Source organism: Dromiciops gliroides, chromosome 5 (genome assembly GCF_019393635.1).
Source record: "Dromiciops gliroides isolate mDroGli1 chromosome 5, mDroGli1.pri, whole genome shotgun sequence".
Lineage (NCBI taxonomy): Eukaryota > Metazoa > Chordata > Mammalia > Microbiotheria > Microbiotheriidae > Dromiciops > Dromiciops gliroides.
Genome location: NC_057865.1, coordinates 67,522,621 through 67,594,709, shown reverse-complemented (window position 1 = coordinate 67,594,709; position 72,089 = coordinate 67,522,621). Strand labels below are relative to the sequence as shown.

At 40.5% G+C, this 72,089-nt stretch overlaps 1 protein-coding gene across 1 annotated transcript; it reads right to left on the bottom strand.

Moving 5' to 3' along the window:
* Window positions 1-41,560: 41,560 nt before the first annotated feature.
* On the bottom strand, window positions 41,561-67,761 carry LOC122729901 (mitochondrial poly(A) polymerase). Its single transcript, XM_043969032.1, has 9 exons — window positions 67,530-67,761; window positions 62,361-62,533; window positions 61,106-61,339; window positions 60,222-60,446; window positions 56,278-56,489; window positions 52,468-52,694; window positions 47,199-47,291; window positions 44,550-44,623; window positions 41,561-43,190 (listed from the first exon to the last, which is right to left on the bottom strand). Exons 1-9 carry the CDS (start codon window positions 67,744-67,746, stop codon window positions 42,837-42,839), a joined length of 1,809 nt encoding a protein of 602 aa, XP_043824967.1. The 5' UTR covers window positions 67,747-67,761; the 3' UTR covers window positions 41,561-42,836.
* Window positions 67,762-72,089: the final 4,328 nt, after the last annotated feature.

Sequence of the window (72,089 nt, the reverse complement as noted above, 5' to 3'; positions counted from 1 at the left end):
CTGAGTTCAAGTCTGGCCTCAGACACTTGACACTTAACTAGCTGTGTGACCCTGGGCAAGTCACTTAACCCTCATTGCCCTGCCCCCCCCAAAATAAGGAAATTAAGAAGAGGGGAGGTTTGGGGAGGAAAGATAGTGAGTTTAGTTTTGAACAGTGTTGAGTTTAAGACATCAAAACAAAATTCAATTTGAAATGTCTATTAGGCAGATGGAGATGCAAGACTGGTGGTCAGGAGCAAGGTTGTTGTTGTCAATCAGCTATGTCTGAATCTTCATGATGCCATTTGGGATTTTCTTGATAAAGACACACCAGAGTGGTTTGTGATTTCCTTCTCCAACTCATTTTACAGATGAGGAAACTGAGGTAAACAGGGTTAAGTGACTCACCCAGCTAGTAAGTGACTGAGACCAGATTTGAACAGGTCCTCCTGAATCCAGGGCCAGCGCTCTATCCACTATGCCCCCAGCTGCCCAAAAGCAAGGTTAGGGTTGGACAAAAATAGATCTTCATAGACATTATAATTGAAACAAGTACAGAATGGGAAGAGAAGAAAGCCCAGGGCAGCACCTGGAGGGGGGGACCCCCATGGTTAATGGGCAGAACATGGATAAAGATCCAGCAAGGGATACTAAGGAGAGAGTATCAAGAAGAGGGTGATTGACAGTGGCGAAGGCTGCAGGGAGGTCAAAAAGGATGAAAACTGATAAATAGTCATTAGATCTGGCAAATGTGAAGAGTTCTAGAAATGTGATTGTTATTAATAGAGTACTTTTGGTGCTGTCAGATTTCTTAATCCTTTGTTTCACTGTCACTATAAAATGAGGGTTGGAAAGTGCTTGTGTCGGAGTTCTCTCTGATCAGCTGGGAAACTCGCTTGGCCAAAATCTCTCCCCTGAAATTGCTCGTAAAAATTTAATAAACGTGTCTGACACATTTTGGCCAAAACAGAAGGTAAAGCTTGTTCCTTCCATGTCTGATGCAGCAAAAACTTCTCTGCCCTTGGAGCCAAGAGACCTAGATTTGAATTCCAGCTGTGACACTTACTAGATGTTAAATGGCATTCAAATCACCTCACCAGTCTGAGGGGTCTGTTTCCTCATCTGGAAAATGGGTTTAACAATGTTTATGTAACCTATTTCTAAGAGCTGTGGTGATAAAAATACATAATAAACCCTAAAGTATGACATAAAGGTGAATTATTGTTGTTGGTATTACTGTTTCTTACTAAGGGCTCAGCCTCCTCCACTTGAGCAATCAGCTGACAAGCATTTGCTAAGTACCTACCATGTGCTAGGCACTGTGCTCAGTGCTAGGGATACAAAAGAAGGTAAAAGCATGGCGCCTGCCCCCATGGTGCTCACATTCTAATGGAGGAGTCAAAATGCAAATGGTTTTGTACATATAAGATACAGACAGAGTAAAGGAAAAGTAATCTGAGAGGAAAAGGCACCAGATGAAGCAGGGGGAAGGCATCCTGCAGAAGGTGGGATTTGAATTGAGTCTTGAAGGAAATCAGGAGGGGGAGGTGAAGAGGGAGGGAAATTCAGGCATGGGGGACAAACAAGCAGTGCAAAGGTAGCATTGGAAAATGGAATGTAAAGTGTGAGGGAGAGCAAAAAGGTCAGTGATGCTAGACTAGAATGAGTGACTGGAATAGTAGGAAAGGTCAGGTTGTAAGATTCAGGGTTCCCACAATCTGTGCCAGAGAACACAAGCTCTGGCTTATCTTTTGTTTTCCAAGAGGACCAGTGACATCACAGGGTGTGTCTTGACCTGTGCATGAATTGGATTTAAGTGAGGTCGACTTGGGCAAAGTCATCAGCCTCACTTTCTCTTCCAGCCATAGCCAGTCATCTTGAGTTTTGTTTTGTCACTGTACCTTGATGACTCTGGCTTCTACTTGGAAACTGGAAAAGCATCAAGCACCAACTGCATGTCTGTTGCCTGAGAACCAGCCCAAGTCCAGAAAGGCTTGAGAGCCAATTGGTTTTAGGGTGGTGAATTTGGGGACCACCATAACTCTTTTTTTCTGGTGAGGCAATGAGGGTTAAGTGACTTGCCCAGGGTCACACAGCTGGTAAATGTCAAGTCTCTGAGGCCAAATTTGAACTCAGGTCCTCCTGAATACAGGGCTGGTACTTTATCCACTGTACCACCTAGCTGCCCTGTACCATAACTCTCTCTCTCTCTCTCTCTCTCTCTCTCTCTCTCTCTCTCTCTCTCTCTCTCTCTCTCTGTGAGGCAATTGGGGTTAAGTGACTTGCCCAGGGTCACACAGCTAGCACATATCAATTGTCTGAGGCCAGATTTGAATTCAGGTCCTGCTGCATTCAGGGCCAGTGCTCTGTCCACTGCACCACCTAGCTGCCCCCCCATAACTCTTGAAAACCCAATATGCTGGTGGAAGGAATACCCCCAATAAATCTATGGATCTTGATTTAGGAAGCAAATAGAGGAAGGGTAGTTTTAAGAGAAATTTTAGATTCAGCCTTTGTCTGTCTCACACGTTAAAGCCCACAGTGTTGCCTTACTGGTGTAGAAAGCAAAATGGTACCTAGGCAAAAAGGATTCTGGAACCAGAGGACTTGGATTCAAATGCTATCTCTGAGCTGTGTAACATCTAGCATAGTTTCTTCCTTTATAAAATAAGGAAGTTCAATTTGCTATATATAGCCTCTGAGGTTCTGCCCAGCTCTAAATCTATGATCTCATGATTTGGAATGAGAAGACGTGATCTCTAGTAAGCCTCTGTCACTGGATGTCTATGTGATGCAGGATAAGATGGCTTTTCTGTGCCTCAGTTTCCTCATTTGTAAAGAGAGGAAAACATAACCCACCTGCACTCCACAAGGGATATTGTTAGACTCAAGTGAGTTCATGAATGTGAAAGCTCTATAGAAACTAAAAAGCACTAGAGAAGTAAGGATTGTTTTCATTTCTTTGTTTTGTGTTTTGGGGATTGCTGCTGGTACCTCTGTCATTTTCGGTGTCTGTCCTCTTTAATCATCACCACCCCTGTGCCATCTCAGAAGCAATCTGTCACAGCCAGCCTCAGAAAGACAACTGATTGCTGCTCTGGGCACTCTTGGCCTTGTTAAAGGCAAAAGAGGGACAGGACTGGAGACGGTGCATTTTCCTAATGCCTGTTCCCCCTCCTGGGACTCAGCTGTCATAGTATATCCCGGCATAGCGAGATGAGCACTTCCTGCTGGGGGCAGGGACCACTCAACAGTCTGAAGCTTTGTTTTCTCTTAGGAAGACAAAGCAACTGCCTCATGATTTCCTGAACCCTATTCTCTAGGGCGTCATCTTTGTGGGGAAGCACTGAATTTGGGGAGGAAATGTCTTTGCTGAAATAGAAAAAAAAAAGTGAAGCAATGCAAATCAAATACTCTTATTCCTTGGGTTCAGAAAAATCACAAAGCACCAAAGCTACCTGGGATCTTGTATGTTTTGAAACAGCTCCACTCACAGGTAACAATAATACCTAATACTTTCTGGGTACCATATGCTGGGCACTGGGGGAAGGAAGGGGAAGTTTGGAAGGGAAGGAGAGAGTGTCCAGATATGAAGAATAGAGTCTAGGAGGAAGAATAAGGTCACTACATGGCACAGTGGATAGAGCATGAGACTCAGCTTCCTGAGTTCAAATCCAGACTCAGATACTTCCTAGCTGTGTGACCCTGAGCAAGTCACTTAACCCTGATTGCCTCAAAAAAGAAAAGAAAAGAAGAGGAAAGGAAAGGAAAGGAAAGGAAAGGAAAGGAAAGGAAAGGAAAGGAAAGGAAAGGAAAGGAAAGGAAAGGAAAGGAAAGGAAAGGAAAGGAAAGGAAAGGAAAGGAAAGGAAAGGAAAGGAAAGGAAAGGAAAGGAAAGGAAAGGAAAGGAAAGGAAAGGAAAGGAAAGGAAAGGAAAGGAAAGGAAAGGAAAGGAAAGGAAAGGAAAGGAAAGGAAAGGAAAGGAAAAAGAATTCTCTGTGTCATCCTAGCAAAGTACATGACTATGAGCAAAGGGTCAGGAGCACATACAGCTCCTTGGGAGGTGACTTGGTACATCAAATTAAGGTTGCCCTGATTACTCCTGCTATACTCCCTAGATCCCTGTAAAAACCAACTAGCTTCATATACAGCTTCCATAATCTATAGACTTCCCCCTCGATAAGGTATCTTATAAGTTGCTATTTACAACATTAAAAACAAAACACATTAATAAAATGTATGGACTTGTTTGTATGTCCTCTCATTAGATTATAAGGTCTTTGAGGGCAGGAAATGTCTTTTGCCTATTTTTGTAGCCCTAGTACTTAGCACCATGCCTGGCATATGTTGTTGTTCAGTTGTTTTTCAGTCATATCCTATTCTTTGTGAGCCCATTTGAGAATTTTTGGCAAAGATACTTGAGTGGTTTGCCATTTCCTTCTCCAGCTCATTTTACAGATGAGGCAGATAGGGTTAAGTGACTTGCCCAGGGTCACAAAACTAGTAAGTATCTGAGGCTAGATTTGAACTCAGGAAGATGAGTCTTTCTGACTTCAAGCTTTACCCCCTATACTACCTACCTGCTTCCAGGCAAATCACTTCAAACTCTCTGGGGCTCAAAATGGCAGAGCCAAGAGGAGAACTCAGAGGTTTCAAGGGGTCCTCTGCTTTCTTTACTACTTGGTGCTTCCTTTTCCCTATGAGAGATAGCATTTTCCACATTACTCAAATATTCAAACCTGAGTTTGGTAGTCTACTCAGTTTGATTTAGCAAGAAAGATCCTCAAAGAAAATTATAAAAGGGAGAATGCCATATTCCAACAAGTAAACAAACAAATAAATAGATAGATAAATAAATGGACAAATAAATAAATGAATGAGTGGATGAGTGAACAAATGAATAGATAAATAAATAGGTAAATAAATGAATAGATGAATGAGTGAATGAATAAATTAATGATCAAATAAATAAACAAATCGAGAGAGAAAGAGAGAGAGAGAGAGAGAGAGAGAGAGAGAGAGAGAGAGAGAGAGAGAGAAATAAAGCATAAGTATGGAGATAGTCCCTGAAAAACAAAAAGCTAAAGTCATGGCAACAGAAATAAAAATGGCAACCAAGTGCTTGCTGCTTACATGAGAATGCTCAGCCCATCCCCATCTGGAAAGGAACACAACCTCTCCTATATCAATTGCTCTACCTAGAGATGCTGGGTTGGCAGAACCTTGAGGGGGTTCAATTTCACAAACCTGGGCCCTGGCCAACTCAGCCAGTTGTTATCTTTCAAAATAGCAAGATGTTCCAAGAAGGCAGATTTGGTAGGAGGGAGGTCTTTGATCAGGCCAAAGGCAGAGGGGGAAAGGAAGAGTTGCCTGACCTTGAGACAACAGGGTGTGTGTGTGTGTGTGTGTGTGTGTGTGTGTGTGTGTGTGTGTGTGTGTGTGTAAGGCCAGCCCAAGTGAAGCAAAAAGCAGCTGGGGTCAGCGGAGAGGAGAGTTCTTAGCAGAAATGCCCAAGTGGTGGCTATAGGGAGTATGGGGGTGAGGCAAGGAGATAGCACTCAGTTGCAAGCTGCTGAAAAAATTCAGATTTGAAAGCAACTCCCATCCCCATCCCACTTTTTATTAAACTGCAAACTTCATTTGGCCTCTGAAGAGTTTCAGAAGCCAGTGTTTATTTCTTTTTCTAACAGTCTTCTCCTCGCCTGCCCCATAATTTTTTTCCTTATCTCAAAGCCCTACTTGCCTTCACAGCCATTACCAAAGCAGCATGGTGCAATGAAGAGGGCTAGATAGGGAGTCAGAGGACCTGAAATCAAATTCTACCTCTGCCTCAACTTGTATGACCCTATGCAAGTCATAATGAGTCAGTTTCCTCACCTGTAAAATCAGGGGGTTCAACAGATAGCCTCTAAGATCCTTCCAGATCTACAGCCAGAATACTATGAAATCAATTGATCGGATGTATGAACTAGGTATGACTGAGGCCAAGAAATTTCTATTGAATCAAAAGTAACAGGGGCAGCTAGGTGGCACAGTGGATAAAGCTCTGGCCCTGGATTCAGGAGGACCTGAGTTCAAATCTGACCTCAGACATTTGACACTTTGTGACCCTGGGCAAGTCACTTAACCCTCATTGCCCTGCAAAAAATAAAAAGTAACTAGCTTAACCAGGTCAGAGTATTTCTACTGAATGAATCATGCCAGGACATTGGGAAAGGTTTGAAAAGTCCTTGAAAGCCATTGGATAAAATGGTGTGATGCTGCATGGGATATGAGTTGGGATTTGCTAAGAAGACTCAATCATGTCTTGATCCGTAAAATAGAAAACCAGTTTGGAACCTGAGCATTCTAGTGTCTGGCCAGCAAATGGTAAAATCAGTCCTTGCTAAACCCATCTGAGTCCATACATATCAGGATGACTAGAGATGGCCCTGGATATTTAAGGCAATTGAGGTTAAGTGACTTGCCCACGATCTAGTAAGTGTCTGAGGTGACATTTGAACTCAGGTCCTCCCAATTTCAGAGCTAGTGCTCTATCCACTATTATCCACTAGGCAGCACCTAGCTTAGCTGCTCCTTACCCCTTTTCTATGTATGCCTTCTATGCTTAAGCCCACTTTTCACTGGCTTCTATGTGTACTGGGTGGGAGAATTATGCCCCCCAATTTGGTTTTTTTTTCAACCATTTTTACTCTACCCACTTAGTAGTTTCTAAAAGCTAATTACAACAGCTGACAAATTGGTATCACCCAATAATCAATGGGGAGAGCACATTGATGGGGGTTTAAGAGCTATAGAAGACTACTCATTGACCTCTCAGTGTTAGCACAGTTTGGGGGAGTAAGTTCAATGTATGTGCTACATCCAACACATTCTAAATGGCCCTCTTTCCCAAATATTCTCTCTAATTCTTTCAGTGATGGCCCAGTCCCCTGGGAGCCTCAAAAGAGCTTACAGGCAGCTCCTGGGGATTGTCACAGGAGAGTATTCTGTGATGCGATAGACAGGTCCCTAGCCTCAGAGAAAGAAAATCTGAGTTTGAATCCTCATTCTTCCACATGTTAGACTGGGAGAGAGCAGGGAGAGGACTAGGTGACCTCTAAGGTAACTTTCAGCTCAGAAGTTTTCCTAAGGATGGGCATTGGAATGCCTTTTGTCTCTCTGTGGCTTTGAATAGTCAATACTTCACATTGTTGACTGACTTTGATTAGAAACAAAGAAGATGCTTGTTCTCATATAAGCCTTCCCCTCTCTACCCTGACCCTTGGCACCTGGTGCAGGGATTTGGGAACAAGACCCCTGAGTCTACCACTTGCTGGCAATATGGCCCTTGGGACAAGTTCCTGTACCACTTTGGGCCTCTGATTCTTTCTCTTGAAAATGAGGAAATTGGACTAGATGTTCACTAAGGCAGAGGTTTGAAACACTGGGCCAGGGGGCACACATAGCCCACCATCCTCCTGGTGCTGCTCAGTCCTGATTAAAATGTCAACTGGGTAATAGTTAACAAAATAAATAAAAACGCAATATAATATAATGTTAATATATGGCTTTCTAAGTCACTAAACAGCCACTGGGGGTCCTTACGTAAGACTCAGTGGCCTCATTTCTATCTGAGCTTAACGCCGCTCTGAGGTACCAAGCAGCTCTACATCTATAATCCTACATCTTACAAAGGTTCCCCACCCTCTGTGAGTACTCATTATATGAACTAAATACTAGAGACCCGGCTTTCCTGTGTGTATAAGCTGAATGGTATCCTGGGGTTGGCTGCATACAATAGTGACTGTACAGACAGAGAGTAGAGAAGCACTGTGACACAGTGACTGGATTGTTGGACTTGGCATCGGAAAGACCGGCTTCAAGTTCTGCCTCTCACACTTAGCATGACCCTGGGTACATCACATAACGCCACTCCAAATGTTCTCATGGACTATTTGTGCCTTCCTGTGGTACATACAGCCATTCTAGTTTGTCCTGGTCTGATCAGCCACAGTTGGTCACACTGTACCTTGACTCCAACATAGTGATGTCATTTTGGGTCCTCTTTGAGAATAGACAGCAACTGACCAGCCACATATCACAAAAGTCTCCCTACTTATCCACTAAGTTATAAGCAGGTTGTTGACATCTGCCTACTCTGGAAATTTCTAATCCAGTCCAGCAAAGCATCCTTTGGCATTTGGCCAAGGACCCACCCCTCAACCAGCACCCCAACCTTCACCCTGGGTCATTTGCCAGGGGCTCATTGATTTATGTTGAAGCTCACAGAGCCAGAATCCAAGTTCAAGATCATAGTATTATATCATAGTAAATTTAGATTTTTTTTTTTTGCAGGGCAATGAGGGTTAAGTGACTTGCCCAGGGTCACACAGCTAGTAAGTGTCAAGTATCTGAGCCTGGGTTTGAACTGGGATCCTCCTGAATCCAGGGCTGGTGCTTTATCCATTGTACCACCTAGATGCCTCCATATCATCATAAATTTAGACCTGGAAAGGAACTCCGAGACCATTGAATCCAGCCTCTATTTTACAGAAAGGGAAACTGAGTTATAGAGAGGTTAAGTGATTTGCCCAGGATCACACAACTACTAATCAAGGATGAGATATGAACCCAGCTCTTGGGGATCCAAAATCTATGTTCTATTTACTATGGTACAGTGTTGATGGGTGAAAATTCTGGAACATCTTGTAAGCATCTCTCAGCTCCCAAGACCTGAGCCAGATTAGCAATATTGGCAGACTAACTAGATGTCTCAAAAATTACCCGGGACAACAGCAGATGGGTTGTGTAGCCCCATTCTCCCCTTTCCCTCAGTTTCTCCATGTAGCATGTAAGTGAATAATAACCCCTCTCAGAGTTCTGCATGGAACTTCTAGATAATGTCCTTGTAGCACTTTCAATTCCTTGGGGGGCAATGGGTGGCATGAAGGTGGAGAAGGAAAGAGTGCCTTTGGGAAGAGTACAGGGAACCTCATAAGGGGCTGCCTGCTCCCTCTCGGACTCCCAAGGGGATTGGAGAGTAGATGTCAGGAAACAGCTCTTCCCCTCTGGCACCTTGGGCTGTCAGGAACATTTCAGGAGTCTCCTGGAAGACTCCGGGATTTGTTTAAACTGCATTTAAAGGCTGCTGAGGGTCCAGACATTTAGTGGTGATGGTGCTTACACCAGAGCCCCTGGGTTGTCACTTAGGATTACTGTATTGTGCAGAAACCCAGCAAGAGAAAGGCGCTAAGAAAGCTACCCTAGACTTCCTCCTCCTCCCGGAAAGGGACGCAGCTGACAGCAGCATGAACTGGGGGGCGCGCGCGCGCGCGCACACACACACACACACACACACACACACACACACACACACACACACACACACGGAGCCCAAGCTCTCCCAGGGAAGCTTTCTGTTTATGACTGACTCAAGAAGTCAAGTTGTTGTTGTTGTTGTTTTCATCACCACCCCCCCCCACCATTGTTGTCTCTCCTCTCATAGAAAGCATAAATTAGGGACTAATCCTCAGGCATGTCAGGGGTTAGTGTCACTTTTACGTCCCTGTTGATCTACCTCAATGGAATCAAAGGAGATTGGGCCAAAAATAGAGATTCGCACTGATAAGAGAACATATCACTTGCCCAGATTTTTCATCAAAGACAATCTATTATAAAAGAAAGGAGGCTGGCCTTGGTGTCAAGAACACTTGGGTGGACTCCTCTGTCACATACTATCTGTGTGACCATGCATAAATGACAAACTCTCAGTGACCCCAGGCAGCTCAGGAAGACTAGAACTCAGAGATCCATGTCAGGAAAGGGACTGGTCATACTGAGAATTCCCCACAGGTGAAACGGGTTTCAGATGAGCCTTCCTTCCTCCCTCCCTCCCTCCTCACTTCAATAAAACTCACCATATCTCAATGTCATATCTCCAATGCCAAAAGAGCCCACATTACTCTGATGTCCTAGAACTTCATAGGTCCTATTTTCCTTGTGTCGGTCATCATTAATGTCATCCTTCATATGGGTGAGGATTTTTGCCATCAGACAAGATGCCCATACTGCTGAGACCATGGGTCTGTGGAAGTAACTAACTAGTAAAGTCATTTAGCCTGCTTACACAGCCAACTCTCAATAATTTGTATACAAAAATAACAAATGACTATAGATAGCTTTGATTTCTTTATCTGAAAACTACCTGATCATGAAAAAATACTCTAAGTCACTATTGATCAGAAAAATGCAAATTAAAACAGCTCTGAGGTGGGGGCAGCTAGGTGTTGCAGTGGATAAAGCACCAATCCTGTACTCAACAGGGCATGAGTTCAAATCCAACCTCAGACACTTGACACTTACTAGCTGTATGACCCTGGGCAAGTCACTTAACCCTCATTTCCCCAAGGGGAAGAAAAAAACCTCTGAAGTATCACCTCACACCTCTCAGAATGGCAAATATAACAATAAAGGAAAATGTTGGATGTTGGAGGGTGTGAGGGATAAATCAATCCTCTTTTCAATAATCCTTGGGAACTCAGGAGTAATGTGACAAAAGGCTCTTTTATTTCCTTCTCGTGAGGAGCCACCGCAGTGTGCAGCTAATGGGTGCACTGAATGGAGGTTCACAGGCCCCATTTTATCCCCCTAGTCCCTAGTGCGCATAGACCCTCCCCTTTTTCATCACTAATTGATTACTCAAGGGTTACAATCTACCAGCAAAGACTAGCTAATCAGGACCTAATTGAGACCAGCTCAGGCTCCTAGAACCATGTGATTTCATTTGCCGGAGGGGAAAGAAAGGATCTGAGACCTTTGTCCTACAAGCAGGTCAGGAGGGGCATGATTGACTGTTATATCCTTATTGAGAGGCAACAACTACCCATTTTCTCACAGAGGGCATGGGGGGAAACTGGGTTGCTAATCCAGTGTTGGTGAAGTTATGAACTGATCCAAACATTCTGGAGAGCAATTTGACACTATGCCCAAAGGGTACATACCCTTTGATCCAGCAATACCACTGCTAGATTTGTATCCCAAAGACAACCTAAAAAAGAGAAAAAGACCTATCTGTGTCAAAATAGTTATAGCAGCTCTTTACTGTGGTGGCTAAGAATTAGAAATCAAAGGAATGCCTATCAATTGGGGAATGGCTAAACATGCTGTGTGTAATGCTTAAAAATCTAATGTGTATTTTCTTCAGGGGCAGCTAGGTGGCACAGTGAATAAAGCACCAGCCCTGGATTCAGGAGGACCTGAGTTCAAATCCAGCCTCAGACACTTGACACTTAGTAGCTATGTGACCCTGGGCAAGTCACTTCCCCCCCCCAAAAAAAAACCTAATGTGTGGTCCCCTTAAATTAGAAGCTTTAGCAGCAGTCTTTGGGCATTAAGCATTTATTAAAGCATACTAGGTATTAGTAAAAAGGAAAACATGTGGAGTTCAGAAAGTTAAAAAAAGGCCTTTCTAGCCTAGAGTTCCAGCCTTCCAGCCTGGTTGGTTCTTCCTCAAGTCCTCCACTATGAGCCTGCTTCAATCATGAACTGCTCCAGCAAACTGAGTGTGGAAGCTTTTTATAGGTCTGGAACAGAGTCGATCCTTACACACTGCTTCAAGCTGATTGGTTAGTGTCATCCAGATCCATTGGTTCACTGGACTTGAAGATGGTCTCTTGTTGAGTTCAAAGTCCTTAGCTTCTAAGAATACCTTCTTAAGGTGTAGTTGCAATCTAATTAACTTTAAGTAGGCTAATCAGCAAAGTCAATCACTTTCACTTAATTCAATCAGTTTAGACTAATCTCCAGGTGGGGCCTTCGAGTATCTGCCAAATCCCATTATTTTCTCACATGTGATATATGTGATTGTAATGGAATATTACTATGCTATAAGAAATGACAAGCAGGATGATTTCAGAAAAACCCAGGAAGACTTATATGAACTGATGTATAGTGAAGTGAGCAAAACCAGGAGAATGTTGTGCTTACTGACAATAATATTGTTTGATGAGGAACTGTGAATGACTTAACTATTCTCAGTAATATAATGATCCGAGACAATCCCATAGGACTAATGATGAAGCATACTATCCACCTCCAAAGAAAGAACTGATATTGATTGAACACAGACTGAAGCATGCTATTTTTCACTTTCATGCTTTCATTTTTTTCTTGTATTAAAATCTTCTTATACAAAATGACTAATATGGAAATGTTTTACATAATTGTACTTATATAACCTATATCTGATTGCTTACTTCCTCGGAGAAGGGAGAGGGGAGGGAAGGAAAGAGGGATAACTTATATAACAATATACCATAATGCCTGTAGGACATATATATATGCAAATATATACAAATAATCAGGAAGCATTCTGGTAAATGTATAACACAAGGCTGTCTTTTAAAAAAAATGCATGCACAATGCTCTTTGAAGTTAAATTTGCATTATTTACATTTTCTCATCACTTTCTTAAATCTAGACAATTAAAAAAAACAATAAATCATCTTGATTTGTAGCATTTGCTGATTTCTGTAAATGCTCCCATTGAAAATATGTCAATCAGCTCTCCTAAGCTGGTTAGAGCAGGCTCCAGCACAGCCCTGCATATAAATTATTAAAGATTAAGGAAACAAGACCCAGAGTCACAGAGGTAGCAAGTGGCAAAGCTAGCATTTGAACTCAGGTCCCATGCTATCTCCCCTAATAATAACCAGGCACTGAATTTATATATCCACACCTGGGCTTCTTTTCTCCAACTTACCCTAAACATTTAGGATAACATCTGAATTCAAAGTCCTATTATCACATTGACGTTTGTAGTTTGTCTGTAGATGTTCCTAAGCTTATGACAACAGATTGTCAACAGTTCTTAAGACTCCAATGCACCAGCTTCTCCACAACCAGGGAATAGCTCAGAAAATCTTGTTGAACACAGAAAAGTTGTGGGTCAGTGACAAAACCCCTTTCCTATTTGAATTTAAAATAATTTGCCTCCCTCTTCAAATACGGAAGATTTGATTTGCTCCCCTGGAACCAAACAAAGAATGACTGGGATTATTGGTCTTGTAAATGTTTTGACTTTTAGATGGGTTTATGATATCATCAGTATGAATACTCCCCAGTGGGGTGGAGGGCAGCCACCTATTCCTTATCATCTTGTGCCACCAGATCCTTTTATACTCTGATAAGTTTAGATATCTCCCATAAAGGATCTACCCAATGTGATGGCTGCTTTCCTCTGAGTATGTGTGTCAGCTTGCTGGTTGTTGAACAGATCTCAGATCTATCATAATGACAAGCAAATAGGGGGCAGCTAGGTGGTTCAGAGGATAAAGCACCAACCCTGGATTCAGGAGGACCTGAGTTCAAATCTGGCCTCAGATACTTGACACTTACTAGCTGTGTGACCCTGGGCAAGTCACTTAACCTTCATTGCCCTGCAAAAAAAAAGAAAAAAGAAAAAAGAATAACAAGCAAATTAACATTTGTAAATTGGTTTATCTACCATTCTGCCTCACTTAAATCCACTTCACTCGCAAGTCAAGATATTACTCTTGTGAGACCATTGGTACCCTTCAAAAATAAAGGACAAACAACAACAGCAACAACAATAACAATAATAACAACATTGTGCCAACATAACCACAGAAGAAGGAGGCTGCGCACGATGGAGGACTTTCTTGTATCTTTCATTTATTTCTCCTTGGGTTATCATTAAAACCCTTTATAGACTCTTGGGTCCTCATCCTAACTCCCACTTGTAATACCACACTGGATCCCCAGAGGGCATCTAGCTACATTTCCCTCTCAGGTAACTGGGGATAAAAGGTTCTTGAGGTACCATTGACCTGAGCCTCCATTCTGGTGTGTTCACTCTATCAAGTGCCAGCTGCAGTTACTGTCTTCCATATATTATCAGTTGATCTAGCTCTCTGTACCCCACTATCAATTTAACCAGTTAATATCAATTGGTTTTTACAAAGGAATATACTGAGAAGATATAGCAAGATCAGAAGTTCCAAAGCATTTCCCACTAATGAAAGGGGACACTGCCTCCAAAATCACTGCAGTCCCTGGGGACAGTGGTCTCACACTCAATGTAGTTGTTACTAGGCATTCTCTGCACCAAATCACTTGTAAATGAAGCACAGCTGCTGGCCAAACCCCTCCCTTGCTATAGCATAGGGCACTCACAGCCCCCTCAGGTTGCTGACCTCTTAGAGCTGCACACTTACTTCAATGAATTCAGCTGCTGGAGAACTCCGACATGGGCCCCAGGTCATGAAATTCTGGTCCCTCACTCTTCTGAACTTCCAGAGTTCATAAGATCATAGCTATCTACAATATTCCTTCATTTAAGAGTAGGAAAGAAGGAATTTAAAGAGGGAAAGAACAGATGTACCATTGTGTAGGCCTACATGAGGAAAGTAAAACATTGGTATTGGCTCGAGCTCTAGTCCTTGCCAAGTAAAGAAGAGGAAAGTCAAGTGACCGGGACCTTTTGTGTGTCCACTCAGTTCCGGCTCAGCAGTCAATCAGAAGGCCCTTCTTTGCCACATGATAAACAGATAGAAAATGATCACAGAAGATCTGGGCATGCTCCCAAGTATACAAGAGGACCCTCCATTATGCATCCCTGGAAGAAGATTCACCAAACTTCCAGTTGGGGGAATGGCATCAAGCAGAGCACTGCTCATGCTCCTAAGAATTGGCCTCCCATCGGACTGTTTCCACTACCAAAGAAATATCATCTGTCTGCCAACCAATTGGTAATGAACCTTTCTAAAATTAGCTCAGTGGGATCCTTAAACACAGTCAGTCAAAAGGACTTGGCAGAACCTTTGAGGACCTAGGGTGTCCTCTACAGCATGATGAGATTAGAGGAGTCTTGTGGAGGACCATCTCTATATAAATGGTCCTTACTTGTGAAAACTACAAGCAGCTTCAAACCAAGGATTTACTATCTAAAGTGAATCATTGGGAATTGATGTTGTTAATAATAGGATGGCCCAACAAGTTCACTTTAAAGAAGAAAAAACTGAATCCCAGGGAAGTTTGCCTAAGGCCACAATGATAGGAAGTAGTAGAGGGAGCATTTGAACCTAAGATCTCTGCCATTACTCAGTCCTCTTTCTAGCACTGCATGCCGTTTCCTGCTTGTGGACTTTTCATAGGTCAGCTAGCCCTGACTATGAGCTAACCCATGAGCTTACCTGTAGATCGCTTGCATTTCACCACCTCCCCGCCTTGATACTATGATGTGGTCACAGTATAACCAAAACAGGCCCCAAGTAACATTGTGAAGAAGGTCCCTCTCCTTTCAAGAGCTCAGCATCTTCCTGCCCATCCTGTATACCTGCATTCAAGAAAAGATCAGAAAATTATATATACATCCAGGTGGACATCTTAATAAAAAAGAATCTCTTCCCCTTCCCCAGATTTCATCAAGCATTGTACCAAATAAAGAGGGGTTTTTTTTGTCCTGCAAATCATGACATGACATGACATGAACTGGTGATGACTTAATTCATTTCAACAAATGTTTTTTAGGTATCCCTGTCAGTCACTGTGTTAGGTCCTAGGGATGATAATACAAAAAAAGAAAGCATCTCTGACATTCCTTAAGGAATGTATAATCTATGGGGGCGTGTGAGTGTGAAATAGTCACAAGTAAGAATTTTCTTATTGGTGGGTCATTTTAGTTGTGTCTAACTCTTCATGACCCCATTTGGAGATTCTCTTGGCAAAGATAGTGGAGGGGTTTGCCATTTCCTTCCCCAGCTCATTTGACAGATAAGAAAACTGATGTAAACAAGGTGAAGTGACTTGCCCAGAATCACACAGCTAGTAAGCATCTGGGGCCAGATTTGAACTCATGAATATGAGTCTTCCTTATTCTAGGCCCGGCACTGTACCACACCTAGCGGCCCTGCCCCCCAATAAAGAATAGCACAAGGAAAATAAAGTTCAGAGTTGCTAACCACTAGTGGGAGATTAAATGTGAATTAACCCTTGAATGAAAACATGAATCCTGAGAGGTGGCAATGAAGAAGTCCTACCAGACAGAGAGTTCAGTTTGGGTTGACTTTGGTTGTACTGCTCAGCTAGCAGTAGTTTGGCATTCTTAAAAATGGCCAGTTACTCTGTAAACTTTCCTGTATTTCCCTGACTCAGTAATTTCCACTCTTAGAAAGAAGTTATCTGCCTTGGGAGTTGATAAGTCAGTGAATGCTGGCTCCCTGACAGAAGTTATAGCTTGCTTTGGGACTTATCTGCCCAAAGTAATGCCTGTAATTTCTGATAGTGGATATTAGAAAATAGTTACAGAAAAGAGAGCTCGATAATGATTCTTGCAAGTGGATTTCTCATTCTTGCTGTGAGTCAGTCACTTTGTAGCAAAAGTTTATTAGTGAGGCATCCCATCTGCAATGCAGCAAAGATAATATCAGAGGCTATCTATTCCAAGGAGCCTCACCAGAACAAGGCTGACATCTCTGGTTATAGGAACAAATTGACGTTTATGTAGCAATGGGCAAAGTATGCAAAGCATTCAATGTACCTTATCTCCTCTGAACCTCACAAATAATCCTGGAAGATAAGTACTAGGAACTCTGTTGTTCCCATTTCATAGAATGCCTCAACCAGGAGCATATGAGTAAGTTTAAGAGGCAGGATGTGATTTCAGTTCTTTCTGACTCTTAAGTCTAACCTTAATCCATTTAGTGACAAATACTTTTTTTGAGGTGGGGGGAGGCAATCCCCAAAGTGACTTGCCCAGGATCGCACAGCTAATAAGTGTCTGAGGTCAGATGTGAATTCAGGTGCTCCTGTCTTCAGAACCAGTGCTCTATCCACTTATCACAAATACTTAGCTAGGATTTTTAACTCTTTTGTGTCAAAGATCCCTTTGACAGTCAGAGAAGCCTATGGACCTGTTCTCAGATTAATGTTTCTAAATGCATAAAATAAAATCCAGAGGTTTCCAAAAGAAATCAAATATATCAACACACAGTTGTCAAAATAATTTTTAAAAAATAAGTTCACATATCCCTGATCAAGAGCCTCTGCCTTAGAGTGTCTGAACTGCCCATGCCTGAAATGCAATCCCTCTTCATTTCCACCTAATGCAACTCCTCTTTTCATTTAAGAATTAACTTAAGGGGACAGCTAGGTGGTGTAGTGGATAAAGCACTGGCCCTGGATTCAGGAAGACCTGAGTTCAAATCCAGTTTCAGACACTTGACACTAGCTATGTGACCCTGGGCAAGTCACTTAACCCTCATTGTCCTGCAAAAAAAAAAAAAAAAGACTTAATTCAAGTACCATCTTCCACAGGAAACCTTTCCTGATCACCCCCAAACTGGTCATGCCCTTTGCACCAAAATATCTTGTATCTATCTCCTTATGCTCTTCCACAGAGTGTCCCCAAAACTTAGAACTACATTAAGACTTTTGGAACACATACTGTTGTTGTAGATATCTGTATTTTTATTTATTCTACAAATATGTGTATATATAGTTGTATATTTATATATATGTATACACACATGCATATTATAATATAATAATTTTACATTTATTGTAATATATTTATTATAAAATAATATAATTATTTTCCTTTGCTTAGAATGCAAGCAAGAATACAATAGTAAGTACTTGCTAAATACATCTTTATTTGATAAATTGATATACGTCCTTGTTGATTCCCCTGCTCTGTTTGAGTAAGGATTATTTTATTCTTGGTATTTATATGTGTAGCACCTAACAAAGTGCTCAGTTCATATTAGATGCTCCCTAAGTACTTGGTGATTGATTTTTTAATCTAATCGAATTTGGAATTATCTCACTTCAGAGTAGCTGTGGGACAGTGGAAAGGTATCCTGAACAATTTATTACCTCATGGGTGAAGGGCAAATCCTATTTTCTCAGAGGAGCATATCATTTGGAACCTATTTCCTTGTACTGAAAGTTTAAAATGTGTAGCCCCAACGAGTATTGAACCTTCTAGACGTCCATCTTTGCCCTTGTGCTTATTTAACATTTTATCAACGACCTGGACAACAGAAATAGGAAGGATGCCCATAAGATTTTCAGATGAGCCAAGTCCAGAGAAAAGAAGGAAAACAAAACTCTGAGACACGTAAGATTAAAAATTCACAATAATCTTGGTAAAATGGGAAAGTAATCAGCATGACACCAATAAAAGTTACAGGGTCAGCCTCTATGTGGTTCAGCTAGTGCACCAATTCAATTCAATTAAACACCACTTCTGAAGCATTTCCTATATAAAGAGTGCTACGTGACACATCTGGGAATAACAAAGCTTAGCTAACATGCAGCTGCTGCTCTTATGAAGCTCACAGATAGAGATATAATGTATATTCGAGTCATCGTGATACAAAATGATACATGCACAAACAAGAGGCCGTGAGTGTATTACAGTGGATAGAAGTCTGGCCTTGGAATTGGGAGGACCTGAATTCAAATCCTACTTCTGACACCTAGTGACCATGGACAAGTAGCTAATCTTGTACTGTTCCTGGTGACTCTTTAAGACTATATTACAGGGGCAGCTAGATGGCGCAGTGGATAGAGCACCGGCCCTGGAGTCAGGAGTACCTGAGTTCAAATCCAGCCTCAGACATTTAACACTTACTAGCTGTGTGACCCTGGGCAAGTCACTTAACCCCAATTGCCTCACCAAAAAAAAAAAAAAAGACTATATTACAGATAAGTAGACAATATGCATCTTTATGAAGGGATCATAGGTGTTTTCACACTGGGAGTTCCCTTCCTTGATGAAATTATAAGTCTGAGTCCCCCCAAAAAGTGTATTTCATTATTCAAGGTCATTATTGGGTAGAAGGATCAAGGAAAACTTCCTAGAAAGAGGTGGTATTTGAGTTGGGTGTAAAAGGGTAGGTAGGAATTCAACAGGCAAGAGTAGAAGGGAAGACATTTCAGGGTGAGAAACAGAATAAACAAAGGTGTGGAAGCAGGAAAGGACAAAATGACAGTCTAGATCTCCTGGAGAAACAAGCACACAGAATGCAGTGTGATCATAAAATCAAAGGATGGGAGAATCATACATTTAAAAGAAAAGGGACTTTAGAAGCCAACTAGCACAACTCCCTTATTTTATAGATGAGGAACCTGAGACCTAGAGAGCTAAGTGATTTGTGCAAGCTCAAACTTATAATTTAAAAAATTCAACAAACATTTATTAAGCACCTGCTATGTGCCATGCACTGTGCTAAGTGCTAGGGATGCAAACAAGAAAAAGAGACAATGCCTGCCCTCAGTGAACTTACAATCTAATAGGGGAAGATAACACATCAAAGAAAACTGAAAAAGGGAGAGGGGTAGAGCCAAGCAGAGAAGCTGATGGGAAATGAGATACACGTAGTAAATGATAGAGGAAGGATTTGAACCCAATTCTTCTGACTCCAAATCCTGTGTTCTGTTCACTATACTGCACTGGAGAGAGGACCAGGAAGACCAAGGAATTCAAACCTTACTCAGTGGACAATAAAACTCCAATAAAAGGTTTTGATGAGAGGGATGATATGAGAACCAATAGTTAATAATTAATAGTTAACAAGCAATAGTTGAAAGTTTGCCATCCTCTACCCTGGTCATTTGACATATGGGAAGTCATGTTCTGTAATGAGTGTCACATTTTAGGAAGGTCATGAATAATCTAGAAAGAATCTAGAGAAGGGCATCACATTGGCTAAGGTCCTAAGATCCAAGCTATAGGGGTATCAATACAAGTGAAGGAACTGTGAACCTTTGGCTTGGAGAAGAGAAGACTTGGGGGAGGGGAGACAGTCGGGAGTATCTTCCTCAAGTAAAAAAAAAAGGCTGTAACATAAAAAGGGTTCTGTTTGGCCCCTGAGGACAGAACTAAAATCAATGAAGAAGTGAGTAGGAGTTAGAAAGAGGAGAATGAGGCCTGGCCTGAACTTCCTAACAATTAAAGCCATCTCAAAATGGAAGGGGCTACCTTGGGGAGTGGGGAATTCCCCTTCATGGAAGCCTTCAAGCAAAGGATGGCTGACTGCTTAGTGGGAAAGACTTCAAGGGGATCCTTGACCAGGTGTAGGTTGGAGTGGATGGTCCCTGAAGTCCCTTTTCAAGTCTGAGATTTTGCCATTCTGTGAAGGGTAGATTGAAAAGGGAAGAGAGTGTGAGTGGGAAGACCCATTAGGTGGCAGTGGTAGTAGTGCAGGTACTATATGGGGGTCTTATACTACAGTGGAAGCAAGCAGCAAGAATGGAAGAAGATGGGATGGATGTGGAAGAGAAGGCTGGCATGGTGTCAACAGGAATTAGTAACTGATTAAGATATAAGAGGTGAGGGAGAGGGCAGAGTCACAGATAACGCCAAGGTCTCAATTCCCCAAGACTGGGTAAACGATGATGCCACGGATAGGAACATTGATGTCATAAGCTACATGGGCTAGGGATTGTCTTGCTTGCTTGATTTTTATTTCCAGTGCTTAGGGCTGTGCCCAGTACTTAGTAAGTACTTAATAAATGCTTTTTCATTCATTCATTCATGCATGCATGCATTCATTCACTCATTCATTCATTCATTCATATTTTAGGCTCAAAAAATGAGCTCAAAAATTGTAAAGTGAATCAACACATCCAAGTGCCTTCTTCCAGTTGAAGTCAACTATAAGCAATGGCCAGTCTATGCCAAGGATGCCAACCAGGCTCCCTTCTTACTCTAATACAGCAAGGGAATAACTGCAGGGTACCAGCCCAAGAATACTTGGCCTTCCCTGACTTTTAGTTAAATCTACCCTCTTTAAAGAATATTCAAACCTGTTCAATCAATCTAGTTCCTCATTCTTTGGTCAAGGTTTTGGTATCACTTTCATCTTCTCTCTTCTCCATCTCCTCTGCTTTCCCACATCCTATATCTGCATAAAAAACATCTGGTGGAAATAGTTTCTATACCACCACTAAGTACATCCCATTCTTATACTGGTTTCACCAATAATATCATAACCAGAGATCTGAAGTCATCCTGTGCTGCTCAGCATTGGAATGCATGTCATTGTGAAGGCACAGTAGCTTTTGCCTCAAATTTTCTGAAATCTGAGGGTCCCCCAGCTGCAGACTGCATGCAAGGATAGTCTTCCTGAGCCAGAGATTGTCCTTCAGCTACATTGACACAGGTGGGAATCATCCCCTGTAGCTACAACTATGTAGGCAAAGATGTTGCAGACTAGAGGGTTGAGTTGATTTCTTTCTTTCCTTCCTTCCTTCCTTCCTTCCTTCCTTCCTTCCTTCCTTCCTTCCTTCCTTCCTTCCTCCATTTCTTTCTTTTTTCTTTCTTCCCTCCCTCCCGCCCACTTTCCCTCCATCCCTTTCTTTTTTTCTCTCCCTTTCTCCTTCCCTCCCTGTGTCCCTCCCTTCATCCCTCTATCCATTTTTTCCTTCCTTCCCTTCCAAAATGGTGTAGTGGATAAAGTGCTAGCTTTTAAGCCTGAAAGACCCTGCCTCTGGCTCTTTTAATCTCAGTGACCCTAGGCAAGTCACAACTTCTCTATGCCTCAGGCAACTCCCTAGGATCTCTCCACTAAATCAAAGACTGGTTGAGATTTGCATCAATGGAGGTTATCCCTACTTGTAGAATTCCCAATGTTGACTCAGACTTAGTAGTTTTCAACATCACCTCAATAAGATTAGTATATAATTGGGGTTAACAGCATCCAGGGCTCTTTGCAACTCCAGTGATTGCACTTAGTGAATCTAAATGCGGTTTTTTACAAGAAAAAAAGACACATCATTCACAAGCAGTTTTATGCCTGAATTTATTGCCAAAAGGCTGAGATAGTAGCAAGGGAGACTTGATTCTTTCATCAGATATGGTAACATTTTCCCAGGCTTATTTCCTTGATAATAAAACCCTTTTTAAATAAGAAACATTAATTTTTGCCCTTGGCTCAGGGTCCCCGTTTACAGATATCTTTGCTATCATTATCTTTGTTTCCATTTGCTCAGGCCCCCAACATTTGGCTTTAACTTGTTTACACGCTGTACAACTTTGATTCCCCACCCACCCACCCAAGCTCCAGTAGCTTATTGCCTTTCTTGTCTGGGGTGCTTTTTCCTTTGGTTGTTTCAGGAAGATTTATATGAAATAATTTCAACTTAACTCAAAGGCTTCCCATTTTCCCTAGATGGCAAGGAACTGGAAGAAAAGGAAATATTTCATAAAGAAAAGTTCCCATCAGCTATTTCACTGGACTAAGAAATCAAGAGCATTCAATTGCATGTCTGCCTCTAAAACACATTTAAACTTGTCTTCTTTCCTAAGGGGAACTCAACCTGCATTTCTAAAAGTTTGTTCTTGTAATTTACTTACAGCTCTACTTGGTCAGTGATTAGGAAGGCAATGGTAGTGAGGAACAAGAGAAAAGACACTGCTGTACCTGCAGTCCGAGGGGCAGGTTTTGAGCGCCAGCCTTACTGCGTGCTATCTTGTGTAGCTGCCATGGCACAGTGCAAAGAATGAAGGATCTAGAACCAGAGGACCCAGATTCACATCTGAGCTCTGCCACTTACTACCTATGGGACCTTGGTGGAGTCACTTTGCCCACCTGGACCTCAATTTCCTCTTCTATAAAATGAGATAGTTGAACTAAATAGCCCCTGCCAGTTCTCAATCTATGATCCTGTCACTGGATATTTTGGGGCCTCAGTTCCTTTATCTGAAAAATGAGGCAGTTGGTCTAAACTGAGTTCCCTTCTATCTTGAAATCTATGATCCTAGAAAGTTAACCAATCCTGGACGGCTGCTGACAAAGATCACAGAGGGACATATGTGTATTTTTGTTTAGTCATGAGAGGGCCTCCTCAACAGCATGCTTTTCTTGTCAGTCAGCTGTTTTTCAGTCATGACCCCATTTGATATTTTCTTGGTGACAATACTGGATTGGTTTGCCATTTCCTTTTCCAGATCATTTTACAGATGAGGAAACTGAGGCAAAGAGGGTTAAGTGAGTTGTCCAGGGTCACACAGCTAGTATCTGAGGCCAGATGTGAACTTACAAAGATGAGTCTTCCTGACTCCAGGACCAGCTCTCTATCCACTGTACCACCCAGCTGCCCAAGAGCTTCCCTCATAGCCCAAGAGAATTCTGGAGCAAGGAAAATTCTCTGGGCTACATGTGAAAATTGTTCACATTTTCTTTATTTAGCATTAGCATGTCTATACAACAGTTCTCTTCTCCTTACACTCCTCCCCCTTTAAAAAAAATTAGCAAGAAATAAACTCAGCAGAACTAACTATAATAATTGATGTTTACATAGCACTTTAGCACTTCAAGTTTTGCAAAGTGCTCTCATTTGGGCCTTATAACAACTCTAGAACATGGGTTCTATAAAAATTTCATGGAGCCTATCTCTACACTGAGTATTTTTATGTCATAGTCCCCCGTTAGTAGTCTGGTGAAGTCTATGGACCCTTTTTATAATAATTTTCTTGGGGGGGGGTATTTTTTTTTAATTTATAATTAAAGGAAATGCTAAATTTCAATTAGAGGTTAGCAAAAATAATTTTTTTTTCTCATCCAAGTCCATAGACCTCTGAAATCTATCCAAAGATCCTTTGCAGGGAGTGGGGCAGGGGGTCCAAGGCCCCTGCTTTAAGAACCTCTTTTTTATTGGCATAATTTCCCATGTTTTACAGATGAGAAAACTGAGGCTCAGAAACGTTAAGAAACTTGTCCGTGGTCAGACAGCTTCTAAGTGTGAAAGGTAGGATTGAACCCAGGTCTTTCCAAATGCAAATCCAGCACCATATCATGCTGACTTCCAGTAAAGAATGAATTTTATGGGATCAGGACTGAAGATGTAGGCTTGTAGCAGTCCATTTCATTGAGTATGCTCAGTTTGATTTTTATACTGTTTTGAGGGGTGGTTTCTTGCCAAAATATTTCTCTGCTATCATAAATGTGGCATAGAGATCAATAGCTGGATGCCATTATTTGGAAGGTCTTGTCATGGTGGACAGCCTTGGAATGTTTGTTCTGCCTTTTCTGAAGTTCTTCATCTGTGCCATTGAGGGCCTGGGAAAAGGGTCAGCATTCTAACACAGGCTAAAGTCAGAAGTTATATCATGGATGCCAGCCATGATTCTTTTCCCAGCCTCATCCCACAGAAGAGTTAATAGAACCAGTTGTTGTTTTTTAAAGAAATCCAAAGAAGAATTTGAATCTCCTTCTAGTGGACTGGCTCTCTGAAGTCCCTCAGGAGCCCCGTTGATTTATTCCAAAGAGAGGCTACCCAAAGAGCCAGGAATTTGTTCTGGGATGTCCATAGTAGTAGATATTTTCAAGAGTATCTGAAAAACAACCCAAGCTGTAGCTTGGTACAATGGACAGAGTTCCAGGGGATGGAGTCATTACACTCCTCTGCTTTGGAATCCTGGTTCTGCTGCTTTGGATAAGTCATTTAACCCCTTAGTTTCCTCATCTGTAAAATGGCAGGAAGTGTTTAACCAGATGATGTCTAAGGTCTTTTCCAGCTTGAAATCTTTCATCCCATGCATGATTTAGTTCCTCCTCTAAAACTGAATTTAGCTGGTCACCAGGCAGAAGGGGATAAAGGTGGTACAGGAGAGGCAGGAGAACCTCAGACACTAGCTGTGTGACCTTGGGCGACTCACTTACCTGCTCTCAGCCTAAATTTCCTCATCTATAAATAGATATAAGAGCACCTACTTCCTAGGGTTGTTGAGAGAATCAAGTGGGATAATATTGGTAAAGATAATATTTGCAAACTTAAAAATGCTGTATAAATGACAGCTATTATTTTTATACCCTTTGGTCCAGCTATACCACTGCCAGACCTATATCTCTAGTAGATCAAAGAATGAAGAAAAGGACCTCGATAAGCAAATATATTTATAGCATCTCTTATCGTAGTAGCTAAAAAATTGAAACCCTAAGGGGCAATATCTAAACAAATTATGGCATATTAACATTATTGTAGCATATGAATATTATCATACCATAAGAAATAATGAAATGGACAGTTTCAAAGGAAATTGGGAAGATCTCTAGAAACTAGGGCAACGAAGTGAGCAGGACTAGATCAATTTATACAATGACAACAACATTATAAAGAAGAACAACTCTGAAAGATTTTTGAAGTCAAACCAACCCAATGGCAAATCATGGGTCCAAAAGACTGAATATGAAACAAATCATTCACCTCTTGCTCTAGAGATTATGAGGTTATAGACTTAAAATGGAGAGAGACAGCGACAGCGACAGACATATCTCTATATATCTCTATAATATATATATATATATATATATATAGAGAGAGAGAGAGAGAGAGAGAGAGAGAGAGAGAGAAAGAAAGAGAGAGAGATATTTGGAAACATGACCAATGTGGGAATATGTACTTTGCTGGACAATCCATGTGAATTCTTCAGTGGGGGGGCGGGTGGAAGAAACATGATAAATGCATATAAAAATAAAATATAAATATAAAAATGAATTAAATATGAATAATTAAATATAAAAATTAAAATACACATATATAGATGAATATTTTTAAGTGGGAGGCTGTATAAAGAAAACACATTTGAGAGCCACCTTGATGAACTATACGTATTCTGCATAACCCCAAAAAGAAAATTCTGTTTTGAAATCTTGGGGGTGGGTTGTGCGCGCCCTCTGCTGGCTGATGACAGCTTGTTAAGTGATCATTTTCAAAGTCACAGCTTTCTCGAAGGCCTCTTAAAGCCCAGTGAACCAGGTTGCTGTTAAAGAAAGATGTGATGACTTTGCATTGATGGCCAATGAAACTTCTCCCTGAAATGCAATCTGGGGCAGTTGAGCAAAAGCAAAATTAAAAAAAAAAAAAACAGATGGAAGCAGAAACAGCTTGGGTCCTTTCTGTTCCATGCAGCACGGGGTAAAATAATATTAACAATCAGAAAACAAAATCAGGGCGAGTTAAATTACCTCCAACTTTGAAGGAGGAAGCTCCTCATGATGGAATGGGTGGGAAGCTGGTAAATCAAAGAGTATGTGTCCTGGTTACTGGGGTCATGCTTTAGCTATTCCTCCTCTTGCCTTCTAGATGATCTGTGTTTTCCTCAGGTTTGCAGGTGTTTTACCCAGGTTGCAGCTATGCCCTCTCAGCCAGCTGCTGGTCCTGATGTATTGAGGAAAAGATGCTGCTTGGGGAGCCACCGTGGGGATGGGGTCCTACAGTCCCAGGGAAGCTTGGGTTCCCAGACTTCTCTCCTTACCATCCTGGCTTTCTGAGTGTATTCTTTGATTTTCTTTTTTCTTTTTTTTTTTTTTGCAGGGCAATGAGGGCTAAGCGACTTGCCCAAGGTCACACAGCTAGTAAGTGTCAAGTGTCTGAGGTCACACTTGAACTCAGGTCCTCCTGAATCCAAGGCCAGTGCTTTATCCACTGTGACATCTGGCTGTCCCCTGTATTCTTTGATTTTCATTCTTCAGTAAAAGTTTATAAAACATTTTACCAACATTCTCTCATGAGGCCCTGCAACAAGCCTGTGAGGTGGGTCTGTATTATCTCCATTTTACTTGTTAGGAAACTAAGACTCAGAGTAGTTAAATGGTTTGCCCTTTGTCACACAACAGCTAGTCAGAATCAGATGTAGGAATAAGATCCACTCAGATCCACTGAGGCAGTGTAGAATAGTGAGTAGAGAGCTGCACTTGAGCTGAGTTCAAATCCTGACTCAGCCATTGACTAGCAGGTCAGAACTAGTGTTCTTACCTGTAAGATGGACTTGGTAGCTTCAAAGGTCCCTCCTAGCTCTAAAACTATGGTCCTATAAAATAACTATAAGTACTTGTTTAATTTAAAATTTTACTTTATAATGATTTAAACTTTAAATTTGTACTTTGCTTAAATTATACTTTTCTGTCTCTAAGTCATACAGCAGCTAGGTGGCACAGTGGATAGAGTGCCAGGGCCAAAGTCAGGAAGACTTATCTTCATGAGTTCAAATCCGTCCTCATTTATTAGCTGTGTGACCCTGGATAAGTCACTTAACCCTGTTTGCCTCAGTTTCTTCATCTGTAAAATGAGATGGAAAAGGAAATAGCAAACCACTGCAATATCTTTGTCAAGAAAACCCCAAATGTGGTTAGGAAGAGTTGGACATGACTGAAAAATGACTACACAAAAATTTCTCCATGCCAATGTGTTTTCACAGCTACTGTTTATATGTCAATAAGAGTTTCTGGGTCGGAGGCAGCTAGGTGGCACAGTGGATAAAGCACCGGCCCTGGTTCAGGAGGACCTGAGTTCAAATCCAGCTTCAGATACTCGACATTTACTAGCTGTGTGACCCTGGGGAAGTCACTTAACCCTCATTGCCCTGAAAAATAAAAGAGTTTCTGGACCTGTGAACCAAAGATCAACGGATTAAAATCATCCTCTGCTAATAAATTTATTTTCGAGAAGCAATGTAGGTAAAAGGAGAGATTTCTAGATTTGGAGTCAAACTCTGCCATTTACTACCTGTGTGACCTTGGGCAAATTATTTAATTTCTCTTGTGCTCAGTTTTCTCTTCTGTTAAATGAGGGGGTTGGACTGGATGGCCTCTAAAATCCCTTTCAGTGCTAAATTGATGATGATATGATCATTCATTTAGTCAATCAACAAGTATTTATCTATATGCTTACTATATGTCAGGCACTGTGCTAAACTATCAGGATACAAAGAAAGGCAAAAAAAACCGATGCCTATGTCAAGGAGTATACATTCTAATCAGGTCAACAATATATAAAAAACTAGGTATGTAGAAGATACAAAGTAGATGATGGTAATCAGAAAGAGTATGGTGTTTTAGAAGCTGAGGGCACTGGAAAAGGCCTCCTGCAAAAACTAGAATTTGAGATGAATCTTTCGGAAAGCCAGGGAAGCTGAGAGCCAGAGGCAGAGGAGACAGAGCAAAGACTTGGAGTAAAGTGTGCTGTGTATGAGAAACAACAAATTGGCCAGTGTAGTGAGATCACTGAGTGTGTGGAGAGGTCCGTATTAGGTAGGAAGCAGCTAGGTTATAAAGAGTGCCAAATGGCAGACTCAATATTTGATAGTGGAATAGGAAGCTTCTGGAGATCATTGTGAGGGTTGGGCAGGGGAGAAGGTGACGCAACAGACCCACACAGGCCCTTTGTGGAGCACAGATTGGAGTAGGGTTAGGGTTAGAGTTAGTAGGTTATTCTAGCATTTCAGGTGCAAGATAACAAGGGCCTAACTAGACTTATAGCTGTATGACTAGAGAGAAGAGGACGTATATAAATTCAGGGCAAGCAGTTTGAGATATATGAGAAGCAATTGTTAGATACAACCCTATAGGTCCCTGGACTTTTTAAGATAGGTGTGTGGACAATAGGGTCCATGAGCCTCCCACAGGCATGGATTGGACTAGTCACTCAATCTACAATTTCATCATTAACCATTAGGGGGCAATGTGACTTCAAGTACCCCAGCTCTCTGGTGGCTCCTTCAGTCAATCTCACACATGCACAGACAGCATCATCTGGGTCCCTGAGAGGAGCCCATTCTGATCCCTGCAGCATCCAGCCCAAGTACCCTGTTTATTGCACTCCTCTGCCCCCAGTCTCTGCCATGGCTCCCACCTTTCTAGTCCTTTTTTTATGTATCAGACTTGGGAAACCTATGGACCCCTCCTAAGAATAATGTTTTAAAATGCATAGAATGAAATAGACAAGAGTACAAGGGAAAGCAATGATATCGACATGCAGTTGAATGTGTGTTTATACACAAAGTTGATGGACACCGGGTTAAGTAACCCTTATTTGGGGTTTAAAATGTAATGGTTATGATCATACAATATTTTATAAATTTATCAAAATTTACTCACTCTATTGCCTACAGACATTATTTTCTCCTTAATTTCCTGACAGCCAGGAAATAAGTGTTTATTAAATATCAGGCACTGTGATAAGTGCTGCGGATACAAAGAAAGGCAAAGGACAATCCTTGCCCTCAAGGAGATCACAATGTAATGAGGGAGACAGCAACCAACCATGTACAAACGAGCTATTATTGTTGTTCAGCCATTCAGTTATTTCCAACTCTATGTAACCCCATAGGCTTTGTCCCTGGGGTTTTCTTGGCCAAGTTACTGGAGTGGTTTGCCATTTCCTTCTCCAATGTGTCTCCATTTTACAAATGAGGAACTGGGGCAAATAGGGGTTAAATGACTTGCCCAGGGTCATACAGATAGTAAATGATCTGGAGATCAAATTTGAACTCAGGTCTTTCTGACTCTGGGTCTGGCGCTCTGTCCACTGTGCCACCTAGCTGCCCCATAAACAAGCTTTATACAGGAAAAATAGGAAATAATTACCAGAGCGAAGGCTAGAATTAAGAGTGTTTGGGAAAGGCTTCCTGTAGAACGTGGGATTTTTAGTTGAAACTTTAAGGAAGCCAGAAAGAGATGAGGAAGGAAGACATTCCAGGCATGCTGGTGGGAAGGGGACAGCTAAAAAAAAAGTCTTGAGCCTAGAGATGGAGTGTCTTGTTCACAGAATGACAAGAAGAACAATGTCACTAGATTAAAGAGAAGATGTGTGTAGCAGGCAGATGGGGGCCTCAGGTTCTGAGGTATAAGAAGACAGGAAGGACCAGCTAGGTGGTGCAGTGGATAAAGCACTGGACCTGGATTCAGGAGGACCTGAGTTCAAAACCGGCCTCAGACACTTGACACTAGCTGTGTGACCCTGGGCAAGTCACTTAACCCTCATTGCCCTGAAAAAAAAAAAAGAAAGAAAAGAAAAGAAAAAGAAGACAGGAAAAACATGTGTGGGTAGCTTATGAAGGGCTTTGAATGCCAAACAGAGGATTTTGTATCTAATCCTGGAGGTAATAGGGAGTCACTGGGGTTTATTGAGAATGGAGGTGACATAGTCAGACCTGTACTTTATGAGGCAAAGAAATTCAAATTCATATTATAGATTATAGCATGCTACCTGAGTTAGAAGTGTATGTAGGGGGGCAGCTAGGCAGCGCAGTGGATAGAGCACCAGCCCTGGATTCAGGAGGACCTGAGTTCAAATTCAGTCTCAGACACTTAACACTTACAAGCTGTGTGACCCTGGGCAAGTCACTTAACCCCAATTGCCTCAAAAAAAAAAGAAGTGTATGTAGGGGGCAGCTAGGTGGCACAGTGGATAGAGCACCGGCCCTGGAGTCAGGAGTACCTGAGTTCAAATCCGGCCTCAGACACTTAACACTTACTAGCTGTGTGACCCTGGGCAAGTCACTTAACCTTCATTGTCCTACAAAAAAAAAAAGAAGAAGTGTATGTATATGTGTGTATACATAATATATATGACATTATGTATGTGGGTGTACATATGTACATAATTCAATATATACATATATATGACATTAAAATTCCCAAATGGTTGTACAACTCCGAGAAAAAAACTAAAATCTCAGTTTCACTTTTGTCAAGGGAACAACAGCATAGAAACCATTGTAGAATAGGTCTAACAGGCCTCCCCCCAATATCAAAGTCAAAAAGAGGGGAGCCGGGGGCAGCTAGGTGGCACAGTGGATAGAGCATCAGCCCTGGATTCAGGAGGACTGGAGTTCAAATCTGGCCTCAGATACTTGACACTTACTAGCTGTGTGACCCTGGGCAAGTCACTTAACCCTCACTGCCCCACCAAAAAAAAACAAAACAAGAGGAGGAAATCCTGCTGAATGGGAGCTTCCTATTCCCTGCATTGTTCTTGCTATCTAGGCGGTAAATTCAGTTGTTTCTGTGCTACTAAAGGACTTCAAATAGTGTCAGCACCCTCTAAATTTCAGTGCCCTGTAATCCATTAAGATCCTTTACATGGTGAGCGATGCCAGGGGATTCCTGTCCAAAAGTAACATTATGGGGTCCAGTATAACTGGGGTTTCAGAATTGATTTGCACCATGGGATTTGTAGTTCACATGGACAAACATTCCCTCTTGAAACTGAGAGTCTCTCTGGGACTGCTGACATCTTTGAGCAGAAAAGTAGAATTGAGTCATCCCTGTGGAGAAGAGAAAAGGAGGAGGAACCCCTAGTGACAAGTCATGGCAGATGGTGAGAAGAGGGCCAGGAAGTGAATTGAAGCATGACAGCAGCTGGTCCTAGGTGTGTGTGTTGGGGGGGGGCGGGGGGCGGGGTGTGACTGAGGCAACTGCCAAGCAAGATAACAAGGCCCCAAAGTGGAAGTTTACTATGTGCCAACTACTGTGCTAAGTACTGGGAATATCAATACGAATAAAATCAAAAGATCATGTCTGCCCTCAAGGAGTTTAGAGTCTGTGAGGGTAGGCGATGCGTAAAATGAAGCTGCAAGGAAGGAAAGGCACATCCGGACAAAGATCTGAGTATGTAGAGGAAGTATTGTGTGGAGAGGAATGAGAGATGGCCGGCTTGGGCATCCCTAAGGTTGCTTCCATATCCCAAAGTTCTATCATTCTAAGGTCCCAATGAAATCAAAAGCCTTCCCCTCAGCTCCTAACCTACCTGAGTAAAGCAAGCAAGAGCTTTTCTTCTGAAATTATTGGGAGAAGGGTAGACTCTGGTTAGAGTTCAGGTTTGGCTTTTTATCAAATCATCTGAGCACAGATGAGAATAATTATAATTTTAATGAGCTAGAGAAAAAGCCCCATGAACCCACTGCTTTGGAGCCAGACAGCATCATTAACTTTCCTTTATGTTTGCAGGGAGTGCTCCAATCCTCCAGCAGACATGATTTGTAACCCACAGCTCCTGCATAGCCTGCTGACTCAACTATTATTATACTGAAGTAAAAAAAGAGAGGGAGAGAGAGAGAGAGAGAGAGAGAGAGAGAGAGAGAGAGAGAGTGAGAGAGAGAGAGAGAGAGCAGAAGAAATGAAGAATGGTACAAGAACTACGCTTTCCTTTCTGGATTTCTTCAGGCTTCTGCATCTGTATTAGTCCTTTCAGTGCTTGAGAAATTGCAACAACTGGAGATAAGCCCTCGTCATACTCAGCTAAAAGCAAGAGATCATGATACCCTGAGAGTTCCTTTTGTGCTAGGTCAGGCTTTCCTTCCAAGGAGTCAGCATGGGCACAGTGGATAGAGCTGACCTTGGAGTGCCCAGTTGTTCGCTGAGTTCAAAGTCCCCCAACCCTTCCTTGCTGCATAGCTTTGGGCAAGCGTCTTAATCTTCCCTGAGCTGCAGTTTTCCCATCTAGGGAAGGGACGCGTAACACCTGAAGTGCTTCACAGGGCTGTGGTGAAGATCAAATGACATAAAGTGTGTAGTGTTTTACAAACTGGGCAGCCTTATTTGTTTTGTGTTTATTATTGTTAGTGAGAATCAGCATCATCATAGCATCTAGATAGTGCTTTAAGGTTTACAAAATGCTTTACAAATAGGATCTCATTTTATCCTTGCAACAACCCTGAAAGGTAGGCGCTATTATCGACTCCATTTTATAGATGAGGAAATAGGGGCAAAGAGCGGTCTAGCAGTTTGTCCGGTAGCTAATGAGTACCTGAGGCTAGATTTGATCTCAGTTCTTCCTGATTCTAGGTCTGGTACACTACTACTTTGCCATGTAGTTGTCTCATATAAATGCTTTTTAACTGATTCTATGTAAGTCGAACTGTAGCATCATAGTACTTTAGAGTTGGAGGAGACCTGCCTTAGATATCATTTAGAACAAAGTCCCTCATTTTAAAAAAAAAAGTTATCTTTTGTTTTTACATTTCCTTCATTTCCAAATACATCTCTCTCCTCTTTCCCCTATCCAGAGAGTCATTCTTGGTCACAAAGTATGAAGAAGGAGCAGGAGGAAGAAGAAGCTCAATAAAACAATCGAGACCAGCTGAATACGATTAGTGTATGCAGTGTTACACATGCATGGTGTCCCACCTCTGCAGAGAAAAAAGGGAGGCACATTTTCTTGATCCCACTGCTCTGGCTTTCTTCCAGGTCAAGCTGAATCACAGTATTCAGACGGAAGTCTTTTTTTCTTTCCATTTCCATTGCTGTTTTCATCGTGGATGCTGTTTTCCTGGTCTCAATGACTCCACTCACTGTCAGTGTACGTCTTCCCTTGCTTCTCAGAATTCTTCATATTCGCCATTAGTTACAGTATAATAATATTCCATTACATTCATGTACCACAATTTGTTTAGTCATTCCAAGCAATACAAATTCCCATATATAAAAGACAAGGAAACTGAATCCTTCAAAGGGTAACTTACCAAGTTGATACTGAGATTCTGATTTGTTGTGAAGATCAAATGAGGTAATGTTTGTAAAGGGCTTTGCAAACCTCAAAGTGCTATATAAATACTAGGCATTGTTATCTTTATTATTGTTATTATTATTATAGAGAATCCTTAATCAGGGCCTTCACTCCAGGCACTGGGCTGTTTCCCAACCACTTTCAGTTGCCCCCACTCCTCCCCAACTCACATTTCAAACTCTCGAACTTGCTAATTTGCCCAAGAGCAATGGAGAAAAGTTACCCAGGCTATCCAAAGTCATTCTGTCTCCAGCCCCTTTCTTTTATAGGCAAATGGGCACTCAGTCTCACCACCTTACCCAACCAAGGCTGGTAATTCTTCTTTGCCACCTGTTTCACAAATTCATTTAGCTGCTCATCTTAAATGAAGATTTACTCTGTGGAATATTAATAAATCATCATCTATGTGACTTTGGGGGAGGGGAACTGAATATCTGAGCATTAATTTTGAACCTCAATACTAGGACAAGAGGTTTGAATATTTATGAAGGAAATCTATAGGACTATCTCATAAATAGTATTAGTTTTTGTGAATGCTTAGGCCCATCACCAGGATGAAATAGGATAACCAACCTCTCAAAAACTTTCTCCCAGTTTATAGAGGAAATGCCAACTCCCTTCTCTCCTACACTTCCTCCCCTTCATTCTCCCTCTCCCACACTCCCCCATAAACCATCTACCCTAGAAGTATTAAAAAATAAGGGACTCCTTCAAAAACACAAGCAACGAATCAGTGCCATTGGCAGGAAGGACTCGTTGCATTTGAATAAAAAACATGAAGTCAAATCCTTTCTCTTTCTCTTTGTTCTCTTAAAGGATGCCTTAGAGAAAACCACAGGGAAGATATTGAATCAGAAAACTAAAAATATTTTTGAAGTTTTCCTAAATTTATGAGTTGGTACAATTTTAAAGATCTTAGAAATCAAAATCAAAACTTATGAAGTACCCTCCATAAAGACTTTTTATTTTTAAATTTGCAGGGCAATGAGCGTTAAGTGACTTGCCCAGGGTCATACCGCTAGTAAGTGCCAAGTGTCTGAGGCTGGACTTGAACTCAGGTCCTCCTGAATCCAGGCCCAGGGCTTTATCCACTGTGCCACCTAGCTGCCCCAAGACTTTTTTTTTTTTTTAAAGAGCAAAACAGATTGAAATGTAACAGAATTTAGAGCAGGCTATAGTTTATTTCCCCAAAACGAATGGTTTAAAATATTTTCTGCTTAAAACAAGCTCCACATGTTTTATTCATCTTAATGAATATTTTAGGTTGGTGATGTATATATTTAATCAGAATGGTCAAACCTTTCTCTGTCTAGGAGAGCAATAATATTGTCTAGATAATTGAAAATGCAAAGGACGTAAGAATTACTAAACATTTTTGAGTCCATGGAATCAAATATTGCTAAAATCCATTTTTATTTTAAGGCCTAAAGAAGAAAAATTGGCAGGGCTGCAGGAGAGCAAAGTAAGAAGCATCATTTCAGCTTCCAAGACTCCCTGAAATATTCAAGTCTTTGAATTCATGTCTGAGGCAATGTGGCAGTGCTGGTAAAAATATGGAGCAAATTAAAAAATGGAATTGCAAACAAACCCCATATAAAGATAGAAGCTTATTTCTCTCCCTACGGACAGCAAGTTCTAACAGAGACCCAAAGAAATGTAGCAAAAATCCAAACAAAACAGAAATAACTGACTTGATTAGTAATATCAGAATACCTAAGTTTTTTTCCATTGGCTATTTTGAAATAGGCATTCACTAAAATTTCCTATTTGTAAATAAGCTGCCATGTTGTAATAGCTGTTGCAATGGGAATGAGTTATAAAGCTCCTTTCAAAGCTGGTACATGTCCTAGGATATATTCATGCATACTTTTAGCCTAGACATGAGTATTTTGGTTGGTTTCATAGGTATTTTGGTATCTCCACATGGCGGTGAGGAAAATCATGTTTTTAACATTCCAAACAAATCATTCCTAGCATTAAAAAGGCAGCTGTTCACACATGGTATGAATTTAATTCTTTGAACTTGGCATGTACAAAGTACTCACCAAAGCATGCACAAGTTAGAAGTGAAAGCTGGCTGTTACTAAAATTGGGAACCAGAGGGAATATCAGAGGAATGCTTGTTATATGTTATTTTCTTTAGCAGTGTGAGGTTGCAGAGGTAAGATTGGACATGAAGTCAGGAGACCCGAGTTTAAGTCCCAGTTTGTGGGCACATGGGCAAATCACTGCAAAGTAGGTGGGACAGTGTCTAAAGGGCTGGACTTGATGTCAGAAAGTCTTGAGTGTGAATCCTGCCTCACATACTATGTGACAAACTATATAACCTCTACTTCAGTTTCCTCATTTGTACAATGGGGATAATAATAGTGTCTCTCCCATCGGGATGTAAGCTGCTACAGGCCAAGTTTCTGCCTTTGTATTCCTCAGACTTGGCACATGTTCTTGGTCCTTTGCTTTCAAAGAGGACCCGTGATACCATGGAATGACATCTTGACTCACTTGTGAACTGGATCTAAGTGAGGCAGAGCTGCACAGTCATCAACCTCACTCTCTCTCCCAGAGTCATCAATGTCCAGTGGCAAGACAAAAGCCAACAAGGCTGGCGATGGCCAGTGTTGTAGTAGATAACCTTGGCATATTCGATTTCTGAATAGGCTCTAAGCGTTCCACGGCACCTGCTTCAATTGTTCTCATTCACCCATGCCAAAGGGGAAAGTCTCCACATGCTTGGGGTAAGAAATCTCCCTAACTCACCTGCTTTAGTCTGTCTGCTGAGATGGTTTTATGAGGGTGTGGCTGCTGTGCATGCTACAGCTTCTTGGAGCCACAGGAGAGAGTTGGGTGAAAGGTGGACACCAAATGTGGATGAGCAGGCCTGAAAAGGGTTTGGCAAGCCCTCACTCCAGAGGTCCTAGTCCTCCCTGAACACCCCATATACCCCACAAATTAGTACAGAGTAAGTTCATTAATCAACTTTTTTTTCAATAATGCAGTTCATTTATTTTTTGTTTTTTTGTTTTTTTGGTGAGGCAATTGGGGTTAAGTGACTTGCCCAGGGTCACACAGCTAGTAAGTGTCAAGTGTCTGAGGCTGGATTTGAACTCAGGTCCTCCTGAATCCTGGGCCAGTGCTCTATCCACTGCACCACCTAGCTGCCCCTTAATTTTTTTTTTTTTTAGTGAGGCAATTGGGGTTAAGTGACTTGCCCAGGGTCACACAGCTAGTAAGTGCCAAGTGTCTGAGGCTGGATTTGAACTCAGGCCAGTGCTCTATCCACTGCACCACCTAGCTGCCCCCCTTAATTTTTAATAAATGATTAAATTGTCCCAAAAATGGCCAGAAAAAAGAGGATTGGGTATGAAACTGAATATATTGCATACAATTTGTTTTAATGCAAAATTTTCAGTGAACTAAAATAGATCTCAATAAACTATTGTTGACTAACAGTTTTGTCTTTGTAGACTAAACACTTATAAAAGTGACTTGTACATAGTAGGAGCTTAATAAATGTTTGTTGAATTGAGCTGATAATAGAATTGGAAGTCACCTGTACAAAGAGCACCTGAAGCTGTGATTGGATATTATCTGAAAAATGTACTTATATGGAAATCTCATTCCCTGCTGATGTGGTACAAATGAAGTCCCTGTGTTTATTATTGCACTAACCATTTCATGTGGGGAGGGGAAGAAACAAAAGTATAATTGAACATAGTGCTTATTTTAAATTAAATTATCATGTACAGGAAAGAAAAATCACTTTGTGCTAATAATGTATTCTCCAGTACAGGAAGCTACTACCAACCCTATAAAACCCTATGAAGATGTTCTGAAAACATACTGCAGGGTTCAGCAATCATGGAAATTGAGATCACAGGAGATCTTAATCATAATTATGACTTCTCACCCCTTGATTCATCTCTAAATTTAACTTAAAGAAGCAAGGGGATGGAAGAGTTTTTTGCCTGGCACAACTTATGTATTTAACAAAAGCTTGCTGATGAGAAGGAAAGAAGGAAAGAGAAACGTTTAAAAGAACTGCACAAGATAAGAATATATTATTAGTACAAAGTGATTTTTTCTTGCCGGCACATGATAATTTAATTTAAAACAAGTACTGTATAACATTGTACTGTTGTGGGAATTTATACAAAAGCGATTTGATTTGATTCTTCCACAACCAGGTTTATCCAGATAAATGAAACTTAAAATTCTTATTCCCATTTCACAACAAACCCATTTCACCTTTAAGAGAGTCAGCATGGTTCAGTGATGCAGATTAAACGAATAGTAACCCCTGGTTTTGAGCTGTGGCTTTCACCCTTCTTAGCCTTAGGACTAAGGGAAGTTCATTTTCCCCACAGATAAAAATGAAAATAATTAATATTATCTCTTCTGCCTACTTCACAATTAAAGGGATCAGAGAAGCAACTTATAATAGTTATAATTTGTAAAGTGATATGCAAATATAGCCTTTAGTTTGGGAGATGGAGTAAACAGAGGAACAACAGGTCACTGAAATTATTTCAAATGCCAAGGCTTCTAACCCTGTTCATGGTTATTTCCCCCATATTTGTACAATTTATACAGTAAATGTGATAATGCATTTGGAATTTGGGAGAGCAAAGGAGATAATGTAATGCATTTTACAAACCTAAAAGGGCTATATGTCAGCTATTATTACTCAAATTTATATTTATTCCATAGTTCCATATAGCTTATATGAACGTTTTTCACACATACAATACCATACTTCTAGTTTCAGCTTATTACTCATTGTACTTCCTCAATTATCCTTAAAAAAGATGTCTCAGCAGCCTCGGGAGGTCATGAGTTCTACCTCACTAGGAGTTTTCAAACAAAGACTGGATAACCACAATTTAGTTATAGGGTAAAGGGTTTCCTGCTTCCTGCCAAAGTTCCTTGACCATCTCGTTGAGGGGAACAATCACAGTGGGGAATTCACCTTCATTGTCACCACCAACTATTAATCAATCGCCCCAAGCAAGCCTCAAACCACAGCCCCCTCCAAACTACCAGTCCTGCTTCTTTCCTGGCCATGGAGCCAACACAATGGACATTAAGTTTGGCAATAGCTTCTACACAGGCACAGGAAGTGAAGGGTCAAGAGAAAGTTTTTGTAACCAAAATCCTTTACGATGCCAAATGGTTCGATATCAGAAAATCAAGAAGATTTTATCCATGGAAATATCTTAAAAGAGGCCATTTTAGGGGCAGCTAGGTGGCACAGTGGATGGAGCACTGGCACTGGATTCAGGAGGACCTGAGTTTAAATCTGGCCTCAAACACTTGACACTTACTAGCTGTGTGACCCTGGGCAAGTCACTTAACCCCAATTGCCTCACAAAAAAAAAAAAAAAAGAAGCCATTTTAGAAGCACCCTAAGGACCATGGGACTTTTCCATCTGACTTGCAGAAACCTTCTTTGTGTGTTGTCTTTTCCATCAGAATGAGAGCAGGGACAATCTGACTTCTCTACTGGTGTCCCCAGGGCTTAGAGCACATCATAAGTATACATACACACTTTTTTTTTCATTCATTCACTCAGGTCAATCGATCCTGAGGGCCTCTGAAGTACCTTGCAACTCTCAGATTCTGAGAGAGGTTGTTGCCATGAAAGGAACAATAAATATTTTAAACATATTGACAGTGTCTGAGCTTGGATTGCACTAGATTAGTCAAAAATGAGAGACCTAAAGAATATTTGCTTGGCACAGTGCCTCTTGCACAAGATAGTGTTAGTTGACTGCTTCATTTTGAGGAATTGTGTTAAAAATATGAACAGGACTACATTACTTAATAATTTGTGGCCATTTTATATCCTTAATTATACAAATATTATTAAGGTTCCATCAAGAATAGACATTTTCTGGGAGTTTTTCCATGGAAATTCCAGAGCAGGGATGTAATGTTTATATTCAACTGGAATTCAACAAATACTAGAATGGAGCTTGCAGACTAAAATACAGTTCTCAGTAACTTCTGAAAAGATTCCTGGTATCATAAGAAAAAAATTTTGGATGTTCCACCTCCATCCCCACCCCCTGCCATGTGAACATTACAAAGACTAATATCTTTATATAAAATCATATGGAATTCATGATCTGATACTTCTTGTTAAAAACCTCAAGCTTCTTCAAATGTTTTTCAAGCTAAATACTAAAAATCTGAATCCTTCTGAGGCATTTAGGAACTAGGACTAAGCGTGAAATTCTCTGAGAATCTATTAAAGTGATAGGTACTACCTGTGACAGTTCAGCTAGGTGGTGCAGTAGATAGAGTGTGGGACCTGGAGTCAGGAAGACCCGAGTTCAAATCCAGCCTCAGACACTTTTTTTTGGCAGGGCAGTGAGGGTTAAGTGACTTGCCCAGGGTCACACAGCTAGTACATGTCAAGTGTCTGAGGTCCTCCTGAATCCAGAGCTGGTGCTTTATCCACTGTGCCACCTAGCTGCCCCCTCAGACACTTTTAATAGCTGTGTGACCCTAGGCAAGTCACTTAACCTTGTTTGCCTTAGTTCTTCATCTGTAAAATGAGCTAGAGAAGGAAATGGCAAACCACTCCAATATCTCTGTCAAGAAAACCCCAAATGGGGTCATGAAGAGTTGGGCATGACTCAAAAATGACCGAACAACAACAAACTGTGACAACCAGGGCTGGTAAAAAGGGAATTTAGAAATTCAATCCATTCTAGACCCAGTTGCCACCTTTGCTCCTATTCACACATCTGCTGCAATTACCTTCACCCTTATTTCATGAGGTATATTTATTCCTTACCCAGGTTAACCCCTCTACTAGTTTAAAAGATCCCATTCTATCCTATCTCCCCTTTCATTTATTTTCCCTCCCACTGTCTAGTGGCTTATTCCCTACTATATATACACATCTCCCTCTTCTTCAAAAACCATTCACTTGATCTTTCCACTCCTGTTGTCCTAGATCTTTCATGCTTTTTGTGGCTAAACTCCTCGAAAAGGCCATGTCCCATACATGCCTCCACTTTCTCCTTGCTCTCTTCCTAACCCCTTACACAATTCCCGCTTCTGGCTTCATCATTTCGCTGAAACTGCTCTCTCCAGTTACCGACAATTTCCTAATTGACGAACCCAATGGCCTTTTCTCAATCCTCATTCTCCTTGACCTCTTTGTAGCCTTTGACAATGTTGATGACCCTCTTGACCTTGATATTCTCTTCTCTCTAGTGGTTTTCAGGACACTACTCTCTCCCGGTTGTCTCCCTATCAACCTCCTACCTGACCACTCCTTCTCTGTCTCCTTTGGGGAATCTTCCTCATGACCACACCCTCTACCTATAGGTGTCCCTCAGGGTTGTCCCGGGCCTTCTTTTTTTCCCCCTCCTATCCCTACTCTTCGCCCTCTCTACAACTTCACTTGGTCACCGCATCAGCTTCCATGGATGTGTCATCTCTAGGCTCAAGGGTAGATTTTTACATCTACCTCTCCTGACCTAATCTCCCTGCTGACCTCCAATCTCTTAGCTCCAACTGCTTTTCAGGCATCTTGAACCAGATGTCCAGTAGGTATCTTAAACTCAGTATGTCCAAAACCAAACTCATTATTTTCCTCCACCTACCTTATTACCGTAGAAGGGAACACCATCCTCCTTGTCCCTCAGGTTCACAAGCAAGGAGTCTTCTTCAATTTCTATCTCACCTTTAATATTCAATCTGTTGTCTAGGATTTTACCTTTGCAACATCACTTGAATTTGCTCCCTTTTCTCTTCTGACACTGCCATGACTAAAAAGCTTACTGGTGGGTCTGCCTGCCTCAAGTCTCTCCCCACTACAATCCATCCTCCAACCACCAAAGTGATTTTCCTAAAGCACAGGTCTGCTACATGCCTCCAGGACCAAATACAACATCTTCCATGTAGCATTCAAAGCTCTTCATAACCTACCTCCACCCATACCTTTCCAGTCTTTCATCAGCTTACTCCCCCACCATATACTCTTTAATACACTGACATTGGCTTCCATAAGACTGATCAGTTCTGGGCATTTTCTCCTAAGGTCAACCCTGACCCTCTATATACCATCCCACACCTCCTGAGTTTTATGTTACTTCATGACAATCAAAATAGACAAAAGTTATAGAATGAGGCTATTAAATAATCTGTTAATTAAGAAAAACAGAGGGGGAAAAAGTCTTCCTGAATCTTTCCAATTATAGCTACTACAAGCTGGAATAGGAGATAAAGAATGCATACTGATATCTGGTTCACAGAAATGCTGATTTAAAGGACCCCCCCTTTTAACATGAGAAATCCCAAACATTGCTCAATAGAAAAGCCAGATTAAAAAGAAGTAGTTAGTTATCCTATTAGCTACAAAATGAACTACAAGGAGTTGACATCAATGATATAAGGACATGTCAAACACAAGCATTTGTTGGTCAAAGCAACATACACTCAAATACATCTTTCAAAAAAACCTATTATTTCCAGTCACAATGATCAGCCCAGTAGAATGTCCTCAAACTACACAGATAACTAGGAAGCTTAATGGCTCTGTTGTGGGCCTCTATTGGGGTGAGATTGTTTTCTTCCTTCATAGCAATTCTGTGAGGGTGCATTTGCTCTCTCCCTTGTAGAGCAGTCTCTTGTTCACAATTTAAATGGAAGAATGTTTTCAATACACTCAGAATGCTGACAGACCTTGGATTTCAGGAATTGCTATATGCAGGAGAGAGAGATTAAAGAAGAGTGAATGTGATTCTACAGGACATGTACTAGAAAGTGCATTTTAAAACACTTAAGACTTTCTACAAAAGGCTTCTCAAAAGCAGACAGGAAAAAATACATTACAGTGGTGAGTTTTATTTTTTGAATCTGAAAAGGGAGAGCAAGTAATATAGTATCATAATTTGAAAAAGATTAGCAACAACTCACCCAGAACAACTGCATCTGGGTTGAGAATACTTATAAATTAGTGGCTGAATAATTTATTATCCTCTTTATTCCCCAGCCGTTTGTTCATTCCTTAATGTGGATCTTTAGCGCAGAAAGTAGTACCCACTTGTTTTGTTTCATTTTAAGTAATTAATCATTTTCTCAAAGTGAACAATTCTTTATTAAGTTTTAACAATTCTAACAAATTCTAAATACTTTATTGCATTTAAGGTGCCATGTATAAGTGTAGTAAAAACAGTCATGAACATGGTTAGGAGTCTTAAATTTAAAATAATTTCCAATCAGTCAGACTGGTGGCATTGTAGTCAATGTTATGATTTTATTAAAAGAAGGTAGCACCGCCCCTCTCTTGTCCATTCAGTTTCTTATTCCCCAACCTCTTTTCTCTTTTGTCACTGTTTCATTTTATAATCAGAATCTGGCTTCACCCTCACAAGGCTGACAGATAAAGCTAGGTCTGGATGCTCCAAGTCAGGTACATTGAGCTGGGTCAGATGAAAAGAATAAACCAAAGCTGAAACTTGTGGAAGGCTGAGGTCAGTTTTTCCACTGTACTTCAAGGACACTTTTATTGGACGTAATCAATTCTTAAAAGAAGGTAAATAGACCTCACGACTGGGTACTAATTGTTCTCTTCTCCATGGTAGCTTTGGGATGTTTTGTGGAATCAGACTTTATGGACTCTAACAACTTTCTGATTGCAACACTTGCAGGTCGTCTCACTACCTTCTTGACTTGGGATTTATTCAATACAGATGGTTGCAGCAGGGTTGCCAGCCCCCAAGGATTACTTGATTTTGAAGATTGACCTTTGTCCTCTTGTAAAATCCAAGCACTTTCTCTGGCCAGATGTACAAATCTTTCCAGCTGACTTTCATTAACATTTCTGCTGACATTAAGGCTGGGTTCAAAGGGATTCTGAATGTATATAGGAGAAGATTCGGGCTTGTTTTGTTCCTTTCCCTATTAATTTTTTTAAAAGAAAAAAATACATACATTTATGGAGTGCTTCAAAACAAGAAGGCTTTGCTTAACTTAATAAATACATTAATATTGATGTCAGATTACTTCCAATGGTGGTTGTATTGAATGTAGAATTTATTGCACAGAGAAAATTATGAGATACATTAACCTGGATATTCTCTTTCTGTGTTTCTTTGCAGAATAGCCTCTGGAGGGTAGTTCCAGGAATCAATCAATGAGTAAGGAATTTACAAAAATTGTAACAATCTAATTGGCATTCTACAATTGAGAAGGAAAAAGAAGGAAGGGTGGATACAGGAGAGAACATTCTTGTAAATAGGCAAAAAATATATCTATGAAGGATACTTAATAGAACCATACCTATTAATCTGAACCCCAGTGGGCACATTCAAAAATGCATGAATAAAATAATGATAGCTAGTACTTTGATAGTGTCACCTTGCTTACACATGATTTTGACAATAGGGTTGGTTATTTTCTTTGGTCCCATGGCCGGGGCCTGGGCTGCCATGACCGTCTGTGTCCTCAAGGGAACAGAGAATGAGAAGCCCGAGTGTTTAAATGTGGGTGTCTGATAACACACCTGCATGAATGTTTTTATGCCAGTTGGTTTCTGACAAAGTTCCTTTAAGTAAAAAATGGGTTAGAAAAGACAGGGGAGGGGCAGCTAGGTGGCGCAGTGGATCACCGGCCCTGGGTTCAGGAGGACCTGAGTTCAAATCCGGCCTCAGACCCTTGACACTTACTAGCTGTGTGACCCTGGGCAAGTCACTTAACCCCAATTGCCTCACCAAAAAACCAAAAACCAAAAACCAAAACAAAAAGAAAAGACAGGGGAAAGTAGAGAAGAACAGAGAGGAACCAGAGAGAGATTGAGTGTTTGTATAGGGAATCAGTGTTCTCTTATATTGGTCTTAAGTAGAGACAGTGAAGGAGAATCATCCTGATACTCACTCCAGGGCAATTTAGCTTCCTAAATAAGCCACAGCCACAGCCAGCCCTAATCTGCTTTCTAAGACTTTTCCTTCTTTCCCTATAGTTACTTATATGCTACAAGTTGCTTCTCCAATGAAGCGTCACTATAAACAATGCAAGGGGAATTCACTGAAACAATTTTCTTCTCTAAGAACAACAATGCGATTTCAACAATGTAGGTAATAGCAAAATACTGCTATAGAAAGAGAACAAAAATATTATGTTTTTAAAAAACCCATGGGTTTCTCAACCAACTTTTCAGGGACACATCTATTTTGTATATTAAAACACGTAATGTTTCAACAACTGAAGATGTGACAGATAAGGTTATCAATAAGAGAGGATCAATGCATATATACTTACCTTTCGGATATTTATAGAATTCTTATTAAAAGCAAAATTTCCAAAATATTCAAAAAACTGACACAGTAGGACATCTAGAAGAAAAAGTAAAATAGAAGTAAATTGGAAAAACTGCCTCACATAAAGAAGTAACTAAATAACCCAGCCCATGGGCCCTTCTGTGAAGCATCACTCTTAACCCTTCCCCCGTGCACCTGCTGCCCTGCCTATAGAGTCGGGGACTCCTCCCCCAACTCTCTTTCCCTTCCCCTTCTGGCAGGAGCATGTCAGTGGGTGCCTCCACCTCCCTATTACTGATTTCTCCAACCTGCCAGCATCGCCACTGGCCACGGTCTTTTCTCTTTGACCTCTCCCTGCTGGCCGTCTCCTTCCTCAGACTCTTTCCTGCCTTTGCCTCCATGATACATCTGTACTCATCCACCTTTCAGAGCTCTGCCTCCCTTTCCATTCAGTCATTTGTCAAGCCCTGTCAAGTCTACCCCTGGAGATTCTCTAGGATGCTATCCCCTAAGCTCCTTCGCTGCTGATGGCCAGTGCCATCCCTCTGATGATGGCAAACCCTTAAGCCTGGACCTCCTTGGTCCCTTCCTTCCAGTCTGTCCGTCTGTCTCCCACACAGCAGTCACACCCAGTCCTCTCGGAGAGAGGCAGCAGGGGCCGGGGTTAGAGCTGGGCCTCTGCCACTTTCTAAATGGGCAAGCCATGACAAGTCACTCCATCTTTCTGGACCTCAGCCTCCTCGCATGTCAGATGGCTTCTAAGACCCGTTCCTGCTTTCAATCTATGATTCTATTCCATCCCAACACTCAAAATTCTATACTGGCTCCCCAGTGTCAGCCACATACAAGTCAAACTCCTCACCTGTCATTCAAAGCCCTTCACGATTTTGCCCTGACCAACCTCTCCAGGTTATTTTCTACTTAACATTGCCCTCATTCCATATCCAATGACTTAAGGGTCCCTGGAATACTTTCTCCCCTTCATTCACACTATTTCCCTCAACCGGAATAGCCCCATGGCCCCCCAAACTCCACCTATCCAGCTCCTCCGTCTTTCAAAGTTCAGTGTAAATACCAACTCCTCCAAGAAGCCTTTCTCTGAACTGCCAAAGCCCTTAGTGAACTTTAACATTCTGCCCTGAGTATTCTAGTCTGATCACTAGTCTTTCTATACGTACACCTTACCTGCCCCCTATGCTGCAAGCTTCCTATGGGTCATTTCTTATTTATCCTTTGATAGCTCATGTTTGTTTTCATCTCCTCCAAAAGACTGTCCCCTCTGTTATCTCTAGCCTACCACTTACTTACTGGAATCTTCCCTGTTGCCTACAAAAATGCCCATGTCCCCCCAACTCCTCAGATCCTTCCACTTCCACTATCATCTTATATCTCTTCACCCTTTGTGGCTTAACAATGTGAGGTCATCTGCAACGAGCACTTTCCTCTCCTCTCACTCTCTTCTTAACCCCCTACAATCTGATTTTCGATAAACTGCTCTATCCAAAGTTACAATGATCTCCTAACCACCAAATCAATGGCTTTTTATCAATCCTCATCCCCCTTGACCTCTCCATAGCCTCTGACACTACCGATCACTCTCTTTTCTTCGATATCCTCTTCTCTCTATGTATCTTTTATGTATCTCCTCCAACCTCTCCTAACTGCTCCTTCTCAATTTCCTTTGCTGGATCCTCATTCAGGTCACACCCACTAACTGGAGGGGTCCTAACGGGTTCTATCCTGGGCTCTCTTCTCTTCTCCCTCTGTACTACTTTACTTGGTGACCTCATTAGCTCCAATGAATTTAATTATCATCCCTATGCTTAAAGGTAGATAGATTCTCCAATCTACCAATTCTGCCCTGACCTCTCTTCTGACCTCCAATCTTGCATCTCCAATCACCTCTCAGAAATCTTAAAACTCGACATGTCCAACTTCCCCCTGAACACTTCCCACATCAAACTTTCCTATTCTTGTTGAAGCACCACTATCCTTCCAGTCTCCCACCCAGGCTCCTGACCCAAGAGTCATCTTCAACTTCTCACTCTCTCTCACCGCCCCCCAACATCTAATCTCTTGCCAAAATCTGTTGGTTTTCACCTCAGGTCTCCCCTTGCTCCATTCAGCCATCAGTGACTTTCCCACCATGCCAGCCCCTCCCCTCAAAAAGCCCCAGTGGCTCCCTCTCCATCTTCTTTCCCCTTATTGCTGCCGTGTCCTCTTCAATCCAGTGACCTTCGTCTTTGAACAAGATACTCCACCTCTCAGAACTGGCCATTTTCTTTGGCTACCCCCCATTCCTGGAGTGTTTCCCTCCTCATCTTCACTGACTGGCTACCTTCTAGTCTCAATTAAAATCTGATCTTCTGTAGGAAGTCTTTCCCAACCCTTCCTGACTCTAGTATTGCGTACCATCTCCCCTAGTAGATTGTGAGCTTCTTGAGAGCAGGAACTGTCTTTGACCTCTTTGGGGATCCCCAGCACTTAACACAGTGCCTGGTGCACAGTAGGTACTAAATAAATAATTAATGACTGACTGCTTGCTATTGTTGTTGACCATTTAGTTCAAAGGTGCTCAATAAATATTCAGTGAATAAAGCAACAAAAACCTTTTAATTATTATTTTGAAAATATTGAGCATGCTGCTTACCTAATGTTTCTGTGTTTTCTGACGGTTTAATTCTGTCCAAGTTGCTAACAAATGTACAGTCATTGCCTTCTATTACACATTTGTCTCTTGCATCTAAAAAAAAATGCAAAAGTGAAACAATTAATGAAAATTATTTTAAAATAGTTTCCTTGGGAGCAGCTAGGTGGCACAGTAGATAGAGCACCGGCCCTGGATTCAGGAGGACAAATCTTGCCTCAGACACTTAACACTAGCTGTGTGACCCTGGGCAAGTCACTTAACCCCAATTGCCTCACTAAAAAAATAAATAAATAAAATAAAACAGTTTCCTTCCTTGGAAAAAGATATGATTTTATCAATCAAAATAAGCATAAGCATAAGAAGTGAATGCCTTTTGTTATTAATGACTTGAACAATGAGAATGAGGTTTTGTATTTATTGTGAAGAGGACATTTCTAGCCTAGTTTAGGCCGTTACCATGACTGAGAGGAACAACCGTAGAAGAGAAGGGCCCTTCCATCCACCAAACACCAACCACCAACTATCTGGGCAAGCCCCAGACCAGACAGTTCTCATCGCCAAGGTCCTGAGCACTTTCAAATGGCTCAGCAGCAGAAAGAGACGTCGCTTCCTTCATCCGTGGGAATGACACTGAGGAAGACTCGTGCCGCTTCTCTGTAGCTGAGCCTCCTCTGTAGGACGTCTCCCTTCCTGGTGCAGAAGCTCCTTGCTAGCGATGCCTGACGTGTTTTCTACTTGCATCCCTGTGGTTTGGCACAGCGCTCTATACAAAGTGTGTACTTCATCAAGGCCTTCTCATGCATTATTATCCCTATTATTAATAACCAATGGATGCTTATTCTGAAAAGGGCTTTCCATGCATGACTGGCAGTTGGATCTGCTGTCTCCATTTTACAGATAAGGAAACCGAGGTGCAGAGAAGTGAAGTGAAAGCCCTGGTCACACGGCCACCAAGGAGATGAGGCTGTCAGGTCTCTCCCGATTTCGTGTCTAGCACTGTCCCCCTCCACCAGCCTCACTCACTTTAAAATAACGTGGAAAAGAATGAGAATAGCTGCTGAGCAACGAATAGACATAACACAGATTGCCATAAAATCAAATGATTAAATTGACCATTTGGTGGCCAGTGACCCCTATCATCTCTCTAAAGACCACAGAATCACAGCCTCTAAGTGGAAGAGACCTCAGAGGTCTTCTTGCATGAAGCCTAACTGACCAATCTTCTTTTAAAACACCCCCACAAGTAGAAATCCAGACTCACAGTCCATTCCATTTCTAGAAAGCTCTAACTGTGAGGAAGTTTTACCGTACAATATACCCCTGGGGATGTTCTCAGAGGCCAAGCAAAACAAATCTATTCCCCCTTGCATGGTACAATCCTTTAAATGGGCCCCCCCCCCCCCCCGCTGCAATTTCCATTCCGTAAGAACAGCTGAGTTATTTTCTTTTCCAAGGCTGATATGTTCTCTAGTTAATTAATACATATAATAGACAAGTTTTGATTCTTTTGTGAATACCATACTTGCCAAAGGACATATGCCAGGAAAGAATTTATATTAATCAAAATCATTTATACATTTTCTTTTATCTGAAACAATATTAATATCCCAAATTCCACGGCACATCTTTAGAGAAACAATGATGATGGAAATGAAACTACCTACATTTCTGAACACTATTACTCTCAAATATAGCCTAAGATGGCATCAAGTTTTTCTGATGTCATGTGATCCTATTGACTCAAATTAAGCTTGTAATTAAAAGCTCCAGACTCTTTTCACAGTAAATATTGTCAAGCTACAACTCCCCCATTCTATACTTGTTGAAATTTTTTTTTTGCACTTGCATAAGCAGCTTGCACCAAAGCCTAATTCTAGACCTTTCCAACTGTCCTATTCAATTGAATTTAATTTCATTTAGTTCTGTTCAGCCTTGACAGAGTCTTTCTGGATCCTGAATCTGTCTTCCAATATGTTAGCTATCCTTCCCAGAGACAAAGACTCTTTGAATAGATTTCAGAAGCCATCCAGTTCAACCTGTACTGGAAAAGAATCCCTTTTGCAACACCCCCTCAAGTGGTCAGCTAACTTCTCCCACTGTACCCCATCCTCCTTTGGGACACCTCTGCTATTTTTCCCCTTACACCAAGCCTAAAATCTGCTTCTTTTGAACTTCTACCCACCCTTCCTAGTACCACCCTCTGTTCCTTTCTTCCACACAAAAGCCCTCCATATCCTCCAAAATAAACATCCCATTTTCCGAGCTATGTCTTCTCTTCTCCAAATCAAAACTACAGATGACCCAGCTTCATGTCAAGGGAAAATCTGACAGGTAAACCTTCTAAGGCTTTATCTAAGTCACTGATAAAAATGCTGAGCAGCACAAGGCCAAAGACAAGTCCCTTCAAAACTACAATAGAAACCTTTAAGGTGATAAAGAACCAGTAAGAACATTCCTCTTGAGGTCCACAAATTCAACCAGTTACGAATCCTCCTAAACATATTATCATCTGGCACAAGGCTTCTTAAACTTTTTCCACTTGTGACCCCCTTTTCCCCCAAGAAATGTTTACACAATTTTGGGTATAGAAGTATATATAACAGGTATATATAACCTTTTACCGTTGCCAAATTTTTCACAACCCCATATTGGGTCGCAAGCCACAGTTTAAGAAGAAGCTTGGCTCTAGAACATATTTCTCCACGTGGACAACGATAAGATACTTTGTAAAATATCTGGACGGACCACAGTAAGCGGGATGTAAACTGACAAAGGCAGAGTAAAATGCAGTGGTTCTGAAACGTTTATTTTTGCTCATAAAACACTAGTATGTGCCATGGGGAAATCACATCACACTGAACTCTTGTGTGCATCATGTGTACAGTATTTCTCTTGACTGACTGGTCTATATCTCCAAAAAAAGAAATTAAGATGGTCTGGCATAATTTGGTTTTGATGAAACCATACTGGTTTTGAGTGACTGCTGTTTCCTTAAGTGAGCACAAACAATATTTTTTATAATATTTTAGAATTTTGCCAGGAAGTGAAGACAAACTCACTTTCAGCATATCAGTCTACAGATTGTATTCTCTTTCCATTTTTGAAAAACATGAATTTGTCTAGTCTAGTCTAGTCTAACAGCACCTCTCTTGTTTCCCAATATCTTTGTTTTTATAACAAATATTTACAGATATCTTTTGTTTTTATAGCACTTCCATTTCTCTATCTTCCCTCCTCCTTGCCTCCCAGAAAGGCAACTCTTATACAAACTTTAAAAAAGGGGAGAAAAAAAAGCCCAGCAGGACTAACCAACACACTGAAAAAGTCTGATGTTACATGCATTATTCCACACCCCAAGAGCCCCTTGTCCTGAAAGGGCTGGGGAGGCATCATCTCACGATTTTCTTTGCTCGTTATAATTTCACTGTGTTCATCACATCTTCAGTTCGTATAAGCCTCTTAGTGCTTCTCTGCATTCACTACATTCACTGTTTAGAGCAGTACCGTTCCACTCTATTCACATAACACAATTTGTTTAGCTGTTAAGTCCATTAATAGGCGTCTACTTTGCTTCCAGTGGCTTCTACCACAAAAGGTACTTCTGTGTCCTTGACCTCTTTGAGGTATATGCCTAGCAGTAGAATTTCTGGGTCAAAGGGCATGAATATTTTAATTACTTTATTTGCATAATTCCAAATCGCCAGTCTTTTTTCAGTCCCCTAGAATATAGTTCATCCAAGCCTATGACTTCAACAGTTTTATATCGATAAATGTAAACAAAACCAGTCAACATGCATTATTAAGCATTTAATCTACTATATGCCAGGCACTGAGAACAGAGACAAAAACTGAATAATGTCGGGGCTTTTTTTTTGCTGTTCTTTTAGGCAATCAAGAAGAGTTAAGTGAACAGTTAAGGGCCAATTCTCCACCCACTCCCATTGTGCCACCGAGCCTTTCCTCGGAAAGGCTTCAGGTAGAAGGCATCATTTGAGCTTGAGCAGTTTTGAAGGCAAAATGGGATTCTAAGAGGGAGAAGTGATATCTGAAGGCATGTCAGGGGACAGTCACTACAAAGGCTTCAAAGACAGGAGATGGAGTATTATGTCTAAGAAATAGCCAAAAGGTCGGATGGACTATACAATGGAGTATGGGAGGGGGAATAAGACATCATAAGGTTGTGAAAGTAAGCTGGGGTCAGGGCTTTAAAAACTCAAGTTTCTATTACATCCTTGAAGCAACAGGGAGTCAGTGGAGTTTATTGAAAAGGAGACATGGTCAGATCTGCACATAAGTTATATCATTTTGGCGGATGTGTGTCAGATTACTTGAAGAGGGGAGAGAGACCAATTAAACAGTATTATGAAGGCAAAAATGACATGAATTGGCAACTGACTGGATATGTGGGTAGAGGAAGAATGAGGAATCAAGTAAGTAAAGCACCAGGGTTATAAGACTGAGTGACTGGAAGGCTGAAGGGATTGCAAGAAAAATAGGGAACATTAAAAGGAGAAGTTTCTTTATCTATAAAATAAAATTGCTGAATAAGAAAATCTTTAAAGGCCCCTCCATGCCCTAAAATTATATGACCCTATTTAAGGAGTCTTTTTCTTAAATCACTCTTGCTAATCCATTTCATATTAAAAATGGCTTCACAAGTGAAACAATTGTGAACATAAAATGTAGCATCTGAGGATGGAAGCATGACAGTGATATGAAACCTGACTTCACAGATCTCAGCTTGAGGGGGGTCTAATTGTCTTCTTGCTGTTGTGAGAGTTGAGCAGGTATCAGAGTGTTTTATAAAGACTGTAATGGCAATAACAATAAAATGGCTAGGCTAGGACATTCATGGAAGACCCATTGACAATTCCAAAGGCCCGAGAGGTTCCCAAGGCCAATAAAGCCACAGGTTCAGCCTGAAGAAGTCCCAGGGGATCCCAGCCTCTAGTCCACCTTTAAGGTCTAATCCAATCAGGGGTTAGGCTGGTAGAATCTTTTTGTCCAAGTTCCTTCAGGAACTGTAGGATTCGGAGCCAGTTAAGTGGCTAGTAGAGGTGTCTTGTTTTATTCTCTGATCCTGATCTACTACAAAAAGGAATTCCAAAGGCCTACTGACACTTATCATTTGTTCTCCTGTCCACTAACAGGGACAAAGTAAATGCATCTTCAAGTTCACATTCATGAAGTATTTAGTAATGGCAAATGGCTATCTGGTTAATAAAAAACATTAAAGAGAGAAGAAAAAGAAATTAGCTTCTGTTCTCACCTGCTAGAGTTTTTAGATAGTCTAGAGACGGGATGACTGGAGGAGATCTTTTCTGAAGGAAAAAGATGACCATGATTGTAAGGGAGAAATTTGTTAGCCAGGCACCAGGAATACTACTTGTCAGCCCATGATGACGTGCCCAGTATCGTACACTGAACGCCAGAGCTCTTACTCGGGAATCCAGGGTGCCATAGATGTACAGCAGTTCTGAGCTTTTCATGGCAATCCTAAATCAAAGCAAAAGCATGTTTAAAAGAAGTTTCAACTATTAAACTACTAGAGTTCTATTAAAATATCTTATTTAATTGAAAATCCATTCTAAGAAAAATGTTTAAACATCTCTAAATAGTTTAACAACTGTTATCTACAATGAGACAATTAAATCAATCACTAAACAAGTATTTATTATGCATCTATGTGCCAGGCCCTAGGGAGACAAGTACTAAGAATGAAAGAATCCCTACTTCCAATTAGTTTATATTTTTAAATGGGAGACAAGTCCACACATTAATATACACTGCATAAAAATAAAGCCAATAAATACAAACTAGTCAAACAAAAGGCAGTTTGGGAGGGAGGGCACTAGCTGTGTGAGCAATGAGAAAAGGAGTCAGGCAGAAGCACTAGCTTACACTGCATCTTAAAGGAAGAGAGGGGCTCTATGAGGTATAGATAAGCAGGAAACACATTTCCGGCATGTGAGATGGCCAGTACAAAGGCAAAGAGAAAGGAGAAAGAGCACTGTGTATGAGAAAAGGAAGGAAGGTCAGGTTGGCTGGATCACAGAGTGTAAAATGGGGAGTAAGGTCCAATGAGGTTGCTAAGATAAGATTGAGCACAGGTTGTAGGTGGATCTCAAATCTGAGCAGAGGAATTTATATTGATCCTAGACTCAATAGGAAGCTACCAGAGCTGATTGGGGTGGGGAGTGACATGGTCAGATCTGAGCTTAAGGAAAATTACTTTGGTGCAGTTATGAGAGACTTGAGATAAGGGGATGACCAATTAGTAGACTACTGCAAAATTTTAGGCCAGAGTGATCATTAAAGTGATGCTTGGTGAGTAGAGAGAGTTGGATGAGAGACGCTGTGAAAGTAGAAATACCCAGATTTGAAATATGGGGGTAAGGGAGAGTGAGAGGCCAGGATGTCAAAGTCAAGAACTGGGGAGCCCACAAGGTTGGTGGCCTTCTATAGTTTGGAAAAGGGGAAGTTCTGAGGGGCAAAGGTAGATGATAAGCTCAGTGTTGCACATGGTATACTTAAGATGTCTCAGAGACATCTAGCACAATACTTCAAATTATACTGAAATACCACACCTCATAAAATTACTTCAAACAAAAAAAAATGACCTTTGATGAGAAATGATTACTCAATCTTTATTTTATTTTTTAACTGTGTAATATGAAACAATAAATATTCTCTGTTTGGAAATATTAAGGACTTTTTGCCTTCAACATTAAACACCAAATTAACTGAACTATTTTAATAAAATGTTATAACTCATTATTTTGAATATTCCCTCCAATGACTTGAAAAACATTCATTTCCAACTCAAAATTATTAGAAAGTATGCCTAATTTGGTAAGTCATATATTTAATCCAGTGGTTCCCAACTACTCCCCTTTATAGATTGAGTGGCTCCTCTATCTATGTAGTACTGTTTTCCAATCATTTGCAGTTGTTGATGGAATTAACAAAATAATTCATTTCAAAACAGTACCACATTCAAAGTAATTTCTGTCATTATATATTTCTTTAATCAACAGATGCCAGTAATATCACTAATACTATTCAGTAGTTCTTAAAGTTTTTTAACGTCAAAAAGTGATCTTCAGGGGCAGCTAGGTGGCGCAGTGGATAGAGCACTGACCTTGGAGTCAGGAGTACCTGAGTTCAAATCCGGCCTCAGACACTTAACACTTACTAGCTGTGTGACCCTGGGCAAGTCACTTAATTCCAATTGCCTCACTAAAAAAAAAAAAAAAAAGGTTGAGAAGCACTGACTATCTACAGAGAGACAAACAAGGGTGGAAAAGCAGGGCAACATCCTTCTCACCAAATAGCACTAAATGTTTTCACAACTGTCAATGTGGTTTCTAAAAGTAAAAATTCTCTAAGTTCAATATTTACATGAAAAACTAAACTCTACTAAACTAGCTTGATATAAAGTAAAATTAATAAGGAATTAGAATATCTATTTTCATTAAGTTCTCATATTAATAATAATTAATTGGAGCTTTTTAAAAGAAAAAATGTAAAACAAACTCAAAGATTCATTCAAGATCCTTTACAATGTGCTGTAAGCACCAAAAGAATCAAGGGAGGGCTCATAACTCTTTTTTTGTTTATTTTTTGTTTATTAATATTAATATTAATATTGCGGGGCAATGAAGGTTAAGTGACTTGCCCACCATCAAGTATCTAAGGCCAAATTTGAACTCAGGTCCTCCTGAATCCAAGGCCAGTGCTTTATCCACTGCACCACCTAGCTGTCTCCCCACCCCCACCCCTCCCCCCAACACTCATAACTCTTTCAGAATAATAAGTATTTTCACAATGTCCATAAAATTCACTTTGTGTACCTGAGGTAAAAAGAAAGTTGGTGTTTTTTTTAAAGAAAGATTGAGAAGAGAACACAATTTAACGATGGACTCAAATCCATCATGGCTTTTTGTACTTAACAAAATAACATTTAGCCAAAGGTCAAATTCTATAAACTAGGAGTGATAGGCTTTTGCAGTAACATAACATTCTGGAAACACAAATTTTGTAAAAGTCTATACCAAAAAGGGAGAGAGTAATTTTACAAGTAAAGGCCAAGTGTGTTTGTGTCACATTTTAAGCTGTACACATCAAATACTATGAAGATATGGGGGAAAAAAATCTTGATTTGGCAGAAAATTCCCCAAGATTATGAAATATATTCATTTTACTTAAAGGTTACCAGGTAAGAAATCTACATACATTTGCAGTACATCTAAAACTCCAACCATTATTATTTCTGAAAGTGAAATCCATGATAATTTACAGATTACATTTTATCTCAGTTTATCTGCCAACCATCTTCATCGAAAACCACCACAAACTCCCTTCCATTTCTGTCCCATAATTCTCTGGAATTATGCTAGACAGACTGGATTTTTCTCAAGCTATCAGTCATCTTAATTACACTTAGGTAATCACTGATAAAGTGAAATGAAAGTGAAACTGAAACATATCTATGAGAATAAGGTGCAAAAAATGAACTTAATATTTTACTTACTGAGGGCTGTTGCAAAGAATTCTGACAGTGAAAATGACCGTCTTTCTTTAACCCAAATGGTTAAGTTTATAGATTTTTGAGTAACAAACAACATGGGTTTGGGGGTAACAAAATGGAAACATGTTAAGTACATCCCAATATCTCAAGAACAGAAGCTAATTCTAAATTGCTAATTGTATAATCTGACCCCAAACCATCAAAAAGAAACAAAGTCAACATCTGCTTGTTACAAATGACTGAACTTACAAGCAACAGGGGTGAAAAAAAGAGCTGTCACTTGAGGTTTGATAGTCAATATTATAAATAGGTGCTTTCTATCCCCTTTTGTTAAACTTCCCTAGTAAGAACAAGTAAATTTCCCCCAATAGCATCAGCTTTTTTGGTTTTCTACTCTACCTAAAGGTGAATATCTAATGTTTTAACAAAGAACTAACACAACAGCTTTAGGAGCATCAAATAACTGTTACAAGACTAAAAAATGGAATACATTTTGCAAAACCCCCAAATATCTGTTTGAACTTTAACGAACAGTTCTGGAAGACATACCTATTATTAGCAGTCAAATCACACTGAAAACCAGAAGCCTGATGAGAGAACCTCACCAACGGGCAGCGAGCATGTAGTATCCTCTGCACACTGACACAAGCAGGGCCGAAATTTTCCAGGCATTCTCCAATCACTGAGAGAATCTTCTGAGTTGCCCATCTTTCAGAAGGGACACTTTTCACTTGATATTCCATTAAAAATGGACCATCTGTCTAACAAAAACATATATGTAAACATTAGTTGCTTAAAAGGACATTTACAACTCCTTTGCCGCGGTATTTCAAGTCGTTTTATGAAAAAGTTCACGTCTAAAATTCAACATTCTTAATGCAATTAGAATACATTTTTGATAATAAAAATATTTTAATACATTTTAATACATTTTCCCAAATTAATAAGATAGCCATAAAGTTAATAAGAGTTTATCTTTTAATTAATGTACTCTCCATACAGTATCACATACTTTAGATATCATGCATTAACATTACACCACAAGCCCTTTTATATTCCAAAGGTTTTTAAAGTCAAACCTACCACAACACCCTCAACGTGTTAACTCAAACCCCCCAATAATATGTTATTTCCTCTACTGATTTCTACAGTTTTTCATCTGCTTGAGAGTTCTTTATTGAAGGAGGGAAAAAAGTTGCTATTACTTTTAGAAAATCTCTGTATTTTAGCTATTCCCTACTTCAAGGTATTCTTGTAGTTTCCCTAAGTTTTTCTTATTTTGAGATATAAAAGAGACAACTACTTTTCCAGCTCCCTTCCTGGAAGGAAGGAAGGAGGGAAGGAGGGAGGGAGGGAAGGAAAAGGAAAGAGGAATAGGAAGGAAAAAGGAGAAGAAAGGAAAGGAGAGGAGAGGAGAGGGGAGGGGAGGGGAAAGGAAAAGGAGAGGAAAAGGAAAAAAGAAAAAAGGAGGAATAAAAAGAAAAAAAGTCTTAGAAAGGACATAAGGAAAACAGGGACCATGATAAAAGTGGATGCAAGTAAGGAGCAGGAAAATGTGGAACTGGACAATACAAAATCATCTCAAACAAGGTCAAAGATGATCTTCCACACACAAGTGGCACTTACTCCCTGTCAAATGAAGGGAAACCAAGTGATGGAGGATGGCACCCAGATCAGATGGAGCTGGGATGTTATCTCAGGAGGGGTGGAAGGAATAGGGAGGCACTGGAGTTTACTGAACTGGTGTTGGGGTAGGGAGAAGAGAAGCACGTGATCTAGTAAAATCAATTTCTTAATGAGAGGGAGAGGGCCTAAGAAAGGAGACCAATTAAAAGGATACTGCAATACTGTAGTCGAGGAATAATAATGGTCTATACTAGGAAGGTAGCTTTGTGAGTAGAAAGAAGTAGATGTACACAAGAGGTGTGAACAAAGAAATGACAACATATGACAATGGATCAGACATGTAGGGTGAGCATGGGCAAAGAGTTGAGGCTGACAATGAGGTCAGGAGCCTGGGTGATTAAGAGGATGGTGCGTACTTGAAAGCAAGAGGAAAAGTCAGAAAGAGAATAGGGTTTGAGGAGGAAAGATAATGGGCTGTCTTTTGGACATGCTGAATTTGAGATTCGTACATCAATGACTGAACCCGTGGGAAATGATAAAATCACTCTAACAGTTTGAACATTATACAATGTGCCAAAGAGGAAGAGAAGAGAGGCTGGGACAAAACCTTGGGAGGATACCCACAGTCAGTGGGCATGACCTGGATGAAGATCTAAAATAGGAGTTTGAGAAGGTACAGTCAAACAAGGAAAGGTGAACCAGGAGAGAATAATGTCATGAAAACCCACAGAGAAGACTATCCAGGAGGAGAGGGTTTTCAATTGGGTCACATATTACTTACAGGCTAAGAAGGATGAGAGTGAGAAAAGACCATGAAATCTGGAAGGAGCCATTTCAGTTCAATGATAGGATCAGAAGCTGGGCTGAAGAGTGTTCACAAATGAGTAACAGGGAACTGAGTATAAACAGATTTTTCAGATGCCAAAAGGAGAAGAAGAAAGTCAGAATCAAGTGAAAATATTTTACTCATAAGGAGACATGGGGTGTAAAACAGATGTGAGGAATGGTGGGGTTAGAGGGTGAACTCAATTTTTGGTTAGGAGTGAGCCTGGATTCCATAGGCCTTACTGGGGTTTTTATAGAATTACTCCAATTTTTGAGTTCCTTTAAAAAAAAAAAAAGTCACCTCTATTTGGGCTGCTAGGTGGTACAGTGGATAGAGTTATAGGCATGGAGTCAGGAAGACCTGAATTAAAATCTAGCCTCAGACACTTATTGTGTGACCCTGGGCAAGTCCCTTAACCTCAACTCCCCCCCCCCCCCCCCCCCCCCCCGCCAAATTAAATAAAAGTCACCTCTATTGTGAGCAAAGATAAGGTGCTTCTGAAATTTTTTAGTTCTATTTTATATATTAGAACAATTCTCCCAAGAGGTCAGAAAAGGAACAGGCAATAGTTTTTACTCTGCAGAAATATGCTGTTCTGTGGTTTTCAAATTCACATTGGAGTTTTTAAGATTTATTAACTATTCCTCATAATCCCATAACAATTCTTACACAGAGCTAGTACTAATAACCTTATTTAGAAGTTGGGACTTAGGGGAAGCTAGGTGGCGCAGTGGATAGAGCACTGGCCCTGGAGTCAGGAGGACCTGAGTTCAAATACGACCTCAGACACTTAATACTTACTAGCTGTGTGACCCTGGGCAAGTCACTTAACCCCAATCGCCTCACAAAAAACAAAAACAAAAACAAACGAACAAAAAAAAAGAAGTTGGGACTTAACTAAGGAACATGAAAAGTAGTTTGCTCACTAGAATGAGGTAAAACAGAAGCAGAATTAGAACCAATAAATTTCTAATCTGTTCCTTAAACCCACCAACCCACATTCCTTCCCAAAGAGGAAGTAGGTAGAAAGATAAAGATTACAGTGCTAGCAAAAACTCTAAGGTAGTCATATTAATAGCATTTAAATTTCATTTGTAATCTTCATAGAAATTAAATTTAAACTACTGCAAAACTCAATACATACAATGAACAAATGCTGTATTTTAAGTAGTAAAAAAAGAGTTTCAGTGTTTACAGAACCACAAAATGCCAGCACTTAGATGGGACTTCAGTGGTCACCTACTTCAAAACAGAGCTGAAAAAGATAATCCCCTATAAGGACACCCCCAGCAAGTGTCCTATCCTCTTCCTGATGACTTCCAATGAGGGGTTTCTCACTATGAAGGAAACCCATTCCACTTTTGGATAGATCTCATTATACCACTTTTGGATACCTCTAATTGTACAATTGGCCTAAATTTTGGCTCTTCGTAGCTTCTACATGGTGCTCCTCATTCTGTATTCTAGGACAAAGTTATGGTAATGTTTTATTTTTCATTTTCCTATTCTTGAAACTTAAAATCTCAAAGTAGTATACTTTGTTTAGAAAGGTTACAAGGAGAGTTTTCCTACAACTTAAATCTATATAAAATGTAGCTCTTAATTAGCTAACAAGGACTCCACAAAAATTGTCTCTAAAATCTTAATTTTTCAAATGTGAGAACAAAATTCAAAGCTCCTCCCTCAACCAAAACCAAATTTCCCAGGTTCCTACTTTCAGTACTTATCACCTTTTTCTACTGAATTATTCAAAAAGCCCTTAAGTTTAGAAAGTTCTTAATGCCTATGCTGGCAATTCCATCAAAATAAACTGCTCTGGATAGGTCCCCCAATGACTGAGAACACTCCTTTTACTTGTGATATGCTTTCTACTTCATAACCAGTTCCCAACTCCCCATTTCTCTCCTCCTAAAAACTCACTGAAAACTTTTAAGGCCTTTTGAAATGCTAGTTATTTTATATTCAGTCATTTCGCTTTGTTGATTAATCTCTTAGTTTTAAAAATAAGTATAATGGCACAGAAAGACAGATTCATACTTACCTTTGTAGCAGTGTTTCTCCCAATGTCATCCAGGTCCAAAAACATATCCAAATCACATCCCAGTTTCCCAAAGCTATTTACTGATGAGCCAAATGGTTTTACAGCGCAAGATGGAAAATAAGCAGCTGCAATATCTTCAATAAGAGAACAGGTAAGGTATCGAAGCCTAATGTTCTCCTCTGTTATTTGTAACGTCCTCATGAGAGTGTTTATTTGGCCTTCTACCTAGCTGACCAAAACAGAGACACACAAAACTCAAGAAATGATAAAAGGATTAAGTCAATTAAGTGACTTTTTGGGGGGGTTTATAACTTGTTAATGCTAGTGATCTGGTTGTTTTCTAAGGATTCACTTAAAAATTCTTAAATTATTTTATTTATCTCTGAAGCTAAAAAGTAAAACAATACCTCTTAATATTCTCTGAAACAACTAGTGGAAAAAGGAAGGCCAAAATGATCATCACAGCTTTTCCTGAGAAACTACCATCCAAAAAAGCCCCCAACAAACCCAAACCAAAAAATCTCTGGCAAAGAACTAAACACTTGTTTTGGGGGAATAAATAAAAAATTGATACCAAGAAGAACTAAGATTACAATTTAAGAAAACAACACTTTTTTTTAAAAAAAGATACAAATAAAAATGATTGGGGTTTAAATTTTTTTAAAAACAAGATTAAAAATAATGTTTTTTTTTAATTAAAAGCCAAGTATAAAAATTAAGGTACAGCAGAAATGGGCAAAGCTTCAAATTACACAAGCCCAAATTCCAATTTCCTAAACAATATTGTATATTTACCAAGATATTCATTATTTAGTTGCCTTTAAAATAGTGCATCTTATTACTCCGATATACCTGCAAAAGACAAGTAAAAATATTTAACTTACACTTTCTTCATTACAAAGTGTCTGGATAAGATCATCATTTAAAGGGCTAGACTGGTTACTACACTTCACAAGCATCCCATCTGAATCTTGGTTTGATGGATTCTTCAAGTTTAAATGAAAGAAACGAGATTTAAAAGGAATAGGAAACTCTGTTTCTCCACGAGGGATACAAGTGGCATCCTGTAGCGAAGCTATACTTTCCTTTTTGGAAAACTCTATTACAGCATGAAGACCCTATTTAAAAAAGAAAAAAAAAGCCACAAATATAAGAACAAGAATTATGTGGCAATAGATTTAAAGTCACGTTCTCTCTGGTTTTTAATGTAATTGCATACATTATCAAATTACATTTTAATGTAATTACTAAATCATAAACATTTTCCCCCCTTAAATCTTTTTCTTCTCACAAACTTCATATTTTGCATTTTCATATACAGATAGGGATAGAGGATAAATATATTAGGAAAATATAATTCTGAATAAACTGCAAAAAAAACCTGGATATTTAAGCATCAAATTGACAGGCTAAAAATAAAGTTATCTCATCCATCTCTGACCCTGAATCAAGCAAATAGCTACTGTTACCTATAAATGATGAATCCTGCACTTACAATTTCTATTTGTTATAAGAAATAATACAAATAAATCTGAGTAATCAAAGAATACAAAGAATACTATAGATTTGTATCTTTTGGCAGACATGCACTCCTTTTAGAAATCTGTTTATAATAACATCAACATTGTGTGATAATCAACTATGATTGACTTAGCTCTGCTCAGCAATACAATCATTCAAAACAATTCCAAAAGACTCATGATGGAAAATGCTCTCCACATCCAGAGAAAGAACTATGGAGTCTGAATGCAGACAGAGGCATACTATTTTCATTTCATTTTATTTTTTTTCATAGTTTTTCCCCTTCTGTTTCTTCTTTCACAACATGATTAAATATGTAAAGATGTTTCATGATTGCACATGTATAACCTATATCAAATTGCTTACTGTCTTAGAGAGGAGGAATAAAAAATCAAAACTCAAAATCTTATATTAAAAATTGTCTACATGCAATTTAAAAAAATAAAACACCATTTAAAAAACAAAAAGAAAGAAATGTACTCCTTTTGCTGAACAAAGTCCAAAACAGTGACCAAGCTGCCTGAGAAATCTAAGAGCATAAACTACACATAAGAAGTTCATTTTGTTTCCTCACTTGTTCAAGTATTCTCTCAAACTTGGAACATTCTGAGAACTTACAAAGCTTTCGAAGAAGAAATGATTAGTGATTTCTCCATGCTGACACAAATGCTTAAGAAGCTTTTTCTCTAGGACTTTCTTGGGGCAGCTTATTAAAATGGACCTTTGTGCCTGCTCACGCCTTTCTTTTTGCACCTCAGAAAAAGTCTTTTTTTCGGTATTTTCTTGCAAGCCTACAAAAAAGACAAAAACATTTCCCCCCCACAAAATTAACATTTGGGTTTTTAAGAGGCTATTTAGTACAATGGATAGATAGCATTGGAATCATGAAGACCTGGGTTCAAGTCCAGGATATATAATACTTATGTAACTTGGTCAAGTCACTTAGCCTCACAACACCCCAATAACTTGTCTAAAACTATAAGTTATGGGAGCGTTGCCAATGAAAGGCATTTACAAACAGGAAGCTCCTTCTATCAATGAAATCACAGACCTAGACCCTCCTTCCTTCCACAAAAGGAGTATTTTGGCAACTGGGAGAGAAAAAGCTATTAAATGAGTGTAAATTAAACTTAGAATCACAATACTAAATAGGTATATATTTGTCTCCTACCACATATAATGTAGATATCCTTAGCATTTTACATAGTCCTGGTTTTAACCTATTATAATTTATCTATAGTGCCCATGAAGTGAAGTCTACAAAATTTGAAGAACCATGAACAAAAAGAGGAAAATATAACTTCTCAATACAAATACTTATGTTGTATGGGTATCTCACAGAAGCCAAGATGCTGTGCAAGTTATTACATGCTCAGAGCAAAAATTTATATATGTTCGTATTTTTTTTAATTTAAGGGAAAAGTAAATGAGGTAAAAGAAAAAATCCCTGTAATAAATTACCCATTTTTTCTATTTGTTAATAACTTTGTCATGAGAATTTTTTTTTGCTAAAGATCTAAGTATTTCATTATAGGTTTACCTAAGAAAAGAACTGGAACTCAAAAACTTACAAAAATGAATGTTGAAAACTATCTACACATAACTGGAAAAAATAAAATACTATTAAAACATGGAAAATGTTACCTTGGGCAAGTTACTTAACCCCAACTGCCTCACCAAAAAAAAAAAAAATTGTAAAAAAAAGGGGGCAGTTAGCTGGTGCAGTGGATAAAGCACTGGCCCTGGATTCAGGAGGACCTGAGTTCAAATCCCATCTCAGACAGTTGACACTTACTGTGTGATCCTGGGTAAGTCACTTAACCCTCATTGCCCCACCAAAAAAAAAAAAGAAAAAATACAGAAAGAACCAATATGCCCATTCTGTAGTGCGATAAAAACATGAGGACTCAAAGTGAGTCTTCTTTAAAGTAACTAATATATCCAATGATGCCACTACCTTGACAAAAAGGGATCAACAATAGAGGGAAAGTATTCGTGCGCACAAAAACCATTTCTAGCACTTTTTGTGATAGCAATGAAATGGAAACAAATGACAAAAATTTGGGAAGGATACCTGATGTTTGATGAGCTTCACTAACTGCCTATTGGATATTTCATATTAGATGTCCAATAAACACTGCAAACTCATAGTGTACAAAACTGAACCTGATAAATTTATTTTTTTCATTTTTTTCATACAGCAAAAATTTACTTTCTCCCTCCTATTCCTCAACCCCTCAATTGAAAATGAGAGAAAGAAAAGCCCTGTTACAAACATGTATAATCAGGCAATTTTCTACACTGACCATGTCTAAAAGACACACACACACACACACACACACTTCATTCGCACCTGAGATTCTCACCTCTTTATCAGGAGGTAGGGAGCATGTTTTATCATCAATCCATGGTTGGTCATTCTCCTGATCAGAGTTCCTAAATCTTTCAAAGCTGTAATCTCTATCATACTATTATCCCTGTAACTTCACTCTACATCAGTTCATGGAAGTTTCTCCAGGTTTCTCTGAAACTATCTTTCCTTCTTACAATACAAATATACTATATATATATATATATATATATATATATATATGTATTCCTGGAAACAATAGGCATGTTTTCAGATTTCAATTCTTTGCCACTTCAAAAAGAGGTATAAATACTTTTGTTCACCTTTAGGATTTGTTTTGCTTAGGACTAATCCCTCCCTTTAACCTAGCCTTCCTTTAATTTTCCCTTCTTCCCTTCCCACCCTGAGTGAAATGTATCACCCAATTCTCTGTTTGTGTGTGTGCACGCACGCGTGTGCGCACTCAAATTCTTTAACCAGTTCAAATAAGAGAGGTTCAAGTTTTGAATACTCCCACTATCCCTTCTCATATGTATAGACTTTTACTTGGGCACTCAGATGGTGACATGATTTTAACATTTCTTTCCCTTCCCAGCTCTACTCCCAACCTCTCCCCCACCCTTTCCATTCTTCTTTTAAAACTTTTAAATTAGACTTCTTTCTATGACCCCCTGATAATGAGAGAGTTCAGATTGGCCACATGTATAATGTGAAGGAATGTTAAGGGGTCCCTTGAACTTGTCTTTTTGAGTTGCCATTTTTTTCAAAAAACACTGGACCCAGAGTATGTGGGAGGCCCTCAATATGTCAAGGATGGAGCCCTTCCTGAGCTGACATGTGTTGTTTGCACCCTAAGCTGGATTCCCTGTGTGTCCTTGGGAGTCAAGACAAACAAAAAAATTGCTTGTGCATCTGGGATCCTTGCAGGTAAGCCAACCAACCTATCCTCATAGTTTAGCCATTTCCAGCAGAAAAGACTACTGCTTTTGCCATTTTTGCTGCTTTTTGTCTTTTCCCACCTTTACTGCACCTTTGCCCCTTCTGTGCCTTGCCTGTTTAGGTGGAGATTTGTGTTTTCTCTTACCCCTACTGTTATAAAAATGCAAACTTCTGTAAGGATTGTGAACTCTCTGGGTTCCCCCCAAATGTTCATTTCTCTAGTAATAAACTCAAGTTTTCATGTAAGTTTCATGAAGTTGTGATTACCTGTTCACAATCTTCTCATGTTAGAATTTAAGTAGTCAACTTAAAAAGTTGACTGTTTCATACTAGCTGCTAATGAAATGAATTAGCCTCTTTTCAAAAAATTGAGTAATTCAGACAAAAAGGTTTGTATTACTTATTTCCTATAAATGTTACTGTGCAATGTTTACATATTTATCTGGGTGAGGGTGGGGTGGGAGAGTAATCTATAATTTCATTAATACAGATAAGGAACTATAATTTTGAGGTGGTTAGGTGGCAAAATGAGAAGATCACTAGATCCACAATCAGGAAGATCTGAGTTCAAATCCAGCCTCAGACATTTACTAGCTGTATGACCATGGGCCAAATGACTTAACCTCTTTTTGTCTCAGTTTCCTTTTCCATAAAATGAAGCAAACCCTAGGGTTGTTGTAAGGATAAAACAAGATGCTATCTGTAAAGCCCCTTGTGAACCTTAAAGAATAACAAAAATGCTGTTATTATTGGTATGGCTTAGAGTTGCTTGGGACACTGAGAGGACCATGGACTTAAAGCTGGAAAGTCATCTAGTCTAACTTCCTTATTCTACAGAAAAGGGAATGTAAGCCCAGAGGGGAAGGCCATACAGATAGTTAAGTGGAAGAGCTGGGATTTTGGTCTACGTTCTTTGACTCCAAATTCAGCACTTCAAGTTCAACACTCTCTCCATGGCTGCACAGCTCATGTGTGTCAGAGGCAGGACTGGAAACCAGGTCTTCCTAACTCCTAAGCTAATCTTCTAATTATTACCCCAAGACGATTCTCCCAGTAATTTAATTTAGGTCAATGAAATTATCTTAATGATACCAATGTGGAAACCAAACTACCCCATCAGTCAATTCAAAATGTCTAAAATCACCATGGTACCATCTAAACTCCAGACCCAACGAGGTGTCTTCCCACACTATGCACTCCTGGAGGACATTTATTTACCATAAGATGGCCTGCTTTGTTCTTTTCAAGAGAACCTAGGGGAAAATTTTTTTTCATATAATTTAGCCAAGACTGTTCTGGATCTTTTTCAAAACCATGAGATTCTCCTAATGTGACTCTCGCTTAGTATTCCAGTATATTCTAGACGAATTGGTCCTTGCTTTCACATAATTAAAAAATGACATTTTTTTAAAAGCCTTCAAGATGGCAGTTAATGGTTAGGCAGTTTTTGGCAATCATTTGTTAACAAAAGGGACCAGATGCTAGCTCACAACACGAATGCCCTCGGGTGAAACCCCACAAAAAAAAAAAAAAAAAACGATACCAATTCTTTCAAGCTTTGGCTTTCCATAAACTCGCAACAAGGGCTGTTTGTTTGTCATACAGTAGATGTTTAATGAATATTTATTGACTGAGATCCAGGTATTATCAGTAAAGGCAACAGAACAGAAACCAACACATGTTGCCATTATACTAATTATACTAATTCACCAAACTCTACGACGACAACTGAAGAATGCTTGACTGTTACCACTTAAAATTGTAACTAAACGGGCATTAAATGGGTCTCCAAAAGAAAGGATCAGACCAACCATATCGTCAGTAATAATAATAACCAGGATTATACAGAGCCTGCTCCTTGCCAGGTGCTTTACAAATATGACCTCATGTAGCCCTCACAACCCTTCCAGGTAGGTACTGCTAGGATCCTCTTTTACAGAAGAAGAAACTGAGGCAGGCGGTTCAGGGGCTTGCCCTGGTGGCATAGTAAGTGTCGGGGCCACATCTGACCTCGGCTCTTCCTGCTTCACAGGCCGGTCTAGGTGGGAAGCAGGGGGCTCCAGGGGACACGCGACCAACGCCCCAACCTGGAGCCCAGGTGCCCGCGGGGCGGTCCGGGGCGGGCAGGTCCTGGCAGGGTTTGGGACCCACGTGTCCAGAGCCCCCCAGCCCGGCTCTAGGCTCGAGGGTCTCGGGAAATTCCTCTCGCGGTGACCGGAGAGTGGGTGGGGGGTTCCCTCCTCCAGCGCTGGCCCACAGAGGTTGAGAGGCGGCCCCAAGGCTAGGCAAAGAACCCCCCGGCCCGGGACCGAGAAGGCCCAGGCGGGGCCTGGTCCCCTCCACCCCAAGGGGCAACAGAAGCCTACCCCCCCCTCGCCCCCGGGAGGGGCGGGGCCACACCAGGCCCCGCCCCCCCGCCCTCGAGCGCCCCTAGCCCTTTCCTCCCCAAAGCACATAGATGCAGGGATGGCCGCAAAAAACCGCCCGCGCCCCCCTACCTGGCTCCGCGCTGCCCGCGGGCGGCTCTGCCGTTTTGAGAATGGAAGTTCTGGGAGAACTGAGGTGCCGGTGGAGAGAGTCAAGGAACCGGGCCCTTCCCTGGACGCAAATAGGTAGCCGGGTCACCCAGCCCACGCGGGCGGCCATCGTTGCTCGTTGCCAGGAGGAGGGAAGGGGAAGCGGCAAAGGGGAAGGGTCAGCAGCCGTGATGCGCATGCGCCCCCCCGCTAACCCGGACGGAGCGTCGCCTGGGTCAAAACTAAGCGCCAGGACGCCATTCGCTTCTGACACTTCAGGCTGTCCCTGGAGCCTCACGGAAGAGGGGACCCTGCGACCCGTGAAGGCCGCTTCCCTCTGCCCTCTGCCCAGGGTCCTGAGGAGAGAAGTCCCGAGCCTCGTGCCCTCCCCCGCCCCGACTCCAGGACTTATACATCAAGTAGTGACGTTAAGAAAGACGCTCAGAGCATCAGGTTCAGAGGGGTGGTGAGGAGGGGGCGGGGCGAAGGGGGGGCGGAGACCCTAGTTCAAGCCGTTCCCTGGGTGACTGTGGCCCGGACTTCCTATAGAGAATGAGAACATTGGACCGGGTGAGCTCCCATCGTGTCTCCAGACTTCTGTCATCTGAAACCTAGCGAACGTGCACGGGGCCCTGCGTTCAAATCCTACCACGGACGCATTTATCGATTCAGTACCTTCTATGTAGGATCAGATAAGATAATAGGTGTAGAGTTCTTAGCAAACCTCGCCGTGCTGCGTGAGTGAGTCAGTGTCTATTATTACTATAACCATCATGACTCTTAACCACGCAGGTATCTCTTAATACTAGTAGTTATTACAATAACTATTAGTAGTTATCGTATTATTAGTTATAATACTTGTACATAATAGTAATAGTTATTGTTAATAGTGGGTAGAGAACCAGCCTGGAATCAGCAAGATGTGAGTACGAATCCAGCCCTAGACACTCACTAGCTGTGTGGCCCTGGGCAAATCACTTAACCCGTATTTACCTGAGTTCCTCACCTGTGAAATGAGGACACTGGAGAAGGAAATGGCAAACCACTCCAGTATCTTGCCAAGAACAGCCCAAATGGGGTCACGAAGAGTCAGACACAGAACAGCAACCACCTAATTATTTATTAATAATGCATCCTTATTTCTTACTATTATAATCCATTACTATAGCTATTAATAGTGCATTATTTCTTACTATTTATTATTATATCTATTAATGCATTCTCTCTTACTATTCATCACTATGGCTATTAATAATGCATTATTTCTGGGGGCGGCTAGGTGGCGCAGTGGATAAAGCACCGGCCCTGGATTCAGGAGTACCTGAGTTCAAATCCGGCCTCAGACACTTGACACTTACCAGCTGTGTGACCCTGGGCAAGTCACTTAACCCCCATTGCCCCGCAAAAAAAAAATGCATTATTTCTTACTATTAATATTTATTACTATAACCATGCATTGCTGCTGCTGCTACTTGCCAGGCAGTGTCCTGAGCATAAAAAGCAAAATCCTACCCTTGTCCTTAAGCAGTTCACAGAGAGGAGACAATGTGAGAGCAGCCATGTACAGACAAGATGTAGACAGGATAAATTGGGAGTGGTCTCAGAGAGCAGCACTAAGAAAACAAGGGGTTGGATTGTGGAGGCCCTTTGAAAGCCAGAGAGGGTTTTATAGTTAATCCTGGAGGTAATAGGAAGCCCCTGGGGTTTATCAAATAGAGGGATGATATGGTCATACCTATGCTTTAGGGAAACCAACTTGATATGAGTAAAGGATGTATTGTAGTAAGGAGACTTGAGGTGAGGAGTCCAACCATCAGGCCTTTGCAACAGTCCAGCATTAGGGTAGTTCCATTGTCAGAAGGAAGAAGGGGAGATAAACAGGAGATGTCACAAAGGTAGAAATGACAGCACCTGACAACTGATGGGTTTGGGGGAGTGAGGAAAATGAGGAATGAAGGATGACACCCAGACTAAAGTAAACAACACCTATTATTCTGTTAGCCAGTGGCAAAATGTGTTGGTTTTTGTACTGCTGCCCAGAACAAGGATGAGAAAAATCCCATCTCTCTTCCTTGGTCCTGGGACCAAGTGCATGCTGGACACAGAACTTGTATAGGAACTCTCAGCTTAGAAACAGGCTTCTGGAGGAAGCCACCATAAGTGATCTGGACTAACTAATTAGTGCTGTCCTCATGCCCAGAAGAAGCAAGGTGGTATAGGAGTGGATAGATTGATTGACTTGGAAAGAGGAAGGCTTGAGACAGAAATCATTCCTCCCACACTTATTATCTATGTGACCCTGGAAAGCTTTTTTTCCCCCCTAAAATAATAAACATTTTTATTTATACTTTTTGGTTCCAATTTTTCCCCTCCTTCCCAACCTGCCCTGCCCCCTCCCTGAGGCAGAAAGCAATCAAATGTGGGTTTTACATGTACAATTATGTTAAACATTGCCATAGTAGTCATTTTGTATAAGAAAACTTGAATAAAAGGAAAAAAATGAAAGAAAGTGAAAAATAGCATGCTTCAGTCTGTGTTTCATCAATATAATTTCTTTCTTTGGAGGTGGATAGTGTGTTTCATCAATAGTCCTTTGGGATCGCTTTGGATCGTTGTATTGTTGAGAATCATTAAGTCATTCACAGTTCTTCATCAAACAATATTGCTGTCCCTGTCTCTTGGTTCTGCTCACTTCACTATATGTCAGTTCATCCAAGTCTTTCCAGGCCTTTCTGAAATCATCCTGCTTGTCATTTCTTATAGCACAATAATATTTCATCATATACCACAGCTTGTTTAGCTATTCCCCAGTTGATGGGCGTTCCTTTGATTTCCATTCTTAGCCACCACAAAAAGAGCTGCTATAAATATTTTTGTACCAAAAGGTCTTTCTCTCCTTTTGGGGACGTCTGGGATATAAACCTAGCAGTGGTATTGCTGGACCAAAGGGGATGCACAGTTCTATAGCCCTTTGGGCATAGTTCCAAATTGCTCTCCAGAATGGTTGGATCTTTTCACAACTCTACCAACAGTGGATTAGTATCCCAGCTGTCCCACATCCCCTTCAACATTTTCCATTTTTTTTTATATTTGCCACTCTGACAGATGTGAGGTGATACCTCAGAGTAGTTTTAATTTGCATTTCTCTGATCAATAGTGATCTACAGCATTTTTTCATATGATTATAGATAGTTTTGATTTCTTTGTCTGAAAACTGCCTGTTCATATCCTTTGGCCATTTATCAATTGGGGAATGACTTGTATTTTTATAAATTTGACTCAGTTCTCTATTTGAGAAATGAGGCCTTTTTCAGCGATAATTTGTTTCAAAAATTCTTTCCCTGGATAACTTCTTAAGCTCTCTCAGCCTCAGTTTCCTCATGTATAAAATGGGGGTGATAATGGCACTTATCTCACAGTGTTCTTGTAAGGATCAAATGAGTTAACACAGCTAAAGTACTTTGTAAAGTGCTGTGTCCATATTAGCTATCATCGTTACTCCTTGAATCAGAGACACTGAAAAAGTGGTGGGCAACAAAGGGAAATGGGTCAGCACTCCAGTAAGCAACTGTGCACAGTCAAGGTCAGTGAAGCTGCCAGCAAACCTCAGAGGGCAGGAACCTGAAATTCAGTGAGACTATACTAAGTGAAACTGCCTCTTCAAGGCTGGCAGGACCAGACAATGGGGCTATTGACTTGGACTGAATCCTGTGTATTCTTTTAGAAATACCTTGAGCTTTATGACTATAGGACTTTGCTTAAAAAAAAAAGCAATTGGCAAATAAATAGAAGTGTAAATGGAAATAAAGATAATAATTATCAACCATTTCGAACATAGGTTATGAGATATACAAAGAAGTATAATTGGGTCTAATTGGGGAGAACTAGTAAATTTGATAATTGATCTTTTCTGTTATGGATATTAGCCAGGATACGGTGGCCTTTAGACAAAACCCATAAAATTGGTAACTTTTATAGGAACTCAACTCATGTGTGCTCAGATAAAGTTAAATAACGTCATATTTTTGATGCAGTCACTTTATTGGAATGACCATTATTTTTATAAATTTTCTTTTTAACACTCTCTGGATGTTATCTCATTTGATCATCACAACAACCCTGTGAGGTAGATGCAATTTGTATGTGAATGGAAAATTAGTTATTTTCTTAGAGACAAGAATACTTGTGTAATTTTTGCCCCTCTTTCCCCTCTACAATTCTCCCCCTCCCCTAAACATGCACAGTTATTCTCTGTTTTCTGCCTGCTTCTGGAAGATCATGTGGAAGGTTTGGGGGACCAGCTTCAAGCCATATTGGACTTACTGGCTGAGATTTTCTGATTGGCTCCTGAGTGGCTACTTTTTGCTTGTCATGTGTCTCCTTCCTTTAGCTTTCATCTTGTGAGTCTACAGAGATGGCAGCTGATGTCTTCTCCTTCTATAGTACTTTTAGAGGAGTGGAATAGTAGGGGTAGCAGTGGGATGAGAATACCTGGGTATCAGTAGGTGTGAACCAGTGCCAAAGGAAGAGTAGGCATTGAGT

Excerpts from the sequence above, each read along its gene's own strand:
- LOC122729901 (XM_043969032.1), bottom strand. The coding sequence starts at position 67,746 with ATGCGCATCACGGCTGCTGACCCTTCCCCTTTGCCGCTTCCCCTTCCC. Across the intron at positions 60,447-61,105 it reads CACTTTGTAATGAAGAAAGT|GTAGAAGGCCAAATAAACAC; the intron begins GTAAGTTAAATA and ends TTGGTCAGCTAG. Across the intron at positions 43,191-44,549 it reads ATTCTATAAATATCCGAAAG|GGAAAGGAACAAAACAAGCC; the intron begins GTAAGTATATAT and ends AAAAATTAATAG.